This window comes from Cololabis saira, chromosome 11 (assembly GCF_033807715.1).
Source record: "Cololabis saira isolate AMF1-May2022 chromosome 11, fColSai1.1, whole genome shotgun sequence".
Taxonomy (NCBI): Eukaryota; Metazoa; Chordata; class Actinopteri; order Beloniformes; family Belonidae; genus Cololabis; species Cololabis saira.
In genome coordinates, this window is record NC_084597.1 from 34869392 (window position 1) to 34940865 (window position 71474).

Genomic DNA, 71474 nt, shown 5'->3' on the forward strand with positions numbered 1-71474 from the left:
TATTCCAAGCAATTGCTTTGACTGAGTTACAGAAAGCTTAATCTTTTAGTACATTACAATTTAATTTCCAATAACCGCGTAATGTTGCTTTTTGTTGTAGAGGATTAGTAAAATAAATGAATATCATTTTGTGATCCGAAAATGGGGCATAACTATGTGATATTTCAAAAACATATTGCATAGTGTAAGAAGATATTAACCACATGTCTATTTGAGATTGTAAAGAACCACCAGCATTACTCCATGTATAGAGATGCACCAATCAGGATTTTTGAGGGCTGATCACCCATCACCAAAAGCAGAATCTGCCGATCCCGATATTGCCATCACCGATCACAGCGTGAAATCCAGAAATGCTTCAATATTGTTGTCTCATGTACCCAACACTGACATTGCATTATTAAGTATAAAAATGAAGAGATGAGAAAGTGCAATATTTCACACTAGAGACTCTTAAAGACAATTTAGACTCAGCTTACAAAGAGTAAGTGTAGCTTATTAACTTAAGCTTTCCTGTGATAATAAATGTGTACAACACAACATGTGCAGTGCAACAACACAGACAACTGTAGACATGTCACTCTCTTAGAGTTGATACAGGTTCCTGTCATTTTACCAGAACCAGCAGCAGAGAGCAGCAGCAGAAACAATTTTGTTCATTTTTTGCAGTTTTTGATCTTACCGCGGTCAAAAATTCTTATTCACCGCTGGTTGATGAGAAGTGGTGCTTGATGATTTATGGCAGTGGATTGTGAAGTCTAAAGGTGATTTTTGGTGGATTGGAACTGTCATCCCTGGTGGCAGACTAGTCAACAGCCTTGGCTGTAGCCACCACTTGGTTTTGGCATTTACCACCAGGTGGCCACAGCAGCTACCACCACCTGGCCTCAGCGGCCTCAGTGACATCACAATCACATTTATCAGACACGGACGTTGCCATTAAATACAGAGTTGATTTTAAACTAGTATGACCTAATCTTAATCTAGAAATGATTACTTCCTCTCTCCTACACTTTCTTTTGAAAACCTTCACGTTAATTGACTTCTGTATGCTATAAAAATGTCTCCCTTTTACACCGTTGTCCCACACCTTTTGCCATGAGTCCCTCACTGCCTTTCTAATTAATTTTGATTTTGCTTCACCTTTACCAAAAGAAATTTCCACAATTGCCTCACTACTCAATTTCAATGCTCTTTTAGCAATATTGTCCGCTTTCTCATTGCCATCAACACCCATGTGGGCAGGAACCCAACAAAACTGCACAGTAATTCCAGTTCTGTAAAACCTCCACAATACCATTAATATTTCCAACACTAGATCGTCTCTTGTTGTTTTCTTTTAATTCAAGCTCTGAAGGGCTGCAATGGAATCTGAACAAATGACAACTCTTTGTGGTCTGACCTCTTCCACCCACAGTAAAGCTAATATTGTGGCTGTAGTTTCTGCAGTGAACACAGACAATCTATTAGTAATCCATTTGCAAATGCTGACATCAAACTCTGGAACATATACTCCTGTTCCTACATGGTCACTCCCTGGATCTGTCGAGCCATCTGTGAAAATGGGAATAAAATTGTAATAGTTCCTCTTCAGATAATCCTGAACCAAATGGTTGATGACTAAATAGACAATTTTTCTTTGATTGGAAATGTTCTTTTTATTTGAAGCAACTTTTTTGATTGAAGTAGTGTTGTTTTGTGTTTGGGCCATATTATGGGTAGGACATTTGTGTCTTTATCATTTAATAAAAAAAGTATATAATATATACAGTGGGGAGAACAAGTATTTGATACACTGCCGATTTTGCAGGTTTTCCCACTTGAAAAACATGTAGAAGTCTGTAATTTTTATCATAGATACTCTTCAACTGTGAGTGACAGAATCTAAAAAAAAATCCAGAAAATCACATTGTATGATTTTTAAGTAATTAATTTGCATTTTATTGCATGACATAAGTATTTGATACATCAGAAAAACAGAACTTAATATTTTGTTCAGAAACCTTTGTTTGCAACTACAGAGATCAACGTTTCCTGTAGTTCTTGACCAGGTTTGCACACACTGCAGCAGGGATTTTGGCCCACTCCTCCATACAGATCTTCTCCAGATCCTTCAGGTTTCGGGGCTGTCGCTGGGCAATACGGACTTTCAGCTCCCTCCAAAGATTTTCTATTGGGTTCAGGTCTGGAGACTGGCTAGGCCACTCCAGGACCTTGAAATGCTTCTTACGGAGCCACTCCTTAGTTGCCCTGGCTGTGTGTTTCGGTTCGTTGTCATGCTGGAAGACCCAGCCACGACCCATCTTCAATGCTTTTACTGAGGGAAGGAGGTTGTTGGCCAAGATCTCGCGATACATGGCCCCATCCATCCTCCCCTCAATACGGTGCAGTCGTCCTGTCCCCTTTGCAGAAAAGCATCCCCAAAGAATGATGTTTCCACCTCCATGCTTCACGGTTGGGATGGTGTTCTTGGGGTTGTACTCATCCTTCTTCTTCCTCCAAACACGGCGAATGGAGTTTAGACCAAAAAGCTCTATTTTAGTCTCATCAGACCACATGACCTTCTCCCATTCCTCCTCTGGATCATCCAGATGGTCATTGGCAAACTTCAGACGGGCCTTGACATGCACTGGCTTGAGCAGGGGGACCTTGCGTGCGCTGCAGGATTTTAATCCATGACGGCGTAGTGTGTTACTAATGGTTTTCTTTGAGACTGTGGTCCCAGCTCTCTTCAGGTCATTGACCAGGTCCTGCCGTGTAGTTCTGGGTTGATCCCTCACCTTCCTCATGATCATTGATGCCCCACGAGGTGAGATTTTGCATGGAGCCCCAGACCGAGGGAGATTGACCGTCATCTTGAACTTCTTTCATTTTCTAATAATTGTGCCAACAGTTGTTGCCTTCTCACCAAGCTGCTTGCCTATTGTCCTGTAGCCCATCCCAGCCTTGTGCAGGTCTACAATTTTATCCCTGATGTCCTTACACAGCTCTCTGGTCTTGGCCATTGTGGAGAGGTTGGAGTTTGTTTGATTGAGTGTGTGGACCGGTGTCTTTTATACGGGTAACGAGTTCAAACAGGTGCAGTTAATACAGGTAATGAGTGGAGAACAGGAGGGCTTCTTAAAGAAGAACTAACAGGTCTGTGAGAGCCGGAAGTCTTACTGGTTGACAGGTGATCAAATACTCATGTCATGCAATAAAATGCAAATTAATTACTTAAAAATCATACAATGTGATTTCCTGGATATTTTTTTTTAGATTCTGTCACTCACAGTTGAAGAGCACCTATGATAAAAATTACAGACTTCTACATGCTTTTCAGGTGGGAAAACCTGCAAAATCGGCAGTGTATCAAATACTTGTTCTCCCCACTGTATAATAATAATATATAATAATATAATAATATCTATATAATTTTTTGGATTGAATATATTTTTTTTTCGATTTGAAGTGATTTTTTTTTATTGAAGTGAAAAAGTGTTAGAAGTCTTTTTTTTGATTGAATCATTTTGACACAAACATCCCGCAGTGGTCAGCCCATAGGGTCAGACATGTGTTTAGTGACAAGTGTCTACACCAACGACGTCTTTCTAACAAGCAAGTTATGTGACATCACGTCTACTTGGTTCCCTAGTAGGACACCAAAGCACTCGTGATATAAGTATTTCGGTCACGATGATTAGTAAAAGCCTTCACCAGAGCACCAAGAAAAGCAAGAGAAAAATCACTCACAACTTGTTTTGGCATTGGTGCATCTGCACGAATCCACTCTGTGAGCCACTGTGCTATTGCAACTGCATCATGTCTTTCAGACATCTGGACCACTGGGACACTGGAGCTGTTAGATCCTGTCAGGACGCCTTGGTAGAGGAATATGTGGCCAGATGAGCCATTTGGTCTCACCAGTTTTTTCACCACTGAGCCAGTTGCGTCAAAACACACTGTCTAGTGAGATTTCTTTGACAATGTTTTATATATGTGCATTTGTGTTTGACTCCAGTAGTGGCAGAAAAACTTGTCAAGGCCGATGTCTCTAATGCTACCACTGTTGGGAATGCTGTATTTTAAAAGCTGCAGTGACTTAATGGGATCTTTGTCACCCAATTCTGAGTCTTTCTTTTCTTGTTTTGCCTTCCTCAGGGTAGCCAAATTTGGAAGATGGCCTGGCTCAGGATCTCCAAAATCCATCAGCATGGTTGCTTGGGATGCCCGCCATACATGGGGTTCCTTCCTGCCCTCACACAGTTCTGTGACTACTCGCTCACGCAAATGTCCAGGCAGGAAACGTTTACAATGACCTGTGTGCTTGGACTCGTCAATGTTTTTGCACTTGAGGACCATTGGGCCGTTTAGTACAGGCTCTTTTTCACTTTTTATATCAAGCTGGCTTTGACACTCTTTGCAGTAGCCTTTTATAACAATATAAATTGTGGCTTGTAAAGGATACACCTTGGCTCTTTTAAAAACAAATATGCATGGGCTTTTAATCTGTTTCCAAATATACTCATTTATAGTATGAGTCCAGATCCCAGGTTTCAAAATTGTGTAGTCCATTTTTTATTTGAAGAAGTTTTGTCTTTGTATTCCACCTCTTCAGGTATAAACTGAACCCATTTGTCAAAAAAAACTCTGGAAATTCCTGGTCGTTTTCTTGTCCAGGAGAAAGGGAACCTGACTGGGATTATTCTGTGTCACTTTTTTCTGGATCCTTGGTCTGATTATTGAACCCTAACACTGACCAGACATTGTGTCCGTTTAATTTAACAGTTGTATGGGCCTTTGCAGAGATTTTGTTTCCAACTCGCTCAGCTCTGTCCAGACTCTGGCCTTAGGAGTGGCTATGTTTCCCTTCTCCAGCACTATGGCTTCCTTTGAGGAGTAGAGAACCTTCATGAGGGAATCTCTGCCTACTGCTGGTTCTTTGGGCATCTAGTTTAAAGAGAAATGTACTATTAGTGTAAATCCATTAAATATTTTAACTAATTTAGAACCAGCTTTATTAAGGACTTTATTTATCCATCAGTCTGCAAATTAAAATACTGTTAATTTACTATACAATAGTAGGATTTCAAAAATAAAGCGCATGTAAATATAACATATTTAAATCTGTGATATTAACAATTAAAAATGAAGTTTTTTGCTTTACATGAATACATCTACTTTTGAACTTAATCTGCATTTGTTCAAGCATCAGGGTTCATCATCAACCCAGACCAGCCCTGGATCGGAGCATCACCTGATGGCATGGTAACGTGCGCTTGCCATGGTGACGGCGTACTGGAGATAAAATGCCCATTCAACAGCAAGGACTGCTCACTCACTGAAAGCTGCAAAGATCCAACATTCTGTTTTCACATAGAAGAAGATGGGACATTGACACTTAAGACTGACCACAAGTACATGTATCAAGTGCAAGCTCAAATGCATGGTGCCAAGGTGAGTTACTGTGATTTTGTGGTATGGACACTGCAGGAGATTTTCATCCAATGGATCAAGTATGGTCCTGTTTTCTTCCACAACGCCTACCTCAAAGTGGTTGAACTCATCAAGACCGGCGTACTACCAGAGCTGCTGGGGAAATGGTACACAGCACCACGGCATCCTCCCACAGACACTGCAACCACAGTGCAGCCACCTCAAATAGGATGCTACTGTGGTAAAACCTTCTGGCTCAGATGACATCACCTGCACATCTGGACAGTGTAGGCGGAAGCACTTTCATAGGTCTTGCCTAAAAATTGAAAAGGTTACCAAAGACATGGAAATGTGTGGAGTGCAAAACAAAGGTTTAGCTAGTTTTTGATTAATCATTTTATCCTCATTTCAGTATCCTTTCAATGTTTACCTCCATGGAACTAATGCATTACAGAACTATTTTCTCTTAGATTTTAACATTCATATTTTCATTAATTGTTAGTTTGAAAAGTTACTGTATGTAAGTCAGGTTGAAGGAAACAGTTTCTAATTAGAACACTGAAAAAAATCTTAAAACTTAATACAAGACAATCACCTATCACCTAACATTTCTGTGAGACAAAATCTTACCAAGAAGATTTTATTTCTCGTCAGAAATGTCTCATGTCTAGTCTAAACAAATCTGATTACACTTTAAATAAGACTCATCACCTAAAAAGTAAGTAAACGTTTGTTTCAAACTAAATTTCAATGGAAATACTGTAAGTAGAGATATTTACCAATGTAGTAAAAAAAAAGAAAAACTCCATTGACAGATTTCAAGTGAAAATGACCTTGAAAGAAGTGAAAATTGTTTAAAAACAAGTTTCTTAGGTGATGAGACTTATTTGTTTTGAATAATTAATTTTAATCAAATTTAAAAGGTGAAACTAATATATTGCATAGTCTCATTACATGCAAAGCAAGATATTTTAAGCCTTTATTTGTTATAATTTTGATGATTTGAATTGATTATTGATTTCATAAAATATTCACATTTTGGGATTTTTTATTTGGGGTTTTGATAAACTGTGAGCCATAATCATCAAAATTATAACAAATAAAGGTTGAAATATCTCACTTTGCATGTGGTGGGAAATAATATATTTGTTTCACCTTTAGTTGAATTTACTGAAACGAGTTTTGCAATATTCTAATTTTCCGACCTTCACCTGTTTATTATGACATCAATAAATAAAAGAGCGCGCAGCAACATATGTTGCTGTCTTTAATGTAACCTGTCCTTTATTTTGGTTCGTTATTGTGTGTGTGCGTGTGGGACAGACGTGCATGGGACAACAGCCAGAATATTCTATCACTATTAAGCCTACTTTATGATTTTTAAAATACGCCGAATCATGTGTCTGGTATCATGCCTAGATGTATGACGTTTGCAGAAAAAAAAACCCGTGAAAATCAGTTTTATATTCTGCGAGTTATGACTGATTAAATGCGCCGACACTTAAGGCTGATTTATGGTTCTGCGTTACAGCAACGCAGAGCCTACGCCGTACCCTACGGCGTAGGCTCTGCGTCGACTTAACGCAGACCATAATTCAGGCTTTAACTGCGCCAGCCAGACCGATAACAGTGAGGGGAGCGGCGGCCCCGCGGCTCGTCAGCGCCAACAGGCAGCAGCGGTCGAGGAGGCGTCTGGTTCAAACCTTTGGCCTCGTCAAATTAACATCAGATACTCGTTTAATGCAGCAGAGCTATTAGCACCTACACGCCTGCGACGGTCGCCATCTTGGCCGCCCCGTTGCTAGGTTACGTTGCTAAATTCCAACACCAAGGTTTGACGTCATAGAATGTGGGCGTGGTTTGGGCTTCGACGACGTCATATTGTCTTTATCTACGGCTGAGATCTCCGGCAAGAGACATTCTACCATTGATCTGCGAGGTGGCAACATCTATATAGGCTATTATATGAACATTTTTCATTGTTTTTTTTCTACATTTAATATTTAGAAATGGGAAGTTCTGGAAGTTCACAAAGCTCCTACAAAACACTGTCCAATAGTTCGCCAATTTCAGATAACAGATTTTTACCAGATAACTACACACCTGTAAAAGTTTTAGGTCACGGATGTTTTGGAGATGTGTTGCAATACACAAAGAAGGACACAAACCAAAGTGTTGCAGTCAAGGTTTTGAAACAGAGGGTTGGTAAAAAGAGATATAAAGAGGTTGAAATCCTGAAGAAACTAAAAAAGCTTGACTCTGAGAAGAACAACTTGTTAACATTTATAGAAGCCTATGAATACCAAAACGACCTTTATTTGGTCTCTGAAATGCTTGATACAACTCTTCATGCGTTCATACAAGAGAGGTCATTGAATTCAGTTTCTGTGTCTGGAATAAGAGTAGTAGCTCGACAGATGCTGGTGGCTTTGGATACACTGAAAAGTGTAGGTTTAGTTCATACTGACATCAAGCCAGACAACGTCATGCTAGTAAACCATCAGTCACAGCCCTTCAGGGTGAAACTGATTGATTTTGGATTGGCTTTGAGATCATCTCAGCTAAGCTCGGGGAAAAAAATTCAACCTTTTGGTTATAGGGCCCCTGAGGTGATCCTGGGTCTTCCAATGGATGAAAGTGTGGACATGTGGTCTCTTGGATGCGTTTTGGGTTTCATGTACATTAGAAATCATCTCTACTCAATAAATTCTGAATATGAGACCATTAAGGCCATAGAACAGATGCAAGGAATGCTTCCAGATGATTTACTGGAAAAAGGAGAGAACACAAACCTTTTTTTTAACATCTTACAAGGGTCTCCAAACCATAAGTTTACTCTAAAAACATACGAAGAGTATCTTAAAGGAAACCGCTTTCATCCAAATACCCATTATGGCATCTATAAAAGCATCAACAGTCTTGATGAATTGCCAACGATAAGACTAGCTATTACGGATCCAGATGAATCGCAGGATACACAGGAATTTATAGACCTGATTAAGAAGATGCTGTTTGTGGATCCGAGGGAACGGATCACCCCCAGCGAAGCTCTCAATCACAGTTTTATTACAATGAAACACCTCTCTGGTTGTAATGGCCCCTATGCAAAATCAGCTCATGAAACTATGGAACTGGCAGAGCTTAGGAAGTCTGCAGATGAGCCGTTTGTAAAATCCACAAAAGTTAAATTTGAGAGAAAAAAGGCGAGAAAAAAAACAGAAAACAAAATAATAGAAAGTAAAGATAAATCATCACAAGCAGTAGCTAACAACACCGAAGATGAAGGAGCTTCTGATCAAAGGTTAACGCACACGTCTAAGAAAATATGTGATCACAAGGACACAATAGAAAGCATAACGAGAAAATGTTTAAATGATGTAGATTTTAAAGGGACTTATATAATGGTGAAGCCACGTTCAGGTGTTGAATCATCCGAAGGAACTTTTGACTTATCTACATCCTACAAAAAGGAAAGAACATCAATAAAAGTTAATGAAAGCACCACAGCAGCTGGAACATCTCAAAAACGTCCTGTAAGTGGTAAAGATGCTCCTTCCATCAAAGTGGAAACATGTTTAGATTCAAACAAAACTCACAAGACCAAGAAAATGTATCATCGCAAGGAGTCAAAATTAAAGTTGTCAGAAAAATGTTTAAATGATGTAGATTTTAAAGGGACTTATATAATGGTGAAGCCACGTTCAGGTGTTGAATCATCCGAAGGAACTTTTGACTTATCTACATCCTACAAAAAGGAAAGAACATCAATAAAAGTTAATGAAAGCACCACAGCAGCTGGAACATCTCAAAAACGTCCTGTAAGTGGTAAAGATGCTCCTTCCATCAAAGTGGAAACATGTTTAGATTCAAACAAAACTCACAAGACCAGGAAAATGTATCATCGCAAGGAGTCAAAATTAAAGTTGTCAGAAAAATGTTTAAATGATGTAGATTTTAAAGGGACTTGTATAATGGTGAAGCCACGTTCAGGTGTTGAATCATCCGAAGGAACTTTTGACTTATCTACATCCTACAAAAAGGAAAGAACATCAATAAAAGTTGATAAAAGCACCACAGCAGCTGGAACATCTCAAAAACGTCCTGTAAGTGGTAAAGATGCTCCTTCCATCAAAGTGGAAACATGTTTAGATTCAAACAAAACTCACAAGACCAAGAAAAAGTATCATCGCAAGGAGTCAAAATTAAAGTTGCCAGAAAAATGTTTAAATGATGTAGATTTTAAAGGGACTTATATAATGGTGAAGCCATGTTGTTCAGATATTGAAGCAGCCGAACAAAATTTTGACAGATCTACATCTAATAAAAAAGCTGGAACATGTCAACAACTTCCTGAAAGTAATAAAGATGCTGCTTCCATCAAAGTGAAAAAACATTTAGACTCAAACAAAACTCACAAGACGACGAAGATGTGTCATCACAAGGAGTCAAAATCAGAGTTAGCTGACAAATGCTCCAACCGTCCTTGTTGCAATAAGAGACAGACTGTTGCAAAGGCCCGTCCTCCAGCTGGTAAAAACACAGGTGACAACACTGCTGTCAACAAGAAAACTGAACTTTCAACAAAACTTGGAGGCAAAACCAGAGATGCTGGAACGGCCAAGAAACACTGTTCTACAAAGAAAGAAAAAACTTCCAGCGAGGAAGGGAAACCTGTTTTGGTTGAGGTTAAAACAAAACAAAAGTATATTAGAAGGCTTAAGAAATTCTTCTCTGGTTTATTTAAGTGTCTCCTATGCTGCTGAAAAAAACAGGAAAAAAAATAAAACTACTGATGATAGCTTTGCACGAGCTACGTAATGTCCTTCATTAGGCCTATTGCAGCATCTGGAGGTAGTTCCTGCATGAACATCCCCACCCAGTTTGTGAAACTAGAGAAGATGTTTTGCATATATTTGTATATATGTGTGATATTCACAAAAGTGTTTTTGTAGAGTTGTTATTATTATTATTGTTATTATTATTGTTTTATCTCCGCTGAAGTCACTTTTTGGTTTATTGTTATCTTTGGTATTGGTATCTCTCTATTTTTTATTTTATCCTGCTAAAATATGAACAAGAAAGAGAAACACACAAGGACTTGTAGCACCAGAAACGGACACACAGTGGCAACACCGACCCGCGCCACTGGGATTCTTCACAGCAAGACGAGGAAGGGAAGCTCATAATCCGTTGGACTTGGAGAATGAGCAGTGGTGGTCTGGTGTCACTGATTGTATTTGTGTGTTTCCAGGTTGGTTGGATCAACTGATCACCACCTGGTGGTGAGTTGGATCTGCTGGCAGGGGAGGAAGCTGGTCAGACCTGGAAGACCCAAGCGTATCGTGAGGGTCTGCTGGGAACGTCTGGCAGATTCCCCTGTCAGGGAGGTCTTCAACTCCCACCTCCGGGAGAGCTTTGACCGGATTCCGAGGGAGGCCGGAGACATTGAGTCCGAATGGACCATTTTCTCCACTTCCATTGTTGACGCGGCCGTCCGGAGCTGCGGCCATAAGGTCTCCGGCGCCTGTCGCGGCGGCAATCCCCGAACCCGGTGGTGGACACCGGAAGTAAGGGATGCCGTCAAGCTGAAAAAGGAGTCCTACCGAGCCTGGCTAGCTCGGCGGACTCCCGAGGCAGCTGACGGGTACCGGCAGGCCAAGCGGACTGCAGCCCGGGCGGTCGCGGAAGCAAAACTCGGGTCTGGGAAAAGTTCGGGGAGGCCATGGAGGAGGACTACCGGTTGGCCTCGAGGAAATTCTGGCAAACCATCCGGCGCCTCAGGAGGGGGAAGCAGTGCTCCGCCAACACTGTTTACAGTGGAGGAGGGGAGCTGTTGACCTCGACTGGGGACATCGTCGGGCGGTGGAAGGAATACTTCGAGGATCTCCTCAATCCCGCTGACACGCCTTCCGTCGAGGAAGCAGAGGCTGAGGATTCAGAGGTTGATTCATTCATCACCCAAGCTGAAGTTACTGAGGTAGTTCGGAAGCTCCTCAGTGGCAAGACACCGGGGGTGGATGAGATCCGCCCTGAGTACCTCAAGTCTCTGGATGTTGCGGGGCTGTCGTGGCTGACACGCCTCTGCAGCATCGTGTGGCAGTCGGGGACAGTGCCTCTGGACTGGCAGAGCGGGGTGGTGGCCCCTCTCTTCAAAAAGGGGGACCGGAGGGTGTGTTCCAACTACCGGGGAATCGCACTCCTCAGCCTCCCGGGGAAAGTCTATTCCAGGGTGCTGGAGAGGAGAATTCGGCCGATAGTCGAACCTCGGATTCAAGAGGAACAATGCGGTTTTCGCCCTGGCCGTGGAACGCTGGACCAGCTCTACACCCTCCGCAGGGTGCTCGAGGGCGCATGGGAGTTTGCCCAACCAGTCCACATGTGTTTTGTGGACTTGGAGAAGGCTTTCGACCGTGTCCCACGTGGCATCCTGTGGGGGGTGCTCCGAGAGTATGGGGTCGGAGGCCCTCTGCTGAGGGCTGTACGGTCCCTGTATGACCGGAGCAGGAGCTTGGTTCGCATTGCCGGCAGTAAGTCAGACCTGTTCCCGGTGCGTGTTGGACTCCGGCAGGGCTGCCCTTTGTCACCGGTTCTGTTCATTATTTTTATGGACAGAATTTCTAGGCACAGCCAAGTGCCGGAGGGGGTACGGTTCGGGAGCCACTTGATTTCATCTCTGCTTTTTGCAGATGATGTGGTCTTGTTGGCTCCCTCGAGCCAGGACCTTCAGCATGCACTGGGGCGGTTTGCAGCCGAGTGTGAAGCAGCTGGGATGAGAATCAGCACCTCTAAGTCTGAGGCCATGGTTCTCGACCGGAAAAAGGTCGCGAGATTGACAGGCGGATCGGTGCGGCGGCCGCAGTAATGCGGTCATTGTATCGGTCCGTCGTGGTGAAGAAGGAGCTGAGCCGAAAGGCAAAGCTCTCGGTTTACCGGTCGATCTACGTTCCCACCCTCACCTATGGTCATGAACTCTGGGTCATGACCGAAAGAACGGGATCCCGGATACAAGCGGCCGAAATGAGTTTCCTCCGCAGGGTGGCGGGGCGCTCCCTTAGAGATAGGGTGAGGAGCTCTGTCACCCGGGAGGAGCTCGGAGTAGAACCGCTGCTCCTCCACATCGAGAGGAGCCAGCTGAGGTGGCTCGGGCACCTGTATAGGATGCCCCCTGGACGCAACGAGGGCTTCATATCTCGTTTCTCACCGGATTGCAAAAGCTAAAAAGCCCTTTACAATTGGAGAGGAGCTAATACTGCCCGCTGCAAAACACATCTGCCTCAAACTTTTGGAGGAAAAAGCAGCTGGCAAAGTGGGAAAGGTTCCCCTTTCCAACAATACTGTTGCCAGGAGAATTGATGATATTGCCGAGGATATTGAGGGACAATTGCTGGACAGAATAAAAGCATCTCCGTGGTATGCAATACAAGTGGACGAATCTACTGATGTGGAAAATTCTATTTCTAAAATGTTTATTAAAATTGACATAAATTGTCAACCGGTCCCTGAGCTTTTTGTTTATACTTCTGCTGGTCCTTGGCACAAAAAAGGTTGGGAACCCCTGCACTAGAGGGCTCATTCTTTTTGGTTTGGAACGCTTCATCTGACATTATTACAAGAAAACTTAAAATGTATACACATTTTTTTCATAAATCCTGCCTCAATCCTGCCTCATGCTCCTTTAATGTTTTACTGTTACCTCAGATGTATAAGAGTCATTCTATAATTAGGGGCACATTTCATATCAACCAAAAGTGACAAAATCAGTTTTCTTTTTTGATAAATAATCTAGTTTTTTCCATAATATACCCCGTAAATGTGCTAAATTCATTAAATGCCAAGCTTAAACTCTAATTACATATTCAATATTTTAATGAAAATAAACATTGGACTCATTATTTTGTCAACCGTGTTACAGACAAATGTTGTGTCATATACAACAAGAACTAGGTACTACACATTTGATAATACATTTGTTTGAAAGGTTTTGAGTCTATTCACCAGGGGTTTTAGGGTTGCCTGTCTAACTGATTTGAAAATATGAATTTTGAGCTTCATAATGGACATTCTATGGGATGTTGTCAGGAGGGATTAATAATTTTTTCAACATAAATGCATATTACACTGAATTTAGAGTTATTCACCAATCTTATATAAGACCTCTCTCTCTGCAGATTTTCCCCACTTTTTTTTTTTTTTTTTTACAGTTTAGTCAATATTTAAAAGATATATGACACAAAAAACATTCATAACACAGTTGACAGGCAAAGTAACACAGTTGACAGGAGTAACACAGTTGACAGGACGCATTAGGAGGACAAGAGAAACCTTTCTTTATGATAAAAACATTTTAATGAAACAAATTTAAGTGTCATGCAATTAAGTGGATGAGTTGAACTTGAAAATTTTCAATCCATAGTTAACAGAACAAATACATAAAATGCTTTAATAACAAATCTTTCCATCTTGTATTTCATCTTGTATTTCATATTGTATTTCATATTGCATTTCATCTTTGTTTCTTTTCAAAAGATCCTACTCATAGTCTATTTCATATTTGTTCTTTCTTTTGTTCTTTCATGTTCTTGTTCTTTCGTGTTCCTTTTGATTTCAGTCACAAGTCTGATATCTTGGACCATAGGTCCCTGTTGATCTCCATATGACGGGAGGTCACAGAAGTTGGAGGAGGAATCATTCTGACGATATCTTCATGCAAATACCACAGGACATCTTCCCGCGTTGGCCAGAAAAAGCGGTTTATTCCAATCCGGTGCATACATTTTACTTCAACGTGAGTTTCAGTCACCTCTTGAATCACTCCAGGATAAATGTCGTCATCATATTTCACACAACACCACTGGCCGATGATGTCTGAGTTTTGCCAAGGAATTTCGGACCGCTTTTGACTGTTATCCTGTGTTGAAGAAGAGCTCAGCGTTGGGGATGTCTTTCCCGTGGCTGACAAGCCTGTCAGCGGTCCTTTTGAGGAGGCCTCCAACTCCATCTGGGGCCTCCTTGCCGTGGCTCGCCTCAAAAAAGTTCCAGGTGCCTGATTGGAACCCACACTGCTGCAGCTTAGTACAGAACAGATAGAAATTGCCTTTCTGCCTGTATTGTGTGCATGGCCCATCGCTGAAAAAATGCACCACGGTCACATTTGGATGAGAAGCCTTGACCAGGTTGAGTATTGGGGATAGATGGGTCCATATGGCTGCAGGCCCTTTCTCCTTCGATGGGCTGATTGTGCCAAAGCACACATGTTCTTCCACTCCACCAATATGTAGAACTCCAGTGTGTAGTGTTGCCTGCTGCTGGTTTGACGCAAAGTGTACAGCTTGGTTTTCAGAGGAGTACTTGCAGGCATAGTTTTCTGAAAAATCTACATGAATTAAGCATTCGTGATCTGTCATGCTCCTCTTTAGTACCCGGTAGAAGGTGAATTGCTGTTTTATGTTAAAGAGGTGTCTTTTGAAGTTTGTAAGTTGGCATTGGAAGATTTCAAGTAGGTTCTGCAAAGTTGTCTCTGTCTTCTTTTTCATTGTGATTTTGACAGACACTTTCTCTTTTTCACCTTTATTGTTCTTCTTCTCTCTGAGAACAGTCTCGGTTGTCCACTGTGTGACAAAAACACTTGCTTGCAAATCCCCCTCACTTGCAACTGGAAAGTCTCTATCTTTGCAGTTGGGACATTCATTGTACATGCAGTCCTTCGAATTTGAGTCACAGCATATTGACTCTGCCATTTCCTCCAAGTTAGTCCCCCAGATGAGTCAGAGAGAATGTAGCTTCTCTACAAGAAAACAGAGATTCTCATGCACCTTGCAAAGGAACTCTGCAATGGATGGCTGGACCACCCAGAAGGGCCGCACGGCAGAACAAAGAATATGAGATCCTGCAGTCAGGGCTCTCAAGGAGGAATCTCCTATGCAGGTTTTTCATGGTGTCGTTTAAGAACCTTTTCTGTTTCTTTATCTTCCCTCTTGTTATTGTTTGTGATTTTCCAGCTGTGAGGCGACTGTTATCATCCCTTGTCAAGAAGGACAGAACTTTGTTGCACAGTTTATAGCATAGGGATCTATATGTCAACTTGTTGGAGAGTGATATCTCACTGTAGCTCTGCAGTTTTCTTGAAATTCCTAAGGTCTCCTGAATTCTTTTTTTGAACTTGTATTTTTTCAAGATCCTTCCTGACACCAGAGCTGTGATGAGCTGCCTAGTTTTTTTGTGTTTGGTAGAGTCAAACGTTTTGCCGATGTTGTCCACTAGGGCATGATGGAAAACTAAAGTTTTGTGCACTTCTCTAGACACAGGAATCCTTCCTAACAGGTGCCAGGTTTTTGATCTAGGTGACTCTGAAACTTTCTGTAGTCTTGCACATCTTTTTCTATATTTGTCAGTTTTTCTTTTCTGTTGTTTGAGTGAGTCCTTCAGACCCTGAATCTCCCTGTATAACTTGGACTCCCTTCTCTTGACTTTCTTCCTTCCAGCACTGCTCAGTCTGAAATAATACAAAAATTATTACTAAATTGATAATGTGTTCTATGCTTACTGAACAGAGAAAGGATGACAAGCTGTCACTCTAGTCTTTTCATCATCATTTCATAATAAAAGCTATTGTTAATCCTATTTTCTGTTCAATAAATTTCTACCTTGACATCTGAGGCTCTGGATCAACTTCAGGACTCTGGGGTGGAGTAACCTGGTTCTCTATCACTTTCGCTCTCTCTCTGCTCTGGCGTTGGGCTCTTCTCCAATATGCTCGTTTCCTTCTCTTCTCTCTTTCACTTAGATCTTTCACTGGCTTCACCTTCCCTAGCTTTTTGTTCTCATGCCACGTCTCTCTGTGTTTCTGTAAATATGCAGCCCTTCTCTCAGGATCAGCATTACGCAGAGCCCTGTACTGGCGCTGTTTCTCAGCGTGTGTGAGCAGTGTGTGTGTAGTGTCGCGCTCAGCACTAAAGCTAATACTAAGCTACAAGCTAACACCAGCTACGGCTGTTGCCCTGGTAACACAAGACCGAGTTCAAAGTTAAAAGGTCAAGCTATGTTGTTTCACTTGTGTTAATATTGTATAAAGTGAGTTAGTGACTGCAATGATTATTATTCTGTTATATTAAGTGAACACTTAATTTACTTTATGTACTTTAGGTACAAAAATACTCTTTCATTAAGAGACAGAAAAGTTTGTACATGATTGCTCAGATTACATGATTAGTGATGTGTGTTTGAGAAAAGAGTGTACATGATGATATATTAAAGAAGCAGGTTCGGGTCTGTTTTTATGTATTTAAGAAGCAGGTCATGGTCTGTTTTTACTGTATGTATTAAAAAATGAGGTTATGGTCTGTTTTTATGTATTAAAGAAGCAGGTTATGGTCTGTTTTTATGTATTAAAGAAAGAGGTTATTGTCTGTTTATACGTATTAAAGAAGCAGGTTCCGTTCTGTTTTTATGTATTTAAAGAGCAGATTCCGGTCTGTTTTTATGTATTAAAGAAGCAGGTTCCGGTCTCTTTTTATGTATTAAAGAAGTGGGTTCCGGTCTGTTTTTATGTATAAAAGAAACAGGTTCTGTTCTGTTTTTACGCATTTAAGAAGCAGGTTCCGGTCTGTTTTTATGTATTTAAAGAGCAGATTCCAGTCTGTTTTTATATATTATAGAAGGAGGTTCCAGTCTGTTTTTATACATTAAAGAAGCAGATTCCGGTCTGTTTTTATGTATTTAAGAAGCAGGTTATGGTCTGTTTTTATGTATTAAAGAAGGAGGTTCCGTTCTATTTTTATGTATTTAAAGAGCAGGTTCCGGTCTGTTTTTATGTATTTAAAGAAGTGTGTTCCAGTCTGTTTTTATGTATAAAAGAAACAGGTTCTGTTCTGTTTTTACGCATTTAAGAAGTAGATTCCGGTTCCGGTCTGTTTTTATATATTAAAGAAGCAGGTTCCGGTCTGTTTTTATGTATTTAAGAAGCAGGTTCCGGTTCCGGTCTGTTTTTATATATTAAAGAAGCAGGTTCCGGTCTGTTTTTATATATTAAAGAAGCAGGTTCCGGTCTGTTTTTATACATTTAAATAGCAGGTTCCAGTCTCTTTTTGTGTATTAAAGAAGTGTGTTCCAGTCTGTTTTTATGTGTAAAAGAAACAGGTTCTGTTCTGTTTTTACGCATTTAAGAAGCAGGTTCCGGTCTGTTTTTATGTATTTAAAGAGCAGATTCCGGTCTGTGTTTATGTATTTAAGAAGCAGGTTATGGTCTGTTTTTATGTATTTAAGAAGGAGATTATTTTCTGTTTATACGTATTAAAGAAGCAGGTTCCGTTCGGTTTTGTATTTAAAGAGAAGGTTCCGGTCTGTTTTTATGTATTTAAAGAAGAAGGTTCCGTTCTGTTTTTATGTATTTAAAGAAGCAGGTTCCGGTCTGTTTTTATGTATTAAAGAAGCAGGTTCCGGTCTGTTTTTATACATTTAAAGAAGCAGGTTCCGGTCTGTTTTTATACATTTAAAGAAGCAGGTTCCGGTCTGTTTTTATACATTTAAAGAAGCAGGTTCCGGTCTGTTTTTATGTATTAAAGAAGCAGGTTCCGGTCTGTTTTTATGTATTAAAGAAGCAGGTTCCGGTCTGTTTTTATACATTTAAAGAAGCAGGTTCCGGTCTGTTTTTATACATTTAAAGAAGCAGGTTCCGGTCTGTTTTTATACATTTAAAGAAGCAGGTTCCGGTCTGTTTTTATACATTTAAATAGCAGGTTCCAGTATCTTTTTATGTATTAAAGAAGCAGGTTCCGGTCTGTTTTTATGTATTAAAGAAGCAGGTTCCGGTCTGTTTTTATACATTTAAAGAAGCAGGTTCCGGTCTGTTTTTATACATTTAAAGAAGCAGGTTCCGGTCTGTTTTTATGTATTAAAGAAGGAGGTTCCAGTCTGTTTTTATACATTTAAATAGCAGGTTCCAGTATCTTTTTATGTATTAAAGAAGCAGGTTCCGGTCTGTTTTTATGTATTTGAAGAGCAGGTTCCGGTCTGTTTTTATATATTAAAGAAGCAGGTTCCGGTCTGTTTTTATACATTTAAATAGCAGGTTCCGGTCTGTTTTTATACATTTAAATAGCAGGTTCCAGTCTCTTTTTATGTATTAAAGAAGTGTGTTTTCCGGTCTGTTTTTATGTATAAAAGGTTCTGTTCTGTTTTTACGCATTTAAGAAGCAGATTCCGGTCTGTTTTTATATATTAAAGAAGCAGGTTCCGGTCTGTTTTTATTTATTTAAAGAGCAGGTTCCGGTCTGTTTTTATATAATATGGGGATAACAGCAGAAAATAAGACAAGAGGGTGGGCCGGTGTTGCTGAAGCTGTGTCCGCGGTGGGAGGGAGCCTGCGGGACGGCCCAGGGGTGAAGAAGAAGTGGGCCGACTTCAATTCGGAGGTAAAAAAGAAAGGAGCGGAGCGGAAAAGGTTAATCAACAAGAAAGGCGGAGCTGAAAGAGTGTTTGTCGACAGCCTGGAGGAGAAAGTGCTCGACATTATTGGAGAAACAGCGGTCGAGGGAGTCCAAGGGGGCGTCGACACAGGAGACCCACCGGCGGTGACAGCAGGTAACCGTTAACCGTTTTTATTAAGTTTTTTTTCAGGCTTAAAAGTAACCGTTAAGATCCCCAACCTGGGCTCAGTTTATCCAAATAACGCCTGTTAAGAAATTTGCTCAGAAAATCTCGGGATTTCAGCCTGACTGCCGGCTCCGGAGCTGATTTATGGTTCCGCGTTAAATCGACGCAGAGCATACGGCGTAAGTTACGTAGCCTACGCCGTAGCTTACGTAGCCTACGGCTCTGTTACAAAATACTGTATGTTACGCTGCTAGTTCTTTAAATGTTACAATGTTTCAAGCGCAGCAGGACACAATTATACCGTCGGTTAATGTGTGCAATGCACCACTAACGTATACTGTATTACTGTATTCTCCGTTCATTGCAGGCCCTGTCATCTCAGTGTTTACTCTACCAGCTGACACAAGCAGCACAAGCTCCGACTCTGACGTTGTGCTTAATGTTGTGGAGGACTTCAGTGCTGAAGAAGCACAGGTAGGCTTGAAAACAACACACTGAACAGTACAGTTGGCAACATAAGCTGTGAACAGGGTTCCTACACAAGTATGGAAATAAATTAGACCAATTCCCAGGTATCAAAATGTATGGAAAAATGAAAAATAAAGTATGGAAAAATATTTGTTTCACCTAGTGTGTGTGTGTGTGTGTGTGTGTGTGTGTGTGTGTGTGTGAAGGATGAAATGTGTAGGAACCTTTTGTGAAGACTGTAGATGGAAATTACATATTTTATAATATTGTCTTAATTGTTTTTGTTCTTTGTACTTGTTTTTACAGACCATAGAGGATAACCTCCTGGCAAACATTTTGCCTAGGGCCCTATTCTTCCAGCCCCCTCCAGCAAGGACCAAGTCTGACACCGCTGAGATGGTGATGCTGCAGAGAGAATTGGTGAAAGAAGTTTCAGCAATAAGGAAGATCCAGGAGGAGCTGCTGTGTGTAAAAAAAGTTAAAGATTGCTCAGGAGAAACTGAGATGAAAAAGAAAGAAAGAAAGGAAATGAATAAATGTTGTTTTTTCTTGTAACAAATGAAATGTTTTGGAAAAAGTCGTTTTTTGTAACAATTTTTGTATTGAATATTAAATAATTTATTTGATTGTATAATAATGTCTGAATTTATATTCTTTGAAATATTACTATGGTATAATATTACTATGCTAACTACAACATTTTTTATACTGCTAACAAATCAAATGGGATATTTATATACATTGTGATTTTACATTTTGTGTAGTAGATTTTGCTTTAATTTGCTTGGGTGAACCTCCTTCTAATGAGGTCATTTCTAGCTTGGATGCCAGTCTCGCATGGGGCAGGGTGGTCATGTCCATCTTCCTCAGGGCGGTCGTCAGGGATGTTGGGTACTGGCAGGCGATACATCTGGCAGATGTTGTGTAGTATGAAGGCTGAGGTGATGATTTTACAGGCTTTTTCAGGTGTGTACTGCAGCACTCCTCCAGAACGGTCGATGCATCTGAAGCGAGACTTCACTACACCGATGCATCGCTCCACAATATTGCGGGTCTTTGTTTGTGCACTTGTGTAGCGCCTCTCTGCCAGTGTTCCTGGGTGAAGGAGTGGTGTCATCAGCCAGGGTCGAAGGCCATAGCCACTATCACCTGTGTCATAGAGACCATCATTACTTTATTAGGAAGCTTATTTAGATGTGGAAATATAAATATGTTTTTAACATTCTTATAACTTTCTTACCTAACAACCAGCCATCTGGCATTTCTCCATCGCTGAATTTTATGCCTATTCCCGAATTCATCAGGATGAAGGAATCATGGGTTTGTCCTGGCCACTTAGCTTCAAGGTTGGTGACGCGCAGTGTTGCATCACAGATGACTTGCACATTTATTTAATGGTAGCTTTTTCTGTTGACATAGATATCCTCCTCATCCTTAGGTGCCTATTTAAAAAAAAAAATTTTTTTAAACTTTCAAAGGTTTGTTATTCAAAAAATACAGAAGGGAACGTTAAAGGTGTTTTCAGTGATATTTGTTCATATGAGTGCTAAATAGCTCTATAATTCTCCATTATTTAATACAGTTGTAAACAGTAAGGGAAATGCTCTTGCAGGTGACTGGTGCAAATGCAAAATAATCTCTCTTGCAATGTACCCAAACACCTGAAAACATCTTTAAAATAAGGTACTGCCATGTAAACTTACTTTGATAGCAATATGGGTCCCGTCAACTACTCCTAACACATTAGGAAATCCTGCAATCTCAAAGAGCTGCTGCTTGGATTGAATGCATTCTGTTGCTGTTGCTGGAAACTTTATGAACTGCCTTGCTCTTGTGCTTAGTGCATTTGACACATCCCTGACCACACGACTGACAGAGGATTGACTCACTCCTACAGTGCCCCCTAACACCATCTGAAAAGTTCCAGAAGCAAAGAATCTCAAGGCAACCATTACTTGTAGTACCACAGGAAGTGATGATGATCTCCTTGTACTCCTTTGCAACTCATCTTTCAAGATATCTGCAAGTTGCAAGATTGCCCTTCTAGGAAGCCTATACTGCCTCAGTAAAACATGATCCGGCAGTCTTAGAGGATCCATTCTGTCCCTCATTGGTCTTGGTGGGTTTTCTTCCCTAACTGCTACCCAAAGTGCTTCCATCTATAAAACAAATGTGGGAAAACTAATGAGGGCAATAACAACTGATTATGTAAAGGAAATAAGATGACAACAACTTAGAGTAATTTAACATTCTAATACATCCCTAGTAATAGTAAATGTTGTGTTGTGTTGTATTTATTTTATGTGAAACTTTTTAAGAATGTCCATCTGCTGTGCCTGCACCTGCGCACTTTATATGTTTATATGTCTATATGTTTACATGTTCACCGTGGGAAGTGGGAAACGTCCCTCTCAATCTCTGTATGTCTTGACATATAGTATTGACAATAAAGCTACTTTGACTTTGACTAATTTAACATACTAACTGTCAGTTAACTAACAGTTAACTGACAGTTAACTACCACGCTAATTAACATGCTAACAAACAGTTAACAGGCTCTTTGTGTAATTAATTACAAGTATATCCTCAAACTATGACTTACTAGTCTAAACTTGTCTAAAATGTGTTGGAAAAAGGTGATTTTAGAGTCTTACCTTTTCACAGACCAAATCTTAAAACAGGTCAAGGTTGTCTTAAGTTAAGAAAAAACAAATTTGAGAACTTTTATTTCAAGAATACCATTTCTTCTTAAGTTTTTTCTTAAGAAGAAAGTTAAGAAAATACTTAAGAACTTTTTTGGAGAATACGACTTAAGAATTTTTTCTTCTTAAGACAGAACTTAAGAAAAAAATGGCACTTAAGAAGATTTTTTTTCTTAAGAATGTTTTGAGAATACGGCCCCTGGTGTAGACAGAGACAACCGGAGTTTTGCGTTTTTCGAACGTCACATTATGCTCCAAAACAACAACAAATCTGCTCTGAGTCTGACGTCTAACGTGCGACCCAGAACTATGGATGATCCACCATCTGTCCTCCAAGCTATTTATTAAATAAATGGTCTCTGCTCTTGACACCGTTACACCGACGCGGAGCCTACGCCGTAGGGTACGCGGCGACGCGCAGCTGGGCTGCAGCTGGGCTGCAGCTGGGCTGCAGCTGGGCTGCGTCGATTAACGCGGCAGCTCCGCGGCGGACACAGGGAAACTCCAGCTCGTTGCCCGAGGAGGAGGAGCGGATCCCGGGGAAGCGGCGCAGCTTCCCCAGGGCTGCAGCAGTGCTGCAGCTGGGCTGCAGCTGGGCTGCGTCAATTAACGCGGCAGCTCCGCGGCGGACACGGGGAAACTCCAGGGGCCGGATTCTCCAATATCTTCTTAAGAAAATATTAAGAAATGTCTTAAGATCTAAAATTAAGAAGTTCGTAAGAAAGTTCTTAAGTGCAATTCCTCAAAATTTTCTTAAGAACCATCTTAAGAACTGTCATTTCTTACGAATTTCTTATTTTTCTACTTAAGAACTTCTTAAAATATGGCTGTTTTTGAAATCACTCAATCAATTCAGCAGCCGCTCCAGCGGACCATTCAGCAGTAGCAGCCAAGTATCCCAGAATGCATTTCGCACCAAAACGACAGCGGGAGCCGAGAGCTAAAAGCAGGCTAAAGGCTGTTTTAATTTCCGCTGTAGCGCTGTTAATATGCCACTTTATTAAGTTTTAATATTTTTTCAGATGCCAAAGTCCCCCTTAAGATCCCCAACCTGGCCTCAGTTTATCCAAATAACGCCTGTTGAGAAATTTGCTCCGACGTTTTCGGGGATAAGAAGAGCCGGCGGCCACGGGGAGCAGCATTAGCTCAGGTGAATCGACTAAATATAATGAAATTAATAAAAATAATAATAATATAATGAAATTAATACAAATAATAATAATAATATAATGAAATGAATAATACATATAATTTTGTATACCAAGTACGTAGAGGTGCACTAAATAAAAACCCAAACATATGTAGCTTAATAAAACAAAATAAAATTCAATAGACTGATATGTTCATTTTAATACCTTTTATTAAAATTGTGACGGCTCTGATGTACAGACAGAGCAGCAGCGCTGGTTCTGGGGCTCCAGTAAAAACATGAAGCTCCACTTTATATTCAGACAAACTAATATGGAAACTACAACTGTTAGATTTCATCTATTAAACCAACATTTATCTTCCTAAATGATTTATTTCAGCCAGCGACAATTCTCCACATAGCTGCAGTTCATTGGTTCAGTTTCTCCCCGGGACGACAGCGCGGTTTTACCCGGCGATCACGCCTCTCCCCCCGGCCGTGAGCTAATGCTGCTCCCCGCAGCCGCCGGCTCTTCTCATCCCCGAAAACGTTGGAGCAAATTTCTCAACAGGCGTTATTTGGATAAACTGAGGCCAGGTTGGGGATCTTAAGGGGGACTTTGGCATCTGAAAAAATATTAAACCTTAATAAAGTGGCATATTAACAGCGCTACAGCGGAAATTAAAACAGCCTTTAGCCTGCTTTTAGCTCTCGGCTCCCGCTGTCGTTTTGGTGCGAAATGCATTCTGGGATACTTGGCTGCTACTGCTGAACGGTCTGCTGAATTGATTGAGTGATTTCAAAAACAGCCATATTTTAAGAAGTTCTTAAGTAGAAAAATAAGAAATTCGTAAGAAATGATAGTTCTTAAGATGGTTCTTAAGAAAATATTGAGGAATTGCACTTAAGAACTTTCTTACGAACTTCTTAATTTTAGATCTTAAGACATTTCTTAAGATTTTCTTAAGAAGATATTGGAGAATCCGGCCCCTGCTCTTTAAATACAAAACCGAACGGAACCTGCTTCTTTAATACGTATAAACAGACAATAACCTCCTTCTTTAATACATAAAAACAGACCATAACCTGCTTCTCAAATACATAAAAACAGACCGAAACCTGCTCTTTAAATGAATAAAAACAGACCGGAACCTGGGGCCGGATTCTCCAATATCTTCTTAAGAAAATCTTAAGAAATGTCTTAAGATCTAAAATTAAGAAGTTCGTAAGAAAGTTCTTAAGTGCAATTCCTCAATATTTTCTTAAGAACCATCTTAAGAACTGTCATTTCTTACGAATTTCTTATTTTTCTACTTAAGAACTTCTTAAAATATGGCTGTTTTTGAAATCACTCAATCAATTCAGCAGACCGTTCAGCAGTAGCAGCCAAGTATCCCAGAATGCATTTCGCACCAAAACGACAGCGGGAGCCGAGAGCTAAAAGCAGGCTAAAGGCTGTTTTAATTTCCGCTGTAGCGCTGTTAATATGCCACTTTATTAAGGTTTAATATTTTTTCAGATGCCAAAGTCCCCCTTAAGATCCCCAACCTGGCCTCAGTTTATCCAAATAACGCCTGTTGAGAAATTTGCTCCAACGTTTTCGGGGATGAGAAGAGCCGGCGGCTGCGGGGAGCAGCATTAGCTCACGGCCGGGGGGAGAGGCGTGATCGCCGGGTAAAACCGCGCTGTCGTCCCGGGGAGAAACTGAACCAATGAACTGCAGCTATGTGGAGAATTGTCGCTGGCTGAAATAAATCATTTAGGAAGATAAATGTTGGTTTAATAGATGAAATCTAACAGTTGTAGTTTCCATATTAGTTTGTCTGAATATAAAGTGGAGCTTCATGTTTTTACTGGAGCCCCAGAACCAGCGCTGCTGCTCTGTCTGTACATCAGAGCCGTCACAATTTTAATAAAAGGTATTAAAATGAACATATCAGTCTATTGAATTTTATTTTGTTTTATTAAGCTACATATGTTTGGGTTTTTATTTAGTGCACCTCTACGTACTTGGTATACAAAATTATATGTATTATTCATTTCATTATATTATTATTATTATTTGTATTAATTTCATTATATTATTATTATTTTTATTAATTTCATTATATTTAGTCAATTCACCTGAGCTAATGCTGCTCCCCGTGGCCGCCGGCTCTTCTCATCCCCGAAAACGTCGGAGCAAATTTCTCAACAGGCGTTATTTGGATAAACTGAGGCCAGGTTGGGGATCTTAAGGGGGACTTTGGCATCTGAAAAAATATTAAAACTTAATAAAGTGGCATATTAACAGCGCTACAGCGGAAATTAAAACAGCCTTTAGCCTGCTTTTAGCTCTCGGCTCCCGCTGTCGTTTTGGTGCGAAATGCATTCTGGGATACTTGGCTGCTACTGCTGAACGGTCTGCTGGAGCGGCTGCTGAATTGATTGAGTGATTTCAAAAACAGCCATATTTTAAGAAGTTCTTAAGTAGAAAAATAAGAAATTCGTAAGAAATGACAGTTCTTAAGATGGTTCTTAAGAAAATTTTGAGGAATTGCACTTAAGAACTTTCTTACGAACTTCTTAATTTTAGATCTTAAGACATTTCTTAATATTTTCTTAAGAAGATATTGGAGAATCCGGCCCCAGGTCGTCGATAGATGGGAGGTTAGTCCCAACTATCCTCTCTGCAGTCCTGATGGTCCGTTGCAGTCTGTGCCTGTCTAGTTTGGTGGCTGATCCAAACCAGACAGTGATGGATGTGCAGAGAACAGACTGTATGATGGCAGTGTAAAAAGTGATCAGCAGCTGCTGTGGCAGGTTGAACTTCCTGAGCTGCCGCAGGAAGTACAACCTCTGCTGCGCCTTCTTCCTGATGGAGTTGATGTGGGTGGACCACTTCAGGTCCCGGGAGATGGTGGATCCCAGGAACCTGAAGGAGTCTGTGGTGGAGACGGTTCTGTTGAGGATGGTGAGGGGGAGGAGTGGCAGTGGGTTTTTCCTGAAGTCCACTGTCAACTCCACAGTCTTGAGCGGGTTCAGTTCCAGGTGGTTCCGACCGCACCAGTGGACCAGCTGATCCACCTCCCGTCTGTACGCGGACTCGTCACCTTCCCGGATCAGGCCGATGACGGTAGTGTCGTCCGCGTACTTCAGGAGCTTCACAGACGAGTCCCCTGAGGTACATAAAAACAGACTGGAACCTGGGGCCGTATTCTCAAAACATTCTTAAGAATGTATGGAATGTATGGTATGGAATCTGCAACCTACCATCTACCATTAACAATGTCTACAGTCAACATTTCCATATATGAATGCTGTGCCTCTTCAGCCTTAGCTGAGACCAGCTGCAGGAGGATGAAAACTCTCCATGATGGTTTAAACCAGACAATGAATGGTGAAGTGACTCACTTTCCCTCCAACTGTCTCACAGGTCAAATCGTTGAACTGCAGGAAGTCAGGTTCATCTGCCATCAGTTTTGTTGTCCTCTTCTGGGCCATGTTGAGGTCTTTTTGAGACTCGTCTACAGAAAGAGTATTCTGGAAATATTTGTCCGCTGAAAAGGAAACACTAGTGCAATTCCCATAGATCAAAGTTCGGCAGCTGTTTGTTCAGACAAGCTGACGCCAGACACCCACACACACAAATCACATTTGAACTGACAGAAATGTACCCTTATCCTTGAACTCATTTCCCAATTTGTGCATGATTGACCCCTTTCCTCAGGTCTCCGTCCCTCCCAACAGAGACATGTTGAGACAAAAGCAAACATAAAGAGAGGAGCCAAGGTGACGGGGATTGACCATATTCAGACGGTTTATCTTCAAAGTCGTGTATACTGATTTCTAGATCAGGATATAATGTGGGATTTAAATGTTGCACCCTTTAGACGCAGAGGAAGATGAAAAAAAACATTAATAAAAAGATGCATCGGTGTTCCTTTGCTTCCAGCTCTTCCAGCGAGCCTCCTCTCTGACGAGTGCATTGTAGAAATTGAGACACCTTTCAAAATATTTTGGCTGGGATTGATTTCCAGGTCACAGGGGACGGGAGTGACAGGAGACAAGGAAGCAGGGAACAGATGAATTACATGAGCCTGTAGTGTTGTCAGGTAAGGTTTTTATTCTCTTCTTTGAACCATTGAGCTTTTTATAGACATAACAATTTCCCTCCATCTTATCAATTTATGGTTGACTACTGTCTGCATAAAAAACTTTGGGATTGAAGACATAAGCCAGAATTGAACTGAAATATTTGAAAACACTGGCTTGGTAATACAAATAGCCAAAAAATGTTCCTGTACTAAGACAATTTTATGAAATACTTTGGAAACCCTTTGCCACTTTCTTATGAAATTACTATAACACATGTTTGAGTTTGAGTTTGAGTTTGAGTTTGAGTTTATTCACAATACCAGAATAATAATTATAATAATACAATTGTGGGGACTGTGGCGTCACACGGACGTGTACAACTCATCCGGATCCTGTTCCCTGGAGCTGCAGAGTGATGGGAGTCTTCACCAAAGGAGACGTGATGACCATGACGGCCTTGAACTCTCTGTCCTCGCTGCGAATAAAACGAGAAAACACCTGAAGCTGAAGTATTATTTACGGAAGAGTATTAGGGCCAGGCAGGAGAAAAATAAAAATAATATTTTAGATGAGGAAGATTTTTTTTTTTCATTATGCACCTCGAAATGCACCTCGAGAAAAAAGTCGAAATGTATTTCAACTTTATTCTTGAAATTTCGACTTTATTCACAAAATTTCGACTTTATTCACGAAATTTCGACTTTTTTCTCGAAATTGTATTTTAACATTAATCTCAACATTTCGACTTTTTTCTTGACATTTCGACTTTTTTCTGGAAATTGTATTTCAACATTAATCTCGACATTTCGACTTTTTTCTCGACATTTTGACTTTTTTCTCGAAGTGCACAATAAAAAAAAATATTCCCCTCCCAAATATTTTTTCTCCTGCATGGCCCTAATACTCTTCCATAATTATTGACATATGTCGACTAGATGTATGTTTTCTGTCTTGTGCTTACGACTTCAGCAAGGATAAATACCTGGGAGTGAAGCTGAGCTGTAGACTCTGGCTGCAGACGGTCGCGTAGGGCTTGTTGGATTTGAGAAGCCCAAAATCAGGTGTAACTCTAAACACATCCGATTCTCCTTCACCAGACTCTAAAAATGAGAGACCCAATTCAGGCCGACAAGCAAAGCAGCATACAGAAAAGCAGGACTAATGCTTCTTGGCTATCCAGCTATGATTGATGGTTGTATGAATGGTTGCCTGGTTACCTATAAGTGACTTCCAGTAGATGTGACCTCCTGCGATGTTTAGGTTCACGTCTTTAGTCTGTGTCTGCCCAACGTAGCAAACCCCGAAGCTGAGGGAGTTGCAGGACAGACTCAGTGTAGGGAGATACAGATGGGCTCGGAGAGGCACCGTCTGCACAGAGGAAATAGATTTTGTGAAATCATAGGCTACATTTAGCATTTACATGTAAATAGAGGTGGGTAGTAACGAGTTACATTTAATCCGTTACATTTACTTGAGTAAATTTTTGGAAATGTTGTACTTTTAGGAGTAGTTTTGAATCACTATACTTTTTACTTTTACTTGAGTAGATTTGTGAAGAAGAAACTGTTACTCTTACTCCGCTACATTAGGCTACGTTGAGCTCGTTACTTTTCTTTTATCCCTTTTATCCACGTACGGGTCAATCTCACGACATCACTGAGTGATTCTTTGGGAAAAATGTTTGTTTTTTTGCATGTTTTGTCACATTTACACAGACTCAAACACACACAGAGTTTCTATGAGTTCATGGGCTTGTTCTAGTTCTGCCTGGTTAAAAAAGAAAAGTACAAAGGCTTGAAATCTTGTGCGACTTGTGCTTAATTTATTTTTTTATTCTGTTATTTTATTTATTTTATTACTTATTAAAGTACTTGAATTTACTTTAAAGGAGCTTGCGGCTGCTTTTAAGAAATGAGACTCTCTATCGCCACCCTTCACCATGACGGCCGTTGGGGGTACTGCAGCCAACAGTGAAGCCGGCACGGGAGAACGGGGAGAACGTGCATGCAGCGTCATGTGACGTCACATCTGCAGGACAGCGCGGGAAAATCTGGACCGAATTGCAGCACATTTTGCAAATAAAAAAAACAGCCCCAAGCTCCTTTAAGCTTATTTTAATTTAAGCTATATTTTATTCATTTTAATTTATATTATTTTATTGATTTAATTTGCCTGAAGATGATTATTTTGTACTTTTGTCTGTTTGAATGGTTGTGTTAAAAAAATAAATCAGACGTTACTCAACAGTTACTCAGTACTTGAGTAGTTTTTTCACCAAGTACTTTTTCACTTTTCCTCAAGTAATTATTTGGATGACTACTTTTTACTTCTACTTGAGTCATATTATTCTGAAGTAACAGTACTTTTACTTGAGTACAATTTTTGGCTACGCAACCCAGCTCTGCATATAAACCAAATATATGTGTGTCTGACCTGCTGGGTGTTGTTGCTGAAGGTGATCTGGAGGTTTTGCTCAAAGCGAAGCTTCTTCTGACCACTTTTACTGTGGATCAGCATCGCTGTGGGGAGGAGTTCCTCTCCTTGCTGATCCACAGTGTCCAGAAGTGGCAAGGAACAGTGAAAGGCCACTTTCACCTGGAATTTGCAGAAAAGAAAAGTGTTTTTCTGTTAATAACAGCAAACATCCCTCAGATCAACAGTTGCCTCTCCTAATCTCACCTCGATCCATTCTTCAGGTTGCAGCAAAAGAGGGTAACTGTCATCTGTGGCAGTGCTGCTGGAGATGCTGGTCTGAGCTCGAGGCTGAGACTTGAAAACTGAAAATGGAGGCTTAGTCTCCAGTCTGAAGCGTAAGGGCATCTTCAAGGGGTTCTTAAGCTGACATCTCTGTTTAACATCAAATTCGCAAACACTGACCTGCAGAATAACGCAACAAAATAACCAAAGACTGATTAAAACCCTGTCCTTACTTGAGATCAATACCTCATGTAATCCTCGATGAATCCCTCACCTCTTTGTCAGATTCTCCCTTCAGTAAATCACCGGCAGAGGCGGTGAACTGCAGCACCCCGTCGTCCTCCTCCATCTGCACTAACAGCCTGCAGCAGCGGGGATCCACACGAGAAGATATGCAACTTAATCACACCACCTCTAGGTTCCTTTTTTTTGCATAACCTCAGCTTATTTTAATTTAGGAAACATAAATTGAGTTGGATGTGGGACATAAATAGCAAGAACGTAATTGCTTACACTGCAGGGCTAACGGCTGCCTGTAGATCCAGTCGGATAGGCTCTAAATCCAAACCCTGTACCCTTCTAACTTTACCTGGGACATAAGCTCTAGCCTGCAACACATAAATCAACATAGGCATAAATGGCAGAAGAAAAATAAAAATAATATTTTAGATGAGGAAGATTTTTTTTTCATTATGCACCTCGAAATGTCGAAATTAATGTTGAAATACAATTTCGAGAAAAAAGTCGAAATGTATTTCAACTTTATTCTCGAAATTTCGACTTTATTCACAAAATTTCGACTTTATTCACAAAATTTCGACTTTATTCACGAAATTTTGACTTTTTTCTGGAAATTGTATTTCAACATTAATCTCGACATTTCGACTTTTTTCTCGACATTTCAACTTTTTTCTCGAAATGGTATTTCAATATTAATCTCGACATTTAACGTGATTTAATATTGAAATGTGCTGCTTTGCACGTGTAAAGACTACCTGGGAGTCTAGGCTCATGAAACCCAGCGCCAGGCCCACACATGTGGACTCACAGGCCGTCCCAGAGAGAGTCACAGGCGTGAAGGAGGCATGAAAGGTTGCAGTGCTCTTCCTTGGAATCACCTTTTAATACAAACGGCAAAGATATGCTTCACTTTTCTGATCAAGTAATGAAAGTGTTTAATCAGTGTAATCAAAGAGTCTGGCAATAATCCTTAACTGTTTGTCGTGGTGTGATGCAGTAAGGCTCATCTGAGAGGTTGCCCACATGCGGTCTGATGTGGACGGAGACAAAGTTTTTCTTCACAGCAGAAGGATGAAGGCAAGTCTTCTCTTCTGCCAAGTCACTCTCAGATATAACGTTCTCCTCTTCCACATCCTGAAATCGATAGAGGAAAGCTTCGTTTGAGCCGGTGGGAGAATAACTATATCTGGACTATAAGCCGCACCTGAATATAAGCCGCATCCGCTCTATTTTTAAAAAAATAATTAAAAAAAGATATACAAGCCGCAGATATTTATGTTGTTAGATTAGACATTTACTACATGTACAGAAGGATTTTGAACTGTAAATGATGTACATGTTTGTACCTAAATAGATCTTTCCTAACAGTGTCTTTTAACACGGCAGCAACTTTGCTGATTAAAACGGGACAGAACCAAGAGAAAATAACCGGTATTTATCTATTTATCTGTTTGAAATCTGCTTCTACCTACTTCTATCTGCTAAAGAAGAAGTAGTGTATTCTTCTTTGCATTTATTTTGTCTTAGTTTTGATTCTAATTCCGGTTAGAGCGCCCCCTAGTGGTGGAAGAAAAATCCACAGAATAGCTGCATCTTTGTATAAGCCGCACGGTTCAAAACCTAGGAAAAAAGTAGCGGCTTATAGTCCAGAAAATACAGTATTTCCCAGAGGCCATGTGATAAAAGACTTCTGTTAATATATCTGTGGGGTGATGCTTGATACACTCACAGTTTGGAGGGAAGCGCTTGCGCCCTTGGAGTCGGGTGTGTTAACCTCCTCCCCTGCTGATAGAATGTCTCCATCAAAAAGTCCTAAAGGCCTTCTCTGTATCTCATTCCCGTCGGCATCTTTAAGTGGGAAAGGGTCTCCACATTTCACCACAACATCCACCAGTTTACGGTCATTCTGATCTATGTTGTAAGTCTCCCAGTCCACACGGATATCTGTCGCACAATAAATGTACATACTCAGCCGGAAATAATTCTTATTTTACAAACAGGGAATGTGTGAGTCAAATAGAATTGCTCCAGTTATAATAAAATCGTACCAAACATGGTGGGATTTTTGATGTAGAGAGCTCGAGAAACTGTGTCCCCTCCAGAGATGTGAGTGCCAAAGCTGCCAATGCAAACACAGACGTCAAACAACCATAATTAAAAATTCACAGAAACCAAACTTGACACACAGAGTATGTAACAGACTATATAGTTGGTCCCTGGTGCTGGTCGTCTTCCCGTGGTCCTGTTATCTGGAAGTAGAGCGGACAACCTTTTACAGTCATCTGCACAGGAATAAGGACGGGTTCAAGTGTCCCAACCTGCAGCGGAAAAACACACACAATGACCCTGAAAATTCTCTAGCCCTGAAATACACTGTACATCAGCTCTGATATTATAGAACATAAGAAAAACACACTTTGCATTCGAGCTGATCTCTGTATTCCCCCCACATGTCTGTGTAGGCAGTCACGTGCACAGTTTGAGTCTGAAATGGCCCCAGCGGCCCTGAGTCTGGGTTCACGTGGAAAGCAGCACCTTTTCCATAAGCGAGAAGGCCGCTCACAAACTCTGATGAACCAAACAAATGATCAAAGCCACTGGAATCAATAGATCAGCGTTGCTTGAGCTAAATACTCACACATTTATAAAAGGTAAAAGCATACCTTCATGTGCTTTTGCTTCCTCTTGCTTAGCCCGGAAAGAGACTGAGAATCTGTGATGAAGATGCAGTTTATGTTACGTTGCTATCAAGAAAAAAATAAGGTTGCACTGCAGGGGCGTCAATTGGGTATGAAGGTATGGCAGCCGCCACATCTTTGCTTCAAGGGTTAAATGTAAATGTTTGTTTTTTTTAAATACATTTATGGAATAACTACAAATGCAAATAAGAACAACATGATCGATTTCACTAGTTAGTATACACTGCAAAAACTCAAAATCTTAACAAGAATATTTGTCTTATTTCTAGTTAAAATGTCTCATTTTTAGTCTCATTTTTTTTTAAATCTCATTACATTTAAGACAAGACTCAAAAACAACCATTTTCACCTGTTTCAAGTAGATTTTCACTTAAAATAAGTAGAAAAATCTGCCAATGGAACAAGATTGTTTTGCTTGTAATGAGAAGATAAATCTTGTCCCACTGGCAGAATTTACTTGAAACAGGTGAAAATGGTCAAATAACAAGTTATGTTTCTGGTAATGACTCTTGTTTTAAGTGTAATGAGATTTTTTGACTAAAAATGAGACATTTTAACTAGAAATAAGATAAATATTCCTGGTAAGATTTTGAGTTTTTGCAGTGAGCGAGACTGCATTTGAAAAAGTTCCAATTTTCTTGACCACACAGATTTGCTACATAGCAGACTTCTGTGATGAGTATTTGCTGGACGTGTTGATTGATACTCTAGTTAAGTTCTGTGACTCGTAACCTTGCCATACCTTAGTAAGACTGAATTGACGCCACTGTTGCACTGTGATTTACTATTCAGGTCAGTAAACTGACTCCTTTACCTTTTCTGTGGTTTGCTATCAGTCTTGGAGGCATGGCAGGTGAAATACTCTGCCTGGATAGTAAAAGTCGCAGGGATGGCAGTTTGATTGGTTATCAGCAGCTGCTTGGTCACAGCTTTCTTCAAAATAACATCTTCCCCAAAGTGGAGCACCAGTGGCGGAGGGCAAGCATCATCCAGTGGAGGACTAGAAGGAAGGTAAAGACAATGTTTCAAGGGGAAGCACTTCTAGTCTGCCTGATTGACAAGTCAGTGGTTAGTTGTTAAGCCTGCTACCAGACACGGGGCACCGAGTAGGTCACGCTGAGTTTCTTGCTCGGGGAAGCTACGATAGCGAGAACAAGAGGTGAGTTCATCCCCTCCACCTCACAGAGAGCCGTCACCTCAGTCAGCTCCAGCTAAAAACACAGAGACAAGCAGGAGGATACAGTATCCATCATCAATAGAAAGCATCTCTCACACTTTGTTAATATGTTTATGATCTTAACCGAAACCGGCACTTACGTCTGTGCGAGAGGTGAAATTAACTAGAATATCTACGCTTTCATTAGGCCCTAGAATACCAGAGGAGGGGTGGAAAGTGGCTGTACACAGTGAAGCCTGTTTGCCCTGGAGCTGGCCCTGTTCAGTCAAAATAAATAAATCAATCTTTCATCAACAAGGTTAGTTTTAGTCATTTCTTCCTTGACATGAAAAAACTGAGGTCCAATTTCTGCTGATTGTGCTAAACACTCAGTACTAGAGTTGAGGGGGGATGAGGGGGGATGGCATTCCCCCTGAAATAAAAACGGTCCAAATCATCCCCCCCTGTAAAACTGCCATCCCTCCTTTCCATCCCTTATGTCATTTTTATCAATGAATGTGGTTTTACTGCTATTTCAACATTTAGAGTCATCACCAGAAAAATATCACCAGAAAAATTACTTATTTGACAATTTTCACCTGTTTCAAGTAAATTTTTACTTGAAATAAGTAGAAAAATCTGCCAGTGGGACAAGATTTATCTTCTTATTACAAGCAAAAAAATCTTGTTCCACCGGCAGATTTTTCTACTTATTTCAAGTGAAAATCTACTTGAAATAGGTGAAAATTGTTGTTTTTTCCAGTGATGAGTCTTGTTTTGTAAAAGTGTAATAAGATTTTTTTACTAAAATGAGACATTTTAACTAGAAATAAGACAAATATTCTTGTTAAGATTTTGAGTTTTTGCAGTGATCCATGTTACTTATCCTATGAAGGACAGAGTCATATTGATAAGTTCAGAAAAGTGTTTTTTATAGTTGTGTTTTGATGTATTTGATGTAAGCCCAGTGGATATTTAAAGCTTACAGAAGGCTGCATTTAACTGCTGCTATGTCATTCCTGCAGTATTTCTGCAGGTGTTTTGGTCACTGCTATTATTTGTAATATATTATATTATTTGTAATCAGCACAAATGATCTGTCCCCATATGATAAAATCCCCCATCCCCCCTGATTTTTTTTTACAACTCGAGTACTGTAAATACTGATAAAGTAATGCACAAATTATAAATGACAAGCATCCATAATTGAGACACCGTCTTCTATCTAGACTAGAGGATGTAATGGGATCGTTGAGTACACTATTAAAAGTAATGTAACGTACCACCCAGCTGAAGTGTGACGGCAGCAGAGTCTGATTGAGAAGAGTCACGCTGGCTGTGGTGGGAACTCCAAGGTAAAGTTCAGAGAGGACAAGCCTGCAGTTTAACAGGCACGCCTGAGGAGACTGCACATCTGCTCGCACCCTCAGGTGACTGCTAAAAACATCCAGGAAACAATTATCAACAGGAGAGAGTCACTGCCATCACAGCTGGTGGTCTGGGAACGACGCACATCTGTGAATTATTCTACAAGCGCTTCAATAAAGAGGTAACAACCCTCTTTAGGAAAATAACCATGGGTTTTATGTTTCAGTGCATTACTCACCCTCCTTCTCCGTTCTCCACCGTCAGCTCCAGCTCAGTTTCAAACTGCTGGCAGGATCGTGGCCTGAAGAACACTTCCACACTGCAAGAAGCCAAACGTGGCAGCGTACCACTGCTGGGCTTCACCGTCATCTAAAGACCAGCACGGACCAGTGACGTAAAGATGTAAAAAAAACACTAAAACAATCAAATGCTGCAAGCACAGTTCTCCCTGGTGTGTTAGTGAGCAGCACCTGTGTGTCTTGGTGGTCTTGAAAACTATTGAGGCTCTGCTCCAGCTTCCATTTGGCCCTCAATGGGGTGGGATTGGTGAGGAGAAAAGTAGCGTGAGTCGCCTCCCCAAGTCTCAGCAGACCAAAGTCAATGCTGGGAACACTGACGGTCACTGTGGGACCCTGTTGAAGACATAATACTCAACAACACCAGAGCAATAACACGCATTGGTGAAGTTTGTTTCGACCACAAGATTAAGGCCCAGTCCCAATCCCCCCCCCTAGTCCTACTTTTCAGCCCTACCCCTAGATTTTGCGCGTTCCCATGAGGGTAGTGGGGTCCCAATTCCTCTTTGCATTTAGGGGTAGGGGACATAACGAGGGCTAGTGTGTATGAATCTAGCCCTTCACAGCGAGGGTTTTCAGATGCTGACTAGCTGACCGAGGGCTAGAGAAATTTCCCAGAATGCTTTACGTCATCATTTGCAGACTGAATCAAACAAAAAAACCTGGCGGACATTTCTTATTTTTTAGTGAATAAAATCAATATTTTGAGTTAGTTTCTGCATAAAAATGCATTTTGATTACAATTCTGCCGAGAAATATATATTTTACTTTCATAATATTCACTCAGTGAATGTACATAATCACTCGCTTGCTCGTTGTTGCGTTGTATCTTCAGATCCCGCCAGAATAAAGGCTGATTTATGGTTCTGCGTTTCACCAACGCAGACCCTATGCCGCAGGCTCTGCGTCGATTTAACGCGGAACCATAAATCGCCGGCGGCTCTTCTCATCCCCGAAAACATCAGATCAAATTTCTTAACAGGTGTTATTTGGATAAACTGAGCCCAGGTTGGGGATCTTAACGGTTACTTTTACGCCTGAAAAAATATTAAAACTTAATAAAGTGGCATATTAACAGCGCTACAGCAGAAATTAAAACAGCTTTTAGCTCTGGGCTTCTTGATATGGTGTGACGTATGTGCAAACGTAACTACGCAGTCGCCTACGTACCGGAACGTAAACCACGCAGTGAAGTAGCAAGTGGTGTCCCAATCCCTAGGGAAGATTACAAGGCCCTACCCCTGTGGCTTCATTTGTAGGGCTAGTGGTAGAAAGTAGGGTGAACATTGGGATTGGCCCTAAATCTTACTTTGAAAGAGACTTCTACAGGCAAAGTGATGGGCTTGTGGTGGTGTTGTATGTTGCAAATCAAGCTGGTCACAATCTTCTCTGGTTTCCCTCCAGTCACAACAAGCTTGAAATCAAAGCAGCTGTCCTCCTCTGGAGGCAATCAATCAAACAGTGAACAAAAAAGAGGCAAATCATTTAAAAAAAACACTAAAATATGAACATAATACCCAATCGTTGTGGAACACACCTATTCTACCAGCAGATGGCTTCACTTCTATCACATGGCCACTCCTGTTGAACGTCTCCCATTGAAACAAAATGAAGGTTTTACTATAATTCCACATCTGAGGACACAGATAAGATGAAAAACACTATTAATAACGCCAAAACAGGGACAATAAGACTTCACAGAAAAGTAGTAAATATCCACTATGGAGACTTTGAAGTAAAAAGTGGCTTAAATAACCTTAAATAGCCTGCAAGTGGTGGTGTGTATAAAGATGTCTCCAGGGATTACAACAGCATCGGGGTCCAGGAGGATCTGGTACGGCTCTGTACGTCCCTGGACCTTTCCTTTCATGACGGTGACGTCACTCACCTTGGGGCCAGGCTGGGAAACACTACATTTTCCACAAAAGTAGACACAATTTGGAGTTTCATTAGAGGAAAGTTATGTCACAGAGGCTTCAACCTTGTTCGTAAGCGATTACTTTGGATTTTACACATGCAACATGAACATTATCCAGCTCAAATGAAAAGAAATGTACCTGTGCTCACTGGGCTCTGGGGGCAGCTGGGGGACATCCCTTACAACTAAGTGACAGACAGAGTGGTAATCCTTCAACTGAAGAAAACAGAAACAAACAGTCTTAATTTGTAGAAAAACTTTTGAAAATTAAAATACATTTAAAAAAAATACAACATTGTTCAAGCACATCCGGGACTAAAGTATTCTTACTTCCTTCGGACAGAAACTGATGCGAAACTCTTGTTCCTGGCAAGGAGCCAGGACGCCTGTTAAGGGGCTGATGTGGAAAACATCGTCTGTGTCCGGGTGGGACTGAACATGTGCAGACTTGGGGGTTTCCTCTGGAAGCAGATGATCCAGATCGGGCTTCATGATTCCCCATTTGAAAGGCATCTCCAAGTTGCTTCACCCCCAAGATGATAAGATAGAAGGAGAAACAGACTTTTAATGTGGTATTTAAGGATCCCCGAGGAAAAATTCTTTCTCTGCTGGTTTTTCTATTAAAGAACAGTTATGATCAGAACAGTTGCTTTGAGTATTGAAGGTAATCAGAATTTTATGCAAGAAAAAATGTCAACTGCGTAATAATTATTGCCATCAGGGGAGCTTGAATCCAGATGCTTTATTTTAGACTGGTCTTGTCACAAATCATGTTATCTCCTGGCCAAAAATGAAAATTCATGTTATACAAAGGTGGCTTATTGAGACTAGGAATTGGCGATATTTTACCGTTCACGATATACTGTCAAAAAAATTCTCCACGATAAGAATTTGTCATCTCGAGGTAAAAACGATAAATTCCTGTTGATGACGGACGGAAGGAAGAAATGAGCCAGAATGAAAGAAAGAAAGAAAGAAAGAAAGAAAGAAAGAAAGAAAGAAAGAAAGAAAGAAAGAAAGAAAGAAAGAAAGAAAGAAATGAGCCTGAAAGAAAGAAAAAAAGAAAGAAAGAAATGAGCCAGAAAGAAAGAAATAGAAATGAGCCAGAAAGAAAGAAATGAGGCAGAAAGAAAGAAAGAAAGAAAGAAAGAAAGAAAGAAAGAAAGAAGGATAAATTCCCGTTGATACGTTTTTGTGTAACAAACATGGCGGAACGGGGATCTTTTATCAATTCAGTTTAATGGGTGTAGTTTAGTAGCATTTAGTATCTTTTAGAGCAGTGTTTTGGCTCCAAAGACTGAATGTGGTGATAGATTTATAGTTACAAAGGTGGAGCTGAATTGGTATTTTTTTATTATCATTTTTATCATTATCGGGATAAATGCCAGAAATTATCGTGATAAATCTTTTAGTCCATACCGCCCATCCCTAATTGAGACTTACATGTTGTTTCTGATGACCAGCGACTTGTGTTGCACAGAGTGAGGGTTGCATGGGCTGAAACGGACAAGGTGCTCTGCAGCGTTGTCGCGCATCTCTCCCAACACAGGAGGGCCCCTCTCCCCAGATACGGAGACGAGCTCGAGTGCGATCACTTGACTTTCACCTGGGAGACACGCACACAGCATTCAAAGCGGTAGCACTTTTTTATAGGGTTCTATCACAGAGAAAACACTGCTTAATGTCTACTGCGAAGAATCACCTTTGATGGAAACGTCTTGCACCTGGCAGTTGTCACAGACGACAGTGAAAACCTGATGGCTCTTTCTTGCAATGGTGGGAGAGAAAACAACCTGCCAACACACACGTATACATGTAAAACAGAGCCTGTATGTGATGGAAAAAAACACAATAAAACAAGTTTATGTATTGCAGAAACAAATCATGCTTCCATTAGAGTTTAAATTGAGAAGACGTGACTTACTTGTACAACAGTAGCCTCGCCAGGCTGCAGCACGAACATTGATGGAGTCACTTTAAAGGGTGGCTGCTCAGTGAAGTTTGTTCCAACTACAGACTATATGCGAAGAAAGGTAAAAAGATAACTGTCATCACAACTGATTTGATTTCAGTTTTTAATTGAATTGAATTAGTCTGTACATTTTTGACAGAGGAGAAAGTGGATTTCTACCCTAAGATCTGAGACTGGCCACTGGCTCTTTGGGATGATGTCAAAACTCCCAGTGCTGAGGCCGACATTTCGGCAAGGGAACTCAACACGCTTTTCTCCACCGACCAGGCAAAAACCACAGTCCAGGACTCTTGACACTGTGCAGCGGTTAAGGGGAGGTGTGTTATCAACAATGCATGAACAAAGTACAATAAAAAGAAGGAGATTTTTACAAGACTCACAGGTGAGTTTAGGAGGAGGACGCCGCGCTTCAATGGGTACCACAAGTTTGCTCCCAGCCTGCATCACTACTTGTATAAAATCCTTGTAGTCACCCAGGCTGTCTGGAGTGAAACTGACCGTGTACTTAACACTCATTCCTGGAGCAACAATGCCACCTTTACTGGGGAATCTCCCTGCCAACAGACACCATCAACATAATATATATAAGCTCCTAACATAAATACAACTCAGTTCAGCTTATGTTAAGATCATTTCGTGTTTGTTACGGCAGGTGGTGCTAGTGTTCACCATGACCAAAACCTAAAAACAATGAATCATGTTCCAGAAAAATGTGACTTGATTTGTTGAGATGCATGCATTCCTTTTTGATCTGGTTACTAGGGCTCCTTCATGGGTTGCATTATTATTTAGCATGCAAAGACCCAGTTTAGTTTAATTAGAAAATGTCTTGTTTTATTTAATTGGAAATATAACTTACTGTATGTTTGCAAGTGCTGATTTGCTGATTTTTTTTTCAGAGATAAAACTTTATATTTTATTATATTTTTTAAAACTTTTTTTCAACTTATTGAAAAGAGTTTTGCAACTTATTGAAAAGAGTTTTGCACTTTATTCATTCATTTTTGGTTTAATAAGAGCAAAGTTTGCACTTAAAGCCAAATGGGGCAAATGTTCAATAAAAAAAACAGCATATTTGAAATCATTTCTTTGCCTTTTGTCAATTCACAAAATAATCGTAATCGTAATCGAAAATCGTATTTTGAGAGAAAAAAATCGAGATTTTATTTTTGGGCAAAATCGAACAGCCCTACTGGTTACTGACTTAAATTACACTTCAAGATTTCCACACCTCTTTGGGTGTAACCGTGCGTCTATATATAATCAAATACGAGCCACAATGAACTCACCCAGGCCAACCGAGAAGTAACGAGTGGTGGGGGGGACGATTCTGACGTGGTGGCTCAAGGAAGTCACGTTTATCAGCTCCAGTGTGGTCTGACAAAGCAGGATGTGTTACTATTGCATCATTTCATAGGAGTATTTCTTGTGTCAGCTAGTCCATGGGCCAGACCAGATATCAGCACCACTCAAGGTGACAAAACTTGCTTATGATTTTTGAAAATATCCATGTCTGTATATGATATTTTGGTTTGATAACCTTCCTGAGTGGCAGATGTATCATATTTATCATCTCATGAAGTCACTCACCCCGTTCAGAAAATTACACTTTAGATGCTGCTGCATATCCTGGTTTAGACTCATGTACAGGATATCTGTCAATGTTTCACAATATTGTCTTTGGTATCATTTTAAAGGGGACCGTTTTAAGCATTCATTGAAGCTAAGATGTGAATCTTTCTGACCAACATAGAGGTCACTGCAGCTCTTTAAACTATAAACAACACACATTTTTACACAATTTTCGCCTAAATGATATACTATCTTTTAGCCCTGTGTCATCTAGGAACAACAGAGACACAAAATACAAAAACTGGAATACTCGCAGGACCATAAGGATTCAGGAAATGTATACCGTATTTTCTGGACTATAAGCCGCTACTTTTTTCATAGGTTTTCAACCATGCGGCTTATACAAAGGCGCGGCTATTCTGTGGATTTTTCTTCCACCACTAGGGGGCGCTCTAACCAGAATTAGAATAAAAACTAAGACAAAATAAATGCAAAGAAGAATACGCTACTTCTTCTTTAGCAGATAGAAGTAGGTAGAGGCAGATTTCAAACAGATAAATACATAAATAAATAGCGGTTATTTTCTCTTGGTTCTGTCCCGTTTTAATCAGCAAAGTTGTTGCCGTGTTAAAAGACACTGTTAGGAAAGGATCTATTTAGGTTGAAACGTGTACATCATTTACAGTTCAAAATCATTCTGTACATGTAGTAAATATCTAATCTAACAACATAAATATCTGTGGTTTGCATATCTTTTTTTTTTAAATAGAGCGGATGCGGCTTGTATATCTTTTTTTAATTATTTTTTGAAAAATAGAGCGGGTGCGGCTTATAGTCCAGAAAATACGGTAATATACCCCATAATATATCATTGTTACAGGTCATTGTGAGCCTTAAACTAAAAGAGCATCATTAGGCTCCTATGAAACTATAACAGCCACTAATGCCACAAACTGGTCTTTATCTGCAAATACACCACATAAAGGACATAACAATGAAAGAAGGTTAACCAAGTACATAATTATCACATAATGTCACTCAAACTATGATCCAGCTGCCACTCAGGAAGGGTTATCATACCAAAATATCATCTACAGACATATATATTTTCAAAAATCATAAGCAAGTTTAGTCACCTTGAGTGGTGCTGACAAGTGAAATTTTGGGCTCTGGGCCATGGACTAAGGTATGTCTATGTGAACAAGATAAACCTTGTACGAATGTCCCACGTTGTACTCAGTAAACATCACCACTGGGGGATTTGGTTTGAAGAGTGGAGCACGATCACCAGCGGCCCTTTCAAGGGAAAGAAAAATAAAAAAAACATGAAAACAATAGCAACGCACTAGGAACAGGGGTTTCTGATGTATTCAGATGACCATCTCCTGTCTCCAGTCCAATCTTTCAAATGCAAGGTTAAAGTTATAAAGGTGAATGACATAGAAATATTTGGAAGAGCTGAAGAAGTTTTACTTGCACTGAGGTATCTGTCATGGATCTCAATGCAAGTATAGCTGCTTCCACTGAGGTACACAACATGTTTTATGTGAGTACCGAGGAGGGATTAACCTGTGCTTATTGTATTTCATCTACTCAAACCTGTCCTGGATGAGGGACTTGCCGCCCTTCTGTGTATTCAGGGGAAGGAAGCGTGGATTACGAAGGAAGTTCTGTCGATCTTTCATCCTCTTAAGTTTCTCCTCCCCCTCCGCTAGATCCATCGCACTTGGCTCATCCTTCCACTTTGGCCTGGATCTGTTCTGGCCCGATTTCTAAAACACATAGAACAGCATTGCCACACTTTTATGAACATTTTATGGTCATATAACAGAGATGAAAACAAGCCCCCAGAGCAGCATCATTTCTCATTTCATTCTTTGGAGTCACTCCTGAAAACCAAGAGCAGTAAAGCCAGAGCTGTTAAACAAAAGAACAAGAGAATTAAAGAACAAGAGCATAAATGTGGAAAAACATAGATATATGAAAACAAAACAACTGTTAAATAAATGTGTGGCATTGTAAAAAGAAATAATTAATATTTTGAATGGAAGATAAGATATTAGAAAATATATGGAATATGGAAGGTAACATATGTGGAAAGAAAAATAACAATTTAAATTTAAACCTTCAATTCAATAATACAACTTAAAAAACGAGCCATACGTATCATCAATAAGGCTGATTACTACGCTCACACAGAGCCACTTTTTCTAAATTCACATGTTATTAAATTTTATGACTTGTTTTATTATAAAATCATGCAAATTATGTTCAGAGCAAAATCAAAAATGCTTCCTGACTCAATACAGAGGTTTTTTTCAATTCAGGAGACTCTGTATCTTAGAGGTGTCTGCAATTTTACTGTACAAAAGCTAAAATAGGTATGAAAAGGAGATGTGTCTCCATTACTGGAGTTATATTCTGGAATGATGCCAACATAAATTTAAAAAACATGTCACTCTCTTTTGGTTTTTAAGAAAATGGTTTGTAAAGCTATTTTTGAAGCTTATAAGTGCGATTGACTATCTGTTAATGTTTCTTTGCTTTTCCGTTGTTTCTTTGCCCTTTGTCGTTTCTTTGCTTTTCTGTTGTTTCTTTGCTTTTCTCTTCTCTTTTTGGTTTTCTGGAGGTCGGTAGCCAAAAAAAGAAAGTTGGTAATATAGGATAATATAGGATAGGCTTTTATAAGCAGTTGGCTTCTGCCTATGCCTTTTTAGTCATTGTTCAACACATGATTATTGGTTTTGTGTGAAATGTTAATGCTGCAATCTGAAGTCTTTTGATTGTGTTGTATATTCAAAACTTTTTTAGCAGATAATGAATACTTTAGATTGCTACCTCTTGAGGAGCTTTCTTCCTCTTTGGATCATCTGAGCTGGATTTATGTGTCAGGTTATGAACTGGCTCTTTCCCTGCAGACACAGTCTCCTTTGGACGGGCACCCTGGGCTTGTCCATCATCCCGACGCTTTCCTGAGGCGTGCATGGTGTCAGCAATGGTGGCTTTTGCAGAAGTAGACTTTACTAACGAGAAAAGAAAACCATATGGTCACAACCAATCCATGGTTAATAGTATAAAGTAGTCAAAAGTATGAGGTATCTGCTGCTGCTGCTCCTCGTGTTTGCTGTTCAGGTAAGATGTCCTGGTGTGACATCAGACTGTTGAGAGGATTTGCATCTATATACCAAAAGAAGGATGTTTTCACTGAACATAAAGAACATTTGACCATTATTTTATTTCAGGTATCTCACAGCACTCACAACCATTTTGAAAAATCTATTTATTGGAATTTTTGTTGAGACCATCATGTAGAAGTCACATGTTAAGAAACTTCACATAATAAATCCCCACTGCCCCACCCTCACCACCCAATGTTCCCAGATCCTCTAAAAGGAAATACAAAAACAATAAATAGTTAAATGAGTAAATAACTGAATTAAGAAGGAAAGAAAGAAAAGAAGGAACGAAAAAGAGAAAAAAAAGTGTATAATAGTACTAATATATAGAACAGCTATGGTCACAGTCACCAGAACCAGAGTTCACCTGCAGACATGCAGACATACCCGTCTTATGATTGCATGGAATTGGGCTGTACCAGGGTCTGATCAGGAGGGGTCCCAGTTTGTGACAGCAGTGAGATTGTCAAAATATATAAGAAAGGGCAACCAAACCTTTTTAAATTTGTCCTTATTAGCCCTCAGAGTGAATTTGATCTTCTCCAACTTTAGGTGAGACATAATGTCTCTCATCCACCTGACATGTGAGGGAGGTTTTGAGCTCTCCCAGTTCAACAGTATTTGAACAGCAAAGTAGTAAAGGCCACCACATTGTAGATGTTTAATGGCCGGTCGCAGTTCTCAGGTTTTACTCCAAATACAGCTATCAGAGGATGTGGATCAATTATCATATTGAAAACATCGCTCAAGGAGTTAAATACTGCAAGCCAGAATGTGCGAAGAGTGGGACATGTCCACAACATGTGTATTAAAGCAGTTGGAGCATGCTTGCACCAATCACATGTGGGATCAATATTGGGGTAAATCTTGGCCAGTTTCACTTTGGTATAGTGCAGGGGTCGGCAACCCGCGGCTCTAGAGCTTTTTCTCGAGATTGTACTTCAACATTAATATCAACCTTTTCACTTTTATCACGAAATTGACTTTTTTCTCGACATTCGACTTTTTTCTCGACATTTCGAATTTTTTCTCGACATTTCGACCTTTTTCTCAAAATTTCGACTTTTTTCACAAGATTGTACTTCAACATTACTCTTGACATTTCAACTTTTTTCTCGAAATTTTGACTTTTTTCTCGACATTTCGACTTTTTTCTCGAGATTGTACTTCAACATTAATCTCGACATTTTGACTTTTATCACGAAATTTACTTTTTTCTCGACATTTTGACTTTTATCACGAAATTTACTTTTTTCTCGACATTTCGACTTTTTTCTCAACATTTCGACTTTTTTCACAAGATTGTACTTTAATGTACATTAATCTTGACATTTCAACTTTTTTCTAGAAATTTTGACTTTTTTCTTGACATTTCGACTTTTTTCTCTTTTCATTTTTTGCGGCTCCAGACATATTTGTTTTTTGTGTTTTTGGTCCAATATGGCTCTTTCAACATTTTGGGTTGCCGACCCCTGGTATAGTGGATGCGAAGAACAATTTTAAATTGAGGCCATATCTGGAGCATGAAGAGGATGAGTCTACTTGCTCTAAAACTGCTTTCCACAACTCATCAGAAAGAGGTGTACCAAATGTTGATGGTGGGCTGAGGATTTATATTAGTTAGAGTCTCATAGATCCTTGAGATGACAGTCTACGATTTAACCTTGTGGCCAGAAGAGTATCTAAGGGTGTCTCTAGGAGCAGTTCCAGAAAGGGATAGGAAACTTTTCGCACAAAGTCCCTGATCTGCGTTCGGGGTAACACTAGCACTCAGAACCATTTTGATCTCATCTGTAAACTCTGAAAAGTCTAGTAGACTGTCCATGCTCTGCTCCATCCTCTCATAGGACAATTATAATAATTAATAATAATATTAACAATAACAACAATAATACTAATTATTACTATTTTATTATTATTATTATTATTAACAATAATAATAATAATAATAATAATAAGTCAAGCTATGGCGTCATCACCAAATGTCTATCCTCATAGCATTTAGACACTGTTATATAGTTGTTGCAGAAGCGAAGACTATAAAGATATCCAAAGCAACATATTTAGCTATGTTGACCAGCTCGTATGGTGTTCAAGTAGAAACTCTCAAGAGGGCTGTAAGTTCAGGCATTTCTCATAAGACCTTCAAATAAATGAGGTTAAAAAATAAAAGAACAAACCTCCAGGCACTGATAAGATGGAGTAACAAAGAGGGATCTGTCAAAGCGCTTACAGGTACATATTTCAGATTTAGTCCATTACTGGGGTCAGTATCTCCATAAATGCAGTACAGATTATCACAAAGTGTCCTGCTACTCCTTTTTACATTTGTTAGACTGTACATTTGACAAGTAAACCTATATTTTATTCTCAGTAGACCGAAGAATACATATTAAATGCTAAAAGTAAATCATTGTACGATTTCAGCCCACTTTCAGCATTTAATATGTTTTCTTTGTGAATAAAATATAGGTTTAATGGCAGCAACGTATGCCCAAAATACAGGAAAGCAAGTGGTATCAAAAATAAACAACTGCAGAAACATCTGGTGGTTACAAATTAGATTAAATAGCAACATGTACTGTAGGTGAAGACATTGAGTTTAAAATAAACATCTTAGACACAGTCTCTCTTTCTCTCTCTTCTCAGATATAAAGATGGCCATGAGTTCACTGGGAATCAAAACAATTGTACTGTTCTCCCCCAACGCCTTGCCAGGGTCAACAGTCAGATAACTAGCAAAACCACGGAGACAAGTTCTAATTCCTTTGAACTTTTATGATTGATACGATGAAGTACGGTAAAACTAGGAAAACAGAATAGAATACAGTCTATTTAGAACAAATATACAATAAGGTAGACTTAAATTATACAGTCTGTCAGAGTAACGTCACAGTGACGTCAGGTTATTATTTACCTTAACAGAGAAATTATGTGGATTATGTAACATTTATAACCATATAATAATAACCCGAATATTTCATCCACAAATGCAATTAAAAACATACCAACGATGCTTTAAAGGCAATCTTGAGGCTCTGAAGTGTTAAACGCTCTCTCCCTGGATCGCGTTACCGTTGCTAAGAGCGTCTTTCTGAATAACGGTCCAACCAACGGTCCAATGCTGCCATCTACTGGCGACCGTTGGTTGCCATGGCAGCATCAGACTAACAACCAGTGAAAACAACGTAAAAGAATAATGCTGTGCTTCACAGGAGCAAAACAAACTGGACATTAAACACAACAACAATCATCAAAAGATTCAGAGGACTGTCCTGGTTCGGCTGCAGCTTCTTTTATGGGTTGTTCACATTTAAAATGAGCCTGCTTTGTTGAAAACAAATTTAAATAAAATACAACTTTTGTTCTTATCTTTTTTTAAGCACTTTCACCAACCAATTCCCAGCCGACAGTTTAACTCCCTATTGTTATTTTCTGGATCTCTTCAGCTGCTTTGTTCATTTGTCTTGACAAGTTTAGACACAGTGTGTTGCCAGTTAATGTCGTTTGTATTAATGTCCTGGTACAAATTGCTTGCAGACACATATCAAATGTCCCAGAGTTCAACGATGGGGAGAAAACGCGTGATGGCAGCCGTTAGTCTGACGAAATGAAATGAAATGAAATGAAAAAGTGCCATAAATCTTACCTCTGAAGACGCAACGCGCACCTGTTGTTTCGTGTCTGGTTCCTCCAGCTTAACTGAATTTATTGTAGGTGAAATATCTATTTCTGACCGCCTTAATCTAGGTTAATTTAATGTAAAAGTTAACGTAATGATGTTGAATAGTGCGGCTGTCGGCGGTTTGCGGTTGCCTAGCGACGGCTGAGCTTCTCTTCCCGGTGACGGTTGAAAATTTACCACAGACGTTTTAATTTTACACAGTTTGAAAAAAAACATTCATTGTATAATTATGTTGAATATGTCGTTCAAGGTTCTGAACCGTTATGTATGGACCACAACAGTCCAACACAGCGGTGATAGGATTAAAACACAATATTTGTAAATATGATGTCCATTTAATCAGTTCTGGCCGTGAAAAAAGTTGCCTGTGTCTAATATAGCCTACAGTATGAGCACACGTTAAAGTTTATTTTTCGCCACCAGGTTAAAAAAATATATTATTATTATTATTATTATTATTATTATTATTATTATTATTATTATTATTATTATTATTATTATTATTATTATATTTATAACAATAACTACAATAATACTACTAATTATTATTATTTTAATAATAATGATAATAATAATAATAATAATAATGCGAATAATAATAATAATAATAATAATAATAATAATAATAATAATAATAATACATTCGAGCTACGGCGTCATCACCAACTGTCTATCCTCATAGCATTTACACACCGTTTACAGACGGCTATTTATGCTGCTAAGACCAAGGTTTCTGACCAACTTTTTCATTCTTCTTCTTTTAGTAAAGGAACTCCCTATTCCTATTAATGATGCTGAAAAAATAATGTTCAAATCTAAATATTTCCTTAGCATCCATCCACTATAATGAGCCATTGTCTTCGTTTTACCTACTGTACAGTAAGTGGTTTATTTTCTAAAATAGATGTGTATATTTACATAACACAGAATCACAAACACGTCAGACGTGCCCATGTCTTTAAAAAAGGTTATTTATATAGGCATAAAAGTCAGCAGCTGTTGTTGCAGAAGCCAAGACTCTAATGATATCCAAAGCAACATATTTAACTATGTTGACCAGCTTGTATGGTGTTCAAGTAGAAACTCTCAAGAGGGCTGTAAGTTCAGGCATTTCTCATAAGACCTTCAAATAAGTGAGTAAAAAAATAAAAGAACAAACCTCCAGGCACTGATAACATGGAGTAACAAAGAGGGATCTGTCAAAGCGCTTACAGGTACATATTTCAGATTTAGTCCATTACTGGGGTCAGTATCTCCATAAATGCAGTACAGATTATCACAAAGTGTCCTGCTACTCCTTTTTACATCAGTAAGACGGTGCATTTGACAAGTAAACCTATATTTTATTCTCAGTAGACCGAAGAACACATATTAAATGCTAAAAGTAAATCATTGTACGATTTCAGCCCACTTTCAGCATTTAATATGTTTTCTTTGTGAATAAAATATAGGTTTAATGGCAGCAACGTATGCTCAAAATACAGGAAAGTAAGTGGTATCAAAAATAAACAACTGCAGAAACATCTGGTGGTTACATATGAGTTTAAATAGCAACATGTACTGTAGGTGAAGACATTGAGTTTAAAATAAACATCATTATAAGGCAATCCTTGTCTTTCTCAAATATGCAGGGATAGACAATAGGATATAAATGTGGTTATCTTATTTTACTTAGGTATTTCCTTTTTTTTTTCTTTCCCCCCTTTTAAGTTACCGTAGATTGTAACCTGGGGTCCGTTTCACAAAGCAGGTTTAGTGAAAACTCTGAGTCTGTTAACCCTGAAATGAGGGAAACTCTGAGTTTTCCGTTTCACAAAGGGAGGTAACTCAAACCAGAGAAAGAGGAGTAACTCTAGCCTGTTTCACAAAGAGAGGTAACTTAAGCTCTCGGCCAGTTACCGTAGTAACAGACGCTCTGAAACTAACAGGTTATGGTCTGTTTTTATATATTAAAGAAGGAGGTTATGGTCTGTTTTTATGTATTAAAGAAACAGGTTCCGGTCTGTTTTTATATATTAAAGAAGCACGTTATGGTCTGTTTTTATATATTAAAGAAGCAGGTTATGGTCTGTTTTTATGTATTTAAGAAGCAGGTTATGGTCTGTTTTTACTGTATTAAAAAAGGAGGTTATAGTCTGTTCTGCTTCTCTTTCCTGCCAAGTTAAGTCTCAGTCTATAGACCCTTTTTGTGTTTGTAAACAATGATGACGTAAAACGTATGCGCGCGCATTTTGGCAACGGAAGTACGGCGGAGATGAACAGCGTGTCAAGCTCTGCAAGGGGATTATCAACTAAAGATCACGAATCTTACCTTAACAAGTTGACTTTGACAAATGGTGTCCGACTTCCAGATCCGTGTTCTATTAATGAGTGGGTTGAAGACGTTAGCAGGTGGCCAAATGGGTTGTCGTCCCGGGGCGGTCCCTCCCCCCTCACCGCGGAGCCTCCAACCCGGACTGAGAGGGTCATGAGCGGCCAGCGGATCCTGGAGCTCCCGGAGGATCGGGACCGGCTCCTGGAGGTTCTGGAGGATCGGCAGCGGCTCTGGCCGGCCCTGGAGAGCCTGCGGCGGCGGGCGGAGCAGGTGCGCGGGGTCCCCGGTGCCGGGGCGGTCCCTCCCCCCTCCCCGCTGAGCTGCGGATCCTCCAACCCGGACTGAGAGGGTCATGAGTGGCCAGCGGATCCTCGAGCTCCCGGAGGATCGGGACCGGCTCCTGGAGGTTCTGGAGGATCGGCAGCGGCTCTGGCCGGCCCTGGAGAGCCTGCGGCGGCGGGCGGAGCAGGTGCGCGGGGTCCCCGGTGCCGGGGCGGTCCCTCCCCCCTCCCCGCTGAGCTGCGGATCCTCCAACCCGGACTGAGAGGGTCATGAGTGGCCAGCGGATCCTCGAGCTCCCGGAGCTCCCGGAGCTCCCGGAGGATCCGGTGCGGCTCCGGCCGGGTGTGCGGGGTCCCCGGGAACCCCCCCGGGTCCGGGAACCCCGCTGGCTTCTCCGACCGCTTCCTCCTCAAGTTCCTGCGGGCCAGAGACGTCGATGTCCCGCTGTCCCTGAAGGTACGAGCCGCCGCAGGAGCACCGGTTGCTCTGAAATGGTCGTGATTCCTGTCTGAATCCTATAAAACTTTAGTCCGCCGGTGGAATAACGATTCTTACAACCGTATACGCATCAACCAGACATGTTGATGCTGGGAACAGTTTGTTAAATGCCTGCTAACCAGTTGTTTCAGTCAGAACTGCATGATAACAACGCCACTTCTGTTGCCAAAATGCGCGCGCAACATTATGTGACGTTGGCTGAAAAAGGGTCTATTCAATTATGCATTCTAAATCAGGGGCGCCACTAGGCCCTTTTTGGGGGGGCTTGAGCCCCCCCAAAAGAAGTCTCAGCCCCCCCAAAAAAATAGAGACAATTTTTTTTTTTTTTTTTTTTTTTTTTTTTTTTTTTTTTCCCCTCTGGTGGTCATTACTAGCAGTTTCTGATTCCACTCAATGCGCTGTGTGTGAGTTCCCCCTCTATGTTCTTAGGGTGTGCTGACAAACATTTAGGGGGGTTCATCCCACCAAGGGGGCCCTGACTCAGCCCACCCGAAAAGTTTCTAGAACCGCTACTGCCAGGCGCTCCCTCCTCCATCTATGTGCCTAATCCCTTCACTTCACACAGGTCACACACACACACACACACAACGAAGTAGCCTTTTACAGTCAACAATCATTCTCCCCAGTCCCCACTCATGATGAGACTGTGAGGTGAGCATTGAGCAGTCAGAGTCGTTAGTTACTCAATTAGCGCATATTGATGTGCAAATTAGCGCATACCGTTGTAGTAGCTAAACAAAATAACTTGTCATGTGCCTGCCAGACAGGTGACGATTGGCAAGGCTACCATGACACACCAAGCCAGCCAGCCATCATGCTAGCTCGCAGTAAAGCGGGTCTAAATGGATGCAATGTCTTTTGAGAAACAATATGGGCATAAGTGAAGAACATATTTTCAAACGGGTCTCTTGTCTTCTGAATGAAATTAAGCCCTTCAGAATCGCAAGTGGCTGCTTTTCAACTAGTTGACTGCAAACTCCTGCTTTAGCTTACAGTATATTATTATCTTGTCGGAATATTATTCCAGCCAAGGAAGTTCGGAAGTTCCATTTGATTTGATTTAATTTTACTTTTGCCTACAAAGCAAAATATTACTTTACTTGAGTCTCCCCTGAAGTGATTTTGGTATTATTTATGCAAGCAAAATTCTACCATAACCTGTATGCAGAATATATATAGGGAAACAATTATTTTTTCATCGCTGTAAAACCACAGAACAGTAAAGAAGATATTGATGTGTATAGGTCTTCATAGATCTAGTCTCTTCATTTTGACCTCAAAGTGCACCAGATTGATCCATTTTTACTTAAAATCTACAAATTTTTCTTCCGGGGGGGCATGCCCCCGGACCCCCCTAGGGGTTCTGTGGTCCATGAACTTTGGTAGGCTGAGCCCCCCCAAAGCTCTGATGCTAAAATCGCCCCTGTTCTAAATGTCTGCACAAAGCCATAATATGATAGAGTGTGATATACGCACCCCCCGAATCTCGCGCTCAGCAGGCAAGCCGATGTTTTCCAGTGGCCAGCCGCGGTACTGCAACAGAAAATCCCATGGGGCCCAGAAAGCTTTTTTCCCATAGACCGCAATAGTAAAAGAGAAGCCTCTAAAACTGTTCACAGGACACCTCCAGCTGTAATCACCGGCAATTACTAATCTTTGTATTCTATATTTTTAAGTCATGGACTTTATATCCGTCAAAAATGTTTTCTAACGGCCAGAAAAGTCAAAGAAAAGTATCTTTCTGGGTGTGACGTCACGGCTGACGTCACAGCCGTGTCCGTGCACTCCACGGATGTCACTCACTCATCTCACTCATCTTCTCCCGCTTTATCCGTTCCCGGGTCGCGGGGGCAGCAGCCTCAGCAGGGATGCCCAGACGTCCCTCACCCCAGACACTTCCTCCAGCTCTTCCGGGGGGAGTCCGAGGCGTTCCCAGGCCAGCCGAGAGACATAGTCTCTTAGTCTAGTAGGAAGGAGGGGTTCCCGAGCACCCGATGGACTCTTTTCTGAAACGTGTTTTTTTGGGATCCTTTAGGTGTTTGCTTACGATTTTTGCTTGTTGCCCGAAAAAAAATTGGTCCGAAAGTTCTTTTTTGGAACCCATTTAGAATTTTTGCCTGTTAAAATGGCAAAAACACCGATTTCCATAACTTCTGAACCATAAATCCTAGAAAGACAAACAAACACACTTTTTCTCATAATATTGACACCAGGAATCCAATGGAAAGGTTACTGGGATGGTAGAACCACTCTTTATTAGGGAAAAATGAGCTTCAAGTAGTATTTTAGGGCAAAATTACCCAAAAACGCTTGAAAATGTTTTTTTCAATCAAGTGCATCTCCCTTTTGGAAATACCTGTTGGTGTATTGTTTACACCAAAAAAAAGGCCCAATTAGTCCCCTTCCCAACGAGGTACAACTTGTAAGAAATCTGCATTTGTGGAATGAACACGACCAACATTCCATTTTCACAACTCCTAAACCTGACATCTTACTAAGACAAACAAACACTTATTTTCACTTTATTTTACATTAGGGATCCAATGGAACGGTCACTGAGATGATAGGACCAGTATTTATTACAGAAAAAAACACAAATTTAATAAGTATTTTAGTACAAAATCATTCTCACTCTTCTACTCTCCACCCATCACTGTCCATGTCCATCTCCTCCACTTCACCATCATCTAAAATGATGCCACCCACCAACAGATCCACTAGTGACTCAGGTAAAACTGGTCCATAGCACCATATTGGCTCTAAAATGCCGTGGTCATCCTTCTCTCGCCCCTGGTGTTCATCGTGTGGTTTAGGCCTCCAAAATATTGGCTCTGCTGCCCGTTTGTAACAGGCAACTCTGTGGTTCACCCTTTCTATATGTGGAATAAGGGCATTTTTGCAGGGAGGCAGGCGAGCAAAGTCCACTTTAGACTTTTGATTGATGGTCTCGTCCTCTCCCACCATCTTCTTCAAGATGTTGGTCCTGGCCTGGTCGACTGATGCCAGACGTGACTGGCCGTACATCAGGCATGTGAAGCCCTCCAGCTGCTCCTGCACCTCTGGCTTCACGTTCCACTCATCGCCAAGCTGACTGTAAAATATTGTTGTGATGCATCTTACTTTTTCTACTTACAAATGTTTTATTGTTTCTAGCATTTCAAATCGAACACATGAATAATAATTATCGACCTACCTGAACGCCCCTTGGAATTTAGGGTTCTTCTGCAGCTTTTTGAGTGGCACCACCTTCCCCTTGCCCTTGAATGCACTTGTACAGTCCTCTCCGGTGAAGACATAAAACCCGAGCAGGGTGCTGCAGTACATCTGCCCAAGAGAGGTGGCCAGCTCTGTCACGTTGATGAGCTGACGTTGCTTTCCTGTGCCAGTGTCAACATAGACAGTCAGGCTGATGGTGTGGGCATGATGAAGGAGGATGAAAAAGATGTCTGTGTCTGGGGTTCTCACGACTGCAGACTTGAAGCCCTGCTCGACAGCATAGTGAAGGTACAGAACCACCCGGCTATCAGTCTCCTGGTTGGAACGGAGATCATGGATCTCATTCACCTCCACCTGAAATAGCAAAATTACGTTCTATAAAAAGCTTCTCAATTCATAACTTTTGCTCTTAGGGCAGAAATAAAAAAAAAAAAGAAAAATGGAAAGTATCCTACGTGACTACATTAACGTTACATTACGTGTTTTGCTGTTTTTTAATCATTATTGAGACTAGTGCATGCCCGTTCCCCCCCCCAACCACTCCTGTTTCACATTTCATCAAGCGAGAAGCTGCCGCTTTACTCCCCCAGACCTTCAGCATCAACTGGCAGAGTTGCTTCTTGTTCTCTTCGTTGCTTAGAAAGAGTTTGAAGTCCTGGTGCTTCCGGGTAGCTTGACCCTGCACTATGAACTTCTCAGAGTAGCCACGCCTCAGCCTTTCCTGTGCCTTGATGGAGTCCTGCTGGTAGGAGTCAGTGGAAAAGACAAAGTTTTTCTTGGCTACTATCACCCTAGAACCATGAAATCAGCATAATAAAAAGCTTCAGTTGACAACATATACAGTGACTTAAATAGGTCTACATCTTGGTTACAATACATCAGGATATACCGGATACAGCATATAAAAACATGTTCAGTCACACAAATACCTGCTTACTATCCAGACGTAGTACACTTGTAGACTGTCTTTGAACACTTGATCATTCTCCGCAGGAGGTATGAAGGACGCATCTGCAGGAAACTTAGGACCCACTCTGATACCAATGTGCAGTGGAGGGAGGGTCTCAGGTGTATCCAGTTTCAGACGACGTTCCATGGTCCTGTCATATTTAGGTAGTGTTCTCTCCTGGCAGCTTGTGGCACCCGGTTTTGTTTCCTGGATCATGATGCCGCCGGCACTGTTAACAACATTCGAACCATGGACATTTGTTGTGACTCTGTTCAGGTTGTCCAATTCGCTATGGAACACCTCATTCCCATCTCCTCTGATGATAGAAGGTGTAAGGGAAGTTGACATTTCATCCACAGCCTTAGCCAATGCTGTCTCCAGCTCCAATCCAAAATCATAAGATTCGCAATGGCCTAATCTCTGCAGAATGGTGGTCAGTTGTCTGCTCCGGTACAAGTGCCGGACTGTGGCACATAAAAGCACATGTTTTGGAAGTTTCCACTCGCCATTTGTCACTGCTCTACACAGGTCCTGTCCAATTGAAAGAACAAGTCGCTTTGTTTTCTCACAATCAGAAACGGTGTCTCCAGAGAAGAGAAGTTTGAGGAAGCGGTCTAGCTCTTCAGGTAACACCTCTTCTGCTGTCTTGTTTAGGTCATCTGCGGTAGGTGGCCAAGGCATAACACTGGACTTGAAGGCCTTATTGATGACGCTGTGTAGGGTGAGAGCTACATCTTTTACACTGTCCACCGTTCCAAGTCGATACGCACAGGCCATGGCATCCTCCACAGAAATACGGGAAGAGTGGACCAAGTAAAAGGCAAGGTTTCCTTTGTCCTTAACAGGAACTTTGGAAAAGGCTAAATGCTTCTTAAGTTCCTCATCACCTTGCAGACGACTCAGAAGTTTATTTCCTCTGTATTCAGGGTTAGGGTTATTTTGCTTTTCGAGCTCAAGGATATACAGGTGGCGCAGGTAGCGAAGTTGTAGGACTTTGTTTTGTTCTATGACCTGCTCTTTAATGTGGTCCCTCATCACGTTGTATGCTTTAAGGTGCGCAGAGATTGTCAGTTTCTGACCTGAGGCTTCCTTTGTCAGCTTCTTAGAATGATTCAAGTACTCTACTTGTAAGGCTTTCCAGCAGGTGACATGATAGCGAGCCCCTTTCGCATACAGGTCTTCATTTTTCAGTTTGCGGAGCAGACTGCTTTTCCCTAAAGCTTCAGCCATAGGTTCAATGCGCTTCCATGCGGCACCATTGTTTTTCCAAGTAAATGGGACAGTCCTTTGGATTTTCCCATTTAATTTCTTTTCATCTGTGTCACAATATATACATTCTACTGGAAATGCAGAGCCTGTGGCTGGGTGTGACTTCCGGGGAGAGTACTTGTTGTCTGTTACTTCAAGCTGATGTGAATTGTTTTTTAGTCGATCAAGCTTTGATGTGAAATTTAAGTAACAGTTCCTGTGATAACCAGTACTGTCCAGGTTGACACCATCTAGGGTTTCTGGCAATAGTTCAAATTGCCTTCATCCGAAAAGGTGAGTCGATTGGCTCAGCTTGTCTCTTGTCTCGTATTTGAAGAAGGTGATGCAACTTTTCTTTGGGGTCATTTTTGGAGGCACTGAAGCAAATGAAGTTCCCAGGCGATGGACTTGGGGTGTGCAATACACAGGTATATGATTGGATTTTTAGTGGGGGTTCAGACACATCAGAAGTCTGATCATGCAGTCTCTTTGCACTTCTCGTGTTTTATTAATCCATCACTGGGCACAGAAAAAAAGAATATAAAAAAATACAATTAGTGCCACTGGACTAAATTATTTAAAAAAAGGCCTGGATAATCGAACTTACTGTATGTCACATTTCTTTTAGCGTACCCTACTGTTAGTTAAAACCTACAAAATACAAGCAAAACAGTAAGAGTTAAAAGCTAACCTCAATGAAAAAAGCTAGCTAACATGCTAATTGGTTAGCTTGTCCAGCTAACCAAATAGAAATTAAGCTATTTTGAAGAATGTATTACCTCTGGCTCTAATATAAGAAAAACAACCATGTATAATGTTATATTAGCAAAAATGATAAGATATAACCTTATATTAGAAATGATAAAACATTCAGAAAATACTTACACTCCTTGTTCAAGTTTGCTTGTGTTTGACAGTTGACAGTTGATGCTACAGTTGGTTTGAGATTTCAAATTCTGAACATTCTAAACACTTAACAGTGGGAAGACACGCCCCTTTTACTGAACATTCGAAGCATTCTAAATGGGTTGCATCCCCCGCATTTTGCTTCATTACTCATTCCACAAATGGAGATTTCTTACAAGTTGTACCTCGTTGGAAAGGGGACTAATTGGGCCTTTTTTTGGTGTAAACAATACACCAACAGGTATTTCCAAAAGGGAGATGCACTTGATTGAAAAAAACATTTTCAAGCGTTTTTGGGAAATTTTGCCCTAAAATACTACTTGAAGCTAATTTTTCCCTAATAAAGAGTGGTTCTACCATCCCAGTAACTTTTCCATTGGATTCCTGGTGTCAATATTATGAGAAAAAGTGTGTTTGTTTGTCTTTCTAGGATTTATGGTTCAGAAGTTATGGAAATCTGCGTTTTTGCCATTTTAACAGGCAAAAATTCTAAATGGGTTCCAAAAAAGAACTTTCGGACCAATTTTTTTTCGGGCAACAAGCAAAAATCGTAAGCAAACACCTAAAGGATCCCAAAAAAACAAGTTTCAGAAAAGAGTCCATCGGGTGCTCGGGAACCCCTCCTTCCTACTAGACTATCTCCAGCGTGTCCTGGGTCTTCCCCGGGGTCTCCTCCCAGTGGGACATGCCTGGAACACCTCCCTAGGGAGGCGTCCAGGAGGCATCCGGTACAGATGCCCAAGCCACCTCAGCTGACTCCTCTCAATGTGGAGGAGTAGCGGCTCGACTCCGAGCTCCTCCCGGGTGACCGAACTCCTCACCCTATCTCTAAGGGAGCGTCCAGCCACCCTGCAGAGGAAACTCATCTCGGCCGCTTGTATCCGCGATCTTGTCCTTTCGGTCACTACCCAAAGTTCATGACCATAGGTGAGGGTAGGGGCGTAGATTGACCGGTAAATCGAGAGCTTCGCCTTTCGACTCAGCTCCCTCTTCACCACGACGGTCCGGTACATCGACCGCATTACTGCGGACGCTGCACCGATCCGCCTGTCAATCTCACGCTCCATTGTTCCCTCACTCGTGAACAAGATCCCGAGATACTTGAACTCCTCCACCTGAGGCAGGACTTCTCCACCCACCCGGAGAAGGCATGCCACCCTTTTCCGGTCGAGAACCATGGCCTCGGTCTTGGAGGTGCTGATTCTCATCCCTGCCGCGTCGCACTCGGCCGCAAACCGCCCCAGCACATGCTGGAGGTCCCGGTCTGATGAAGCCAACAGGACAACATCATCTGCAAAAAGCAGAGATGAAATCCTGAGGTTCCCAAACCGGATCCCCTCCGGCCCCTGGCTGCGCCTAGAAATCCTGTCCATAAAAATTATGAACAGGACCACTCCACGGATGTATTATATTAATATATATTATGTAATTATATTATATTAATACATTAATAATATATGTAATACTATACATGTAATAATATACATTAATTAATATATTATATTAATACATATTATATTAATACTCGTTCTCATTGCCCCGGGGCATGATGGGAGGCCCCAGAGCATCATGGGAGGTGACTCATGGGGTGCTTCCGAAATCGCATACTAAATAGTAGGTACTAAAAAGTATGCTTAAATTTGGCACACTTTTGAGTAAATATCAGTAGTGTGCATTAATTCGGACGTACTATTAAGTGCGCATGCGTCACTTCCTGCCGTAGGGAGGGGTGGGGTGTTACCATGGTAACCTGTCACGGCAGCGGTAGCAGCTCCGCTCCGATCTGCTCCGCTCTTTCTCGTTTATCCCGGCCCAAACAAGATGACATTTCCCCTGCGCAGTGTGGTTTTATTCTCACCTCGTCAACTTCTAATGAGAAACAGAAGAAGGCGGCTTAACAGACTTCGGGACTCCGACAGGGAACTGCATCGCCAGATACTCCTCTATTTAGAGGGAAAGGCAAGCATAAAACTTTTTTTTACTCCTCAGGGAATATAAATTACGAAGTTCTATTTAATATGCTATACATAACAAAAAATAAAATAAATGTATTTTAAAGATATAAATATAAAATAGAATATCTTGTGAATATATCTAGTTTAATTCCTCATGTGATGTAATTAGGGCCAGAGCACTGAGAGTGCGAAGGCCCTATTGTACCTGTAGTTTATATTTGACATGTCTACTCATTAAATTAGACACATTTGCAATACACTGAAATATACTTGGGTAATTTCATGGTTAGTTTAGGCTATTTAAAAACATTATCTGACAGAATATATATTTTGGTATAAACCATTTTTTGCAGTAACCCAAAGCAGCATACTAAGCATGGCCATTTATAAGCAACTGTATACCTATAGCCTACTTTTGTGCCTTGTAAAGTGATAACAAAATAATATTACATTTTTTAAAAGAAAATACACCAATAACTCTTATTTCTTTATTTGATTTATTTTATTTCAGAACATAAAGCTGAAGCTCTGAAGCGCTTCCACTCCATCCAGCTGCAGGCCATCTGCGACCATCAGGGGCGCTTTCTGGACATATTTGTGGGTTTCCCAGGGTCTGTCCACGATGCTCGGGTGCTTAAGAACAGCCGATCCAACCATCCTGCACAATATCTGCCTGGACAATGGAGACGTGATGGAGGAGCAGGACATGCAGCCCCCTGATGAAGACCCTGGAGCATCTGGATGTGCCGAGTTGTCCTCTGGAGAAACAATCAGAGACAAGCTGTCCAGCTCCAGTGGTTGAAGTGCAAGCTCTGCAACAGCATGATTATATCTAAATGTTAACAGATATTAATCAGATTTAAAATCAATAATTATAATTGACTAATCAATCAATGTAAATATTTATATAATAGTTTATACTAGTTATAATATAGTAGTTAGTATTTGGAATGCATAGTCAACATTTATTTCATCAAACATGATTTTGTTCAAATTTTTCAATTCAATCTGTTCATTGTTCATCTTTATTTTTACCTCACAGTAATATTATTTTTGATAGTTGTTGATAAATTGCAGAGATCAGTTTGGGATTGTTATAAAGGGCTACAGGGTATTATTGTCATTGTTATCATTGTTATCATAATCAACATCTTCATTATTACAATATTAACAATATTATTAGCATTAGCATATTATACTATATATTGATTCTAGTGAATTACTGCTTTAATAAAACTTATGTTACTTGTAATTGCTGTGGCGTATGGTGTTCAACCTTTGCCTATTGTATTATTTTATCCCCTGAGGTATTTTTTAGATACCAGCTGTTGTCCTTCTTCATGCAAGTTAATAATTATCCAAAATGTGTTATAATAACACCATTTAATATTAACCTTTCTATCATTCTCCTATCATACAAGCAACTTCAATTCTCCCATGTTTCTATAATGACTATATTATTTTCAATAATTTTATTAAAGGCAGGGCCTTTTGAAAAGTTAAACTGGTTTGGGTTGCTACTGTAGATATGGAAAAATCAGGCCAGAAGAGAGGATCTACAGTTTTCGCTTCCCTGAGAACAGTCTGTTGTTGGCTGCTCTCCAGCGGATCAGCTGCTCCGGGTTCTCGTCTTCTCGTCCGTCCCTGGCACATCAAAACAATTCACGTGATAGTATTTCACTAACAGAGGAAAGTATCACCCCTTAAATTGATTAGATACGATGGTTGTGTTCTGTTGTGTGTTTGCTGTTGTGCAGCCAAATGTTGGGAGAACAACTGTGTCCTCAATCGTTCAGACTTTTCGTCGACAGAACAGGTATGTAATCTAACAATAGGCACTGTACTGTAATACTGTATTCTTTCTGTAATGCTTCATACAATATGACAGTATTCTACTTTCATTTTACAATATACAGTAAGTATACTATATACAGTGACATTTTATCTTACTCAATTTTGTGTTTTGCATTACTATATTTTTTCCACATAGGACTGCAAGACAACTTCACAGGGAACATGACTAAGCAATTTGACTGTCTTATCCGTACACAATGACACAAGCACTTGTGATTCTGATGCACTGACACGTTCATTGACATAGATATTTAATTTTGAGAGATGAACTAAGGATTTTGAGCAAGAGACTGGCTTTTGCAGGTAATCCATGGTGTTTTGCTATTTGTACGAACTGTTTTGAGAAATGCACTTACTGTTTTGCAAATGTCGAGGATGATCTGAGAAATGTACCAAAGCGACTGAAACATCATCATAAACACAAGAGAACCACATTGTTCCAAAGTGAACATGGAAACTGTATAAACCCAAAAATAAATCTCACAAAATAATTCATGAAAAGTCTTGTAAAGATTGATTATGCAAGACAGAACTTTTAGAAAAAGTTTTACCTTGTCAGAAATTGAAACAGCATCTTTAAACAAGTGTATTCTGTAATTTCTACCAGAGAAGCATCTCTTTATTTCACTGCAGTGTTTAATTTGAAACACATCCTTCAACCTCCATTTACTCAATTTTATCCAATAATTTACGGGTACATGAAAGTATTGTTTTCTTTTTTTATAATCACAATTTACCTTCATAATTTTAGTTGAATGTGACTGTATGTTGAAATTGTTCATATTTAAAACTACATTTCTGAAGTAAATTACATTTTAGCCATTTAATTTTGTATAATTCAATGACATTTTTATAATGAGTGTGTAAAGAATTGTTCTTAAAATTGAATCCTTTTTAATTAATATACTTAATTTGAAATCTCATATTACTCTAGTTTTACAGGAATGGTTCACAAATCTTCCATAACATGTTTCTATGGCACAATTTTATCTGTAAATGAAGTCAAATCAGAAGAAAAAATAATGATGGCTCAGCAGTATCACAAGCAGAGGTACACTTGTTTAGTAAACACACAAAACTACAAGCGCAATACTGAAATATAATAGGGCCTTCGCACTGTAAGTGCTCGGGCCCTAATAATAATTAAAAAAAAAGAAATCTCTGCATAGTTTAAGTCCCTGAGTGCATCTTTTCTAAGGGCTCTGTGTCTCAGCATCCTCGTTTATAGTACGGTAGTGCTGTGGCTGATTTTCAGCCAGGGGAGATTCTGTTTGTGTAAACAGGGCCGGTCGGCTCTTCAGGGGACGTTTCACCAGGAACCTTTGAGAAGTCACCAGATCACCATAGCCTTGAGAGTGAGAGAAGGCGTAGCCTGACCGACGAGTGCTGAAACGCTGGGGTCGTGCGCGGTGGAGTGCAGGAGCTGGGAGTGCCTCCTTTCGCATTTTATACCTCACCTATATAGAGTACAGAACAACAGCAATTAAATGGAGGTTTCTTACTCAACTGTTATTTGAGACACTTAGCAAACTTTTACGGATAATACTAAAATTGCAGATCAACCAGGCGGGGGTGGTTTTACTCACCTTGTCATTGATAGTGGGTTTTATCTGTAAGAGAATAAAGCGATAAGCCACCACAGGAAGGACGCAAAGGAGGCAAGTCAGAAATATGGTCAGCCACACATTTGGCTGGTTTAAAGAGTTTCTTGATGTTCCTGTAATGTAAGAAAAAACATTGGATCAGTCCTCAGAAGATAGATAGATAGATAGATAGATAGATAGATAGATAGATAGATAGATAGATAGATAGATAGATAGATAGATAGATAGATAGATAGATAGATAGATAGATAGATAGATAGATAGATAGATAGATAGATAGATAGATAGATAGATAGATAGATAGATAGATAGATAGATGTTTCTTCACTACTTCATGTAAACAGCCACCACTTGTTGACAGCAAACAGAAACACAGCAACCAACTCCACTATTTTTATTTTGATCTTGTCATTCCACTCATTTTTTTCCTGTCTTCTTTTTTCATTTGCTTTTATATCATCATTGCAAGTTGCAATCAGTGAGAGTAGTGCAATACCACCACCCGGTGGTATGGAGTGGTAGTTTGCTATATCAGTGTACCCCATAGACATATATAAAGGCTAGATGACTCGTCCGCGCTGCTGCCAATGCAGAGCGACGTCGTCACACGGCGGCCATCTTGCCACAGGAGAGCTCGCTCACTTTAACATTGTGTTTAATGGTGCCTGTACTGCTTAAACAACCTTAACTTGCTCAATTCTCAACAGATTTTCTAACAGTTTGGTTTGTTATGAACGTCAGATATGTAGTTATGACACTGCATACTTGTGAATAATTATAAACATTGAAAAACGTACTTTCATAAGAAAATAACCAGAAACAGATAGCTATGACATGGTATTTATATTATATCAATATTTCTATAGTATTCTTATTCTTAGTAATATTTATATTTACATTATAACATATATACATATATATTATTACCATATAACATATATATGTATATATATATATATATATATATATATATATATATATATATATATATATATATATATATATATATATATATATATATATATATTATTACATTATGATGTATTTATATCATGACATTATAACATCTGTGTATATATATATACATGTTATATGGTAATAATATATATATGTATATATGTTATAATGTAAATATAAATGTTACTAAGAATACTATAGAAATATTGATTTAATATAAATACCATGTCATAGCTATCTGTTTTGGTTATTTTCATATAAAAGTACGTTTTTCAATGTTTATAGTTATTCACAAGTATGCATACATCTCTGACGTTCATAACAAACCAAACTGTTTGAAAATCTGTTGAGAATTGAGCAAGTTATGGTTGTTTTGCAGTACAGACACCATTAAACACAATGTTAAAGTGAGCGAGCTCTCCTGTGGCAAGATGGCCGCCGTGTGACGACGTCGCAGCAGCGCGGACGAGTCATCTAGCCTTTATATATGTCTATGGTGTACCCTACCTCCTTCAATGTCATGAAGACATAACAGGTGAAAGGACTATGAGGAAGTCAACCCTCTTAATTCAACCCTCCTCATTTTTACACTGGACCTTTCTAGCAACAGGACTGGGGCTTAACAAAGGGTAAATTGAAACTTACTTCTGAAAGTATAGGAAGAAGCTCTTAAAATTATATCCAAGACATGAATTTTTCTGCTGCTCTTTCTGGTTTTCTCATGAACAAATACAGCATTAAGGGACAACAGCAGCCTCTATGACTCTGTGAAAAGGTACCGTACAATATACTCACCAATGAAGGGGAAAGAGGAGATGAAGATGTAATACATGCCATTGCTCTCCATTGTGAATGTAATAGCAAAGTAGGCAGCCAGGCTACCCCACACAAAAAACTGATTTAGTGATGTCCAGTAATAGGTGTCAAGACCCATCTGAAAAATGAAGGTTGAAACTGAGTATTTTCCCCACTGATCTGTATCGTACACACACACACACACACACACACACACACACACACACACACACATATACAGTATATATATATATATATATATATATATATATATATATATATATATATATATATATATATATATATATATATATATATAATCTTTGTTAGGTCAAAAGTACCATCTTACCTGTGTGCTCACCACAATAAGCAGACAGGTTTGTGCCAACACTGCAAAGGACTGATAGTCTGCAATGTCTTTGCCATCATCTCTGACTGTGTCCTGCATGGCAGCCCATGGGATAAAGAAGAGCATCAGGGAGCTGTAGCAGCTGTGGATCATGCACAACACGAAAGCCTTTTTACTGAAATACTGGTTCAGCTGGCCTGGAGCATAGAGCTGAGGATACTGGAAGCTCCAGCGGTCATTTACATCCTGAAGAAACAGAGGTGGAAAGAAAAACTAAAATTTAGAAATGTTGATATTACAGACTCCTGTATGTCATTTCAGACACTTTACAGACTCCTATATTTCTTGAGGATAATAAACTATTTTATGTAAAATATTGTATTACTATTTTCTGAAAACCTTCAGGACGACGCTGATGTTGGTACAAACCTGTTCAAAGAGGCTCAAGCTGAGGACAGGAAGGGCGGTGTAGACCAAGTTGTAGATAGTGATGAACCATTCGTCGTATACAGTCTAATGAAAATGACAATGAATGAAGCAATCATTAAAGTGTATAAATGTCTCATTTTCTGTGACAGGCCGCTATTCAGACCTGCACGGCCCTCACGTTCTCAGAACATTCTGTAGGTGAACGCTTTTTCCCTGCCTTTGTCACAGTTTTTCTTGAATATATAACAGACATCAAATTCAAAATAAGTTAATATTCGTACAAAATAATAATAATAATAATAATAATAATAATAATAGTAATAATAATAATAATAATAATAATAATAAATCTTGTAGTGGTAGTGTCTATCCAAATGAATATAGGTTGAAAGGGATTTGCAATATTTGCATACAGTTACATTTATGTTTTAAACAGCTTCACTTTTGAATTGGGGAACAGATTGATTGATTGATTGATTGATTCATGTCATGTGCAACAGGGTAGCTTGATCCTAACTTAAAGAAATGCTGAGATCTCACTTTGTTGATTCCTTTTATATCCAGTGTTAGTCAGACTTTTATATGGTTGTTTAGAATTTTCAACTGGTGTTGTAATTTCAATCTATATCACCTACCTGTGCAGAAAAGCCACAAAAGAAGGCATACCAGAAGTGAACAAAGGCAAATGTGAAGTTCTTGTAAAAGAAATACTTCAAGAACTTGCACATGCGGAGGTAAGACCAGCGACCGTGCACCAGCAGGAGGCGCTGGAGATAACGGAACTGGGCAAAGGAGAAATCACTAGAGAGTACGGCCTGCATCCCCTCCTGACCGCTGATCCCCACGCCAATATGAGCAGCTGAAAGACACACGGAAAAAATGAAACAATTAACAGCAAACAGTAAATATTCTCCAGCGGTCTGGCTCCACTGCAACTATAGGTTTGTGTATAAGTGGCTGATGAGCTAACCCTTGATCATGCTGACATCATTGGCTCCATCTCCAATAGCAAGAGTGACAGCCTGCTTGTATTTCTTGACCAACTGGACGACCTGGGCTTTCTGCAGGGGGGTGACCCTGCAGCAAATCACTGTCTGGCACATGCATGCAGTTCTCAGCAGCTCCAGCTCCAAGTCCTTTGCCAGTGCAAACGCCTGAACATGAAAGGGACGATTATAGAATTTTATGTGATACCTAAATGTCTTAATATTGAATATTAAAGCTGGAGCAGCTGGCATGGCTTTTTCTAAAATAACTCGAGAAAATTAGTCACAAAGGACACAGTTTCTTGATAACTCAGCAGAAGAAATGTTATTTCTTAAAAAATCCTCTTACTAGGCTGTGTCCATTTATAATTAAAGCATATTCTCCATTTGCTTTCTCATCCTGCACACTTTCTGTCTTCTGGAGCCAAAACAGGCCTGAACGAGCTGTGATCACAGACGGCTCCTCTGTTGCTTCCGGACACATTTTCCTCCTTGCATTTCTGGAAAAAGCAGGATATGATATTCACTAGAAAAGTATCACGGTTGCAACTAGAAAGCAGACTGTACATTACTGAATTTCTGACTGACTTACTGTAGCTCCTCTCTGACTTCTCCAGCTGTGTTGGCTGACACAATGAACACCTCCCCCATCTCTTCTCTTAGCATGTTGCAAGAATATCCAATATTTTCTGCTGTCTCTGTTTCAAAATGACACACACTATTTTGAAAGAGTGAAAAAAACAGTTTAGACGATTAAACTATGACTCTTAGGTCATTTTCAAGTAACATGTGCTGTGAACTCTGGGAAACTTACTGTACCATCTCAGGTTACTGACACATACATGTAGGTATTGTTATTGGAAGACTATGAAAACCATTGCAATCTCGTCAACAGTGAAATATTTTATTTAAAGGGTACAGTGATACCAACCTTGTTTATCTCCAGTCAAGACCCAGATTTTGATGTCAGCTTTGGCCAGTTGCTCGATGGTCTGTGGCACACCATCTTGCAATTTGTCCTCCACAGCTGTTGCTCCAAGCAGCTGAAAAACCAAAAGTGACAGGAAATTTTAAGGAGATAATGTCCATCCATACATCCATCCATCCATCCATCCATCCATCCATCCATCCATCCATCCATCCATCCATCTTCCTCTGCTTATCTGAGGTCAAGTCACAGGAGCAGTAGCCTGAGCAGGGTAGACCAAACTTCCCTCTCCACGCCCACTTCTAACCAGTTCATCTGGTGGTATCCCAAGACTTTCCCAGGCCAGCTCAGAGACATAGTCCCTCCAGCATGTCCTGGATCTTCCCTGGTATCTCCTCCCACTGGCACATGCCTGGAAAACCTCAGCAGGCAAGTGTCCCGGAGGCATCCTCTCCACGTGGCTGAGCCGGCTCATCCGGCTTGTTTCAATGCAGAGGAGCGGTGGCTCTACTCTGACCCATTCCTGGATGACCAAACTTCTCACCCTGTCCCTAAAGTAGAGCTTGGACACCCTACGGAGGTAACCAATTTCTGCTACTTGTATCTGCGATTGCATTCTTTCACTAACTACCCACAGCTTGTGACCATAGGTGAGGGTAGGAACACAGGCCAACTGATAAATGGAGAGTTTCACCTTTCGAATGCTCTTAGTACTTTGTTGATACAAGTTGCAATTATTTTTTTCTCTAATATAATTTTTCTCTAACTTAGGACTTCCAACTTCAGGAGGCCTTCCAATTGAAACTTCCATCTTGCAACCAAGATTATTCTGACTTTAGAGTAACATAAAACTCCTGAACTACAGCTAAATAGCATTGTCTCAAGTAAGCAATTAACTAGTCAATGGTTGGCTGTTTAGTAATACATTTAGCAGGAGAACTAACAATCAGGTCTGTCTCAATCTCCTCATAAAGCTGGTCGAGTCTCTCCTCTCGTCCCTCTATGGCAGTGCTGGCATCATGGTGACGCTGTCTCCACTCCTGTGTGTAGTGTTTGTCCAAGTCCTTGTAGGCCAGAGCGAGCGTACGGAGGCCGTCACCTGCATACTCCTATTGTTGGTTGGATAGTTTAAAAGTTAGTTACAGCACTGCCTGTTTTTAGTAAAAACAAAAACAAAAACAATAGAAAATATTTGACTCAAAAAGATTCAAGTGCATCTCTCACATTGAGATGTCCAGTAGTAACTTTCATCAGTCTGTCACAGGAGGGGTGTAGTCTTTCATAGATGATGGTGTCTGCTCCTTTACAGTACAGGGTGAGTTTACCTTCAGGGCTACATACTGGAGAACACATTGAAAGAATTTCATTTATCAAACGTAATATATTTAGCATTATAAGGGCTAATGAATTAGAAAGACAACAAATGCTAGAGAGAGCAAAAATAAATAAATAAAAAAAAACTATTATATTTCAGATGAAATGTGTATTAGTACACACAGAGAACTGGCAATAACTGCTTTATCTCGAATGTATGAACACATTGGCTGTCTATTAATTTAAAATGTGTGAATTTCTGTGGTCATGAAAGAGACACAAGTGTACAGATGTACTGTGAATTTATTTTAAAATAATATTTGAAAGATTAAATTGGTTAATGAGCCTCCACCTAGTGATACGAATGACAAAAAAAAAAGAAAAGAAGAGAAAAACACTATTATATACTGGTGGTGAAACTGCATTGGTTGCCATTTTTTTTACATTTCCAGTTTTACCTATCAGGCTCTAATGATTTAAAAACGTATGTAGTGTACCCATGTCTGTATACATTCTCAGTGCACTCATACTGTGAAGATTATCTACACATCTAGCTTTTTTCAACTTCTCTCTCTCACCTATCACTGACATCCTCTTCCGCACGTTGTTGAAGTCCAGAATAGCCAGGAGTTCATATACGACTTTTCTGCCCATCTCCATGACCGTGATGGTCTCTGGTGTACGAGAGCGGAACACAAAACCAAAGTTCCTCGCTGCCGTCACCAACGCCCCCTCGTCAGGAGACTGAGCCTGGTAGTTGAGTTCTCCTACCCGGTGAAAAAGTGTGGGAAAAGAGCACATAAAATACAAAAACGTGAAGAAAATCCACAGTCAGACATGTTAAGTTTGACATATTGTGACTGCTTATGTTTGAAAACTCAATTAGTCCTATTTTCAATGTCATCGAGGGTAATTTGGAGTTCATACGACCATGTACAATCTTAAAAAATAACGGGTGTGATCTGCAATCAAACTCTATATCAAGCCAGTGTCATGGGCTCGTAATCCCCAATATGATGACCATCACAGGACCTCACCTTCTTTCTTTTCCTCCGGCATGACAGTGTGGCACAGAGCCAGCAAGCGGAAGAAGGCCTGGGCCTCTGGGTTTCTCCCTCGCACCGTCTCCAACAGACTGCCATCGTGAAAGACAAACTTTGGGTCCGCAAGAGGATTCCAGCTGAAGTCCACTTTCTCTGTTTTCTTTAAAGAAAATGTAAAAAAAATATGATCACTTGTAGTACTTATAACTTAGAACGGTTTGTTTAGCCTTCCCACCTCTGTTATTTCCACCCTTTGTCCAGAAAAGTCATATATCTCTCCTGAAAAATAGAAGATGGGTTCTGAATCAATCATTCAGGTACAAGGATGTGTGTTTCTCTCTTTACTTTGTATATTGTGATAAAGCTGTTCACCATAAGCTTTTCCATTGATGGAGCACTTGTTGAAGGTCATGATGTTTTGCGTCAGGGTGCCGGTCTTGTCACTGAAGATGTATTTGATCTGGCCTAGCTCCTCATTCAGTGTGGTGGTCCTGGCCTGGGCAGGAGTGTCATTTTTAGGGTAATACATCTTCCTGTCCCAGTCTATGAAGAAGCTGTTCCCAAGACGGATGATCTCCACGCTAACGTTTAAGCACAAATGTCAAAATATCAGGCGTGAAGGAACAGTCATAGAGAAAACCAGGGCTAGAATTGTCACAGTAACCTTCACTGTTCTCTTATATACACATCTGTTTCTTGATACATACCTAACGTAGAGAGAAATGGGCACCACTGTGTTCAGAACTATGACGTAGGACCAGAAGGAAAGGAAGGATGAGAGAGAGGTGCCAATCCCTGGTTCACGAGGAAGAAACTCCGTGAACACAGAACCGTCCGTCATCTCCCAGATTGCATTGCCAATGGCCAGAATAGAGCACATGATCGCCAGGAAACCAAAGATCTAATAGAAAAGACAGAAAAAAATGTTGAGTATGTAGTCATTTTAAGTATAAGATTGCATCTCAATGGTATTCTTGCGAAGGTAGAACATTGTACACACCGAGACATTCACATCTGTCACAGGAACAAGACTGAGAAAACTTACAGAAACCTCAAACAAGACCTATTACTTCATGTGATACCTGTTACATTTTGAACTTCAATTCCTCTTACGGGCACTGCACCTGTCACAAACCCCCCAAATGAGACAATTGTACTGTGATAAACTTCACACCAGCTGTTATTCCTGCAACACACCGATTCCTCTCACCCTCACCATGATCCCAAAGACATTAAAGTGGTGTGTTGAAGGCAAAGGAACTATCCACCTAGGAACATCAAACTGTGAATCCACATACTCTCCTTCTGAAGAACCGCTTGTTAAGCCTAAAACAAGCCAAAATCCACTGCCCGATTCCATTGAGGATTCTAACTACCTTGCTACAATGGTTAATCGCTGTTCCATACCTCTACCAAAAGGTGTTTACTGGATTTGTGGCATGAAGACTTATGAATATCTTCCAAACGGTTGGTCTGGAATATGTGGTCTGGGCCATGTGGTACCAGCCATGAGAATCGTTACTGTACCACCGAAAGTTCGCATTGTTAAAAGAGAATTGTACACACACACACAAACACCATGGACAAGATTCTTTGGTGCCCTCGTTCCAAATTACGGAGTCATGGCAGCTTTGGACCAGATAAGGGATTTATCCCATGCAGTTGAAGATTTAGCAAAAACCACAGC

General features: G+C 40.3%; 3 protein-coding genes and 1 long non-coding RNA gene across 5 annotated transcripts in view; 1 reads left to right on the forward strand and 3 right to left on the reverse strand.

Moving 5' to 3' along the window:
* Positions 1–18698: 18698 nt before the first annotated feature.
* On the forward strand, positions 18699–20058 carry LOC133454462 (nuclear apoptosis-inducing factor 1-like). The gene is made up of 3 exons (XM_061733194.1): positions 18699–18993; positions 19373–19479; positions 19780–20058. The coding sequence occupies exons 1-3, from the start codon at positions 18699–18701 to the stop codon at positions 20026–20028; spliced, it is 651 nt and encodes a 216-aa protein (XP_061589178.1). The 3' UTR covers positions 20029–20058.
* A 60-nt stretch (positions 20059–20118) lies between these two features.
* Positions 20119–26813, reverse strand: LOC133454738 (uncharacterized). 2 transcript variants are annotated; one of them, XR_009783433.1, is made up of 3 exons: positions 26698–26813; positions 20714–20915; positions 20119–20568 (listed from the first exon to the last, which is right to left on the reverse strand). It is a non-coding gene; the product is annotated as an uncharacterized LOC133454738 (long non-coding RNA). The 2 variants fall into 2 exon arrangements; XR_009783432.1 differs by having other exon boundaries at positions 20119–20622.
* Positions 26814–27762: 949 nt separating this feature from the next.
* Positions 27763–44284, reverse strand: LOC133454463 (deleted in lung and esophageal cancer protein 1-like). The gene is made up of 34 exons (XM_061733195.1): positions 44138–44284; positions 42899–43071; positions 42511–42595; positions 41017–41104; positions 40108–40281; positions 39887–40023; positions 39680–39772; positions 39458–39548; positions 39199–39361; positions 38086–38278; positions 37895–37971; positions 37594–37747; positions 37375–37471; positions 37147–37277; positions 36012–36173; positions 35780–35910; positions 35457–35607; positions 34335–34451; positions 34107–34228; positions 33832–34017; positions 32982–33031; positions 32735–32886; positions 32521–32636; positions 32367–32437; positions 32042–32262; positions 31294–31452; positions 31074–31196; positions 30592–30686; positions 30353–30440; positions 30061–30258; positions 29815–29976; positions 28599–28749; positions 28364–28481; positions 27763–27856 (listed from the first exon to the last, which is right to left on the reverse strand). Exons 1-34 carry the CDS (start codon positions 44282–44284, stop codon positions 27763–27765), a joined length of 4470 nt encoding a protein of 1489 aa, XP_061589179.1.
* A 15844-nt stretch (positions 44285–60128) lies between these two features.
* LOC133455391 (phospholipid-transporting ATPase ID-like) overlaps positions 60129–71474 on the reverse strand; it is a 21605-nt gene continuing 10259 nt past the window's right edge. Inside the window, exons 12-28 of the mRNA XM_061734395.1 lie at positions 70495–70688; positions 70160–70368; positions 70023–70066; positions 69782–69947; positions 69323–69511; positions 68655–68770; positions 68375–68539; positions 67434–67545; positions 67095–67200; positions 66852–67002; positions 66487–66670; positions 66152–66375; positions 65517–65600; positions 65088–65333; positions 64739–64877; positions 62969–63099; positions 60129–62839 (exon numbers count right to left, since the gene is read on the reverse strand). Coding sequence (XP_061590379.1) covers positions 62576–62839; positions 62969–63099; positions 64739–64877; positions 65088–65333; positions 65517–65600; positions 66152–66375; positions 66487–66670; positions 66852–67002; positions 67095–67200; positions 67434–67545; positions 68375–68539; positions 68655–68770; positions 69323–69511; positions 69782–69947; positions 70023–70066; positions 70160–70368; positions 70495–70688 — 2724 coding nt within the window. The 3' untranslated portion in view covers positions 60129–62575. The remainder of the gene's footprint in view (positions 62840–62968; positions 63100–64738; positions 64878–65087; positions 65334–65516; positions 65601–66151; positions 66376–66486; positions 66671–66851; positions 67003–67094; positions 67201–67433; positions 67546–68374; positions 68540–68654; positions 68771–69322; positions 69512–69781; positions 69948–70022; positions 70067–70159; positions 70369–70494; positions 70689–71474) is intronic.

Excerpts from the sequence above, each read along its gene's own strand:
- LOC133454463 (XM_061733195.1), bottom strand. The coding sequence starts at position 44,284 with ATGCACGCCTCAGGAAAGCGTCGGGATGATGGACAAGCCCAGGGTGCC. Across the intron at positions 37,278-37,374 it reads GCCATCTGCTGGTAGAATAG|AGGAGGACAGCTGCTTTGAT; the intron begins GTGTGTTCCACA and ends GATTGCCTCCAG. Across the intron at positions 27,857-28,363 it reads CAGCTCAGCTTCACTCCCAG|CGAGGACAGAGAGTTCAAGG; the intron begins GTATTTATCCTT and ends TTTTATTCGCAG.
- LOC133454462 (XM_061733194.1), top strand. The coding sequence starts at position 18,699 with ATGGGGATAACAGCAGAAAATAAGACAAGAGGGTGGGCCGGTGTTGCT. Across the intron at positions 18,994-19,372 it reads CCCACCGGCGGTGACAGCAG|GCCCTGTCATCTCAGTGTTT; the intron begins GTAACCGTTAAC and ends CGTTCATTGCAG. Across the intron at positions 19,480-19,779 it reads TCAGTGCTGAAGAAGCACAG|ACCATAGAGGATAACCTCCT; the intron begins GTAGGCTTGAAA and ends TTGTTTTTACAG.